This window comes from Protomyctophum parallelum, assembly GCF_964188405.1.
Source record: "Protomyctophum parallelum genome assembly, chromosome: 1".
Taxonomy (NCBI): domain Eukaryota; kingdom Metazoa; phylum Chordata; class Actinopteri; order Myctophiformes; family Myctophidae; genus Protomyctophum; species Protomyctophum parallelum.
In genome coordinates, this window is record NC_139697.1 from 65,227,072 (window position 1) to 65,299,160 (window position 72,089).

Genomic DNA, 72,089 nt, shown 5'->3' on the forward strand with positions numbered 1-72,089 from the left:
ATGGCCCAATGACACATTATAGCCATGTTATCCACTGCTTCTCACTCGCTCACTGGGCTTTTTGTGCTGTTAACGCCAGGCAGCCTACTGACCCCCGGTGGTTTGGAATTTATGGTGCAAGGCCCCTCAAGACCATAGCCCCATTCATACTTTGTTGCACAACTGTGTTGCCCATCGAAAATAGCCGACCTAAAAGCTCACAAACCATCGCGAATGGGACGCATTCTGAGATTGTAGGTCTGCTATTTTCATCCGTAACACCGGTGTGCAACAGAGTATTTAAATAAGCGTACGTTTAAAGCTGCTATAAGCAATAATATGGCAACATTTTAATGACCTTTTTTCAGACAGCCAGCAATGGGTAAAACACTCCCAAAATAATGTAGTCTCTGTGACACATCTAAGGGCCGCAATCTGCATTCAAAGATTTTCCTAGAAGCTTCGTCATTGGTCGATTTGCCTGTCTACTTCCTGATTAGTCATTGCGACGGGTTTTTTCCGACCAATGACAAAGCTTCTAGGAAAATCTTTGAATGCAGATTGCGGCCCCTAGATGTTATGGGAGCGTTCTACCCATTGCTGGCTGTAAATAATTCAACTTACAGCTTTCCAAGTTTTGTTAATTGATTAAAAATGAATTCCTGCCTATTCCTTTTTTGAGAGTTGATAACAGCATCCCGTTTGTGACTGCAGGGAATGAATGGGTTTATCTCTTTAAAGTGGAAAAATATATTTTAACACATACATATTTCATTAGACTGTACTTCATGAAGTGTATGGGTATGCAACGAGGTAGAGCTATAACCCCATACTTGCTTTTATGTTCAGTTAAAAAACTTTCAACTTGCATAACATGTACAAGCAGTGTGCTGGGCAACCCACAATAATATGAAATTGTCCACCTGAAAAGATAAAACTAACAATGTTTTTCGAAAGTAATCTTTATTTTTGCACCAGATCTCATAAAGCACTCTTGGTGCCAAAGACAAATTAGGCCTACAAGTTTAAAGTTTAGTGCATCTCAACAATGATATGCTCTAGATATTACCAATAAAAACAAACAAAAAATAAACACAAAATATTTCACCACCAACTCAAAATATTATAAACGCCAATAAAAGCAGTTTCTGATGTGAATTTATAATACTCCATAACTCCAACACAACCAGTTATTGTAAAAATGGGGATGCAACATCACACACAAAACGAATAAAACAAATCAATCCAATGACATATTCACATGGCAGCCATTTTGCTTTTAATTCAGTCAGGGAGACCTCACCAAAACCTCCAGTATGAGTATGAAGTCAGAGCAAATTAGCTAACGTGTAAATAAAGTAAATTACAGTAACTTGCAATAATGTTTCATCTGCAATTTATACTGCGTCATACAGGACCGAAAATAGCGGAACTACAAGCTCACAATGCGTTGTGAGTATGCAGATTTTCAGCATGTTAAACCGCTGTACAACGCTGTATAAATCAGGGATATGGTGCAAACATCAGTGGGTCATTAAGCTCCCAAAGCGTCATTCACTCATTCTTCTCTTTCACACCCAAGCAGACTAAATACAATGCACATATACATAAGCCAGTCCATCATAGATCCCGTTACCACAGCATTATAAAACACTATAAAAACAGATGAAACGTAATAAATACCGGAGGAAAGCACAGTCCAAATAAAGCTGAAATGTGTTTAATTGATCAACTGACACTGTGCAATATATCCATGTAAAAAAGAAAGGCTAAAATAATAAACATAAGATCGGTGTGCTTAATATTCAATGCTTCAAAACAATCATCAAAACACTAAAAATACCATTTATTTATCAATGATATATACACACACAAAGATACTTGAAGGGCAGGTAAGGATAGACTGCTGAAATACACCACGTGTCCCAATGCAAGGGACCGCTTTGTTCCAATGTAAACGGACATGAACCATGAGCATAGTCCAAAAATACTTTCTAAAATCTTTTCTAACTGTCTAGTACGGTAGCAGAAGTGTAAATCAGCAAAAGTGATTTGAGATTATGTCTTTCCCAAAATGTATGCTCTACGCCAATGGTTCACAAAGTGGAACCTTGAGGTGTTTCTAAAAGGCCTGCAACTCCAAGAGTGTAGAAACTAGAAATGAAACCAAATGGACCCAACACTCTCAGAGTTGGCCTCCATAGCAAACGTTTAGAACCACTGCTCTACCCAACAGCAGGATTGCAGGGACTTGCTGGGCTTTTCGCTGTCTCTACTAGGTACACACAGTCAATATGAACATTTTATAGTTTCCTCTATGGAAAACTAACTCCTCGCATAATATCAAAAGATAATTTCAATCTGATACTGTAAGCATTATTTTGTGCTAATCTGGCAGGACAAGAGAAAGCTAACAAAACATTTCCAACGTTACTTATTGACCTTACCATAAGGCAATCTAAGGATAGAGGCAAGACAAAAACGATTGAGGGAATTGCACTCACAACAGCCAGAAGTCATTTATCTTAATTATATAAATGCCTCGAGTACACTGGCATATACTATATATAAAAAAATTGTATGTTGGTTCATATTCAACAGATTAAAAGGAAAATATCCCAGAAAACGTTGTACTTTGCACAACAAAAAAAAACAAAACAAACAGGTGTGTAGGAGAGGGAATGAACACAGAACAAAGTCTCCCGGTACACTGTCAATAGGCAAATCCATGGCGCAGTGCCCTGTAGGCCAGGTGTCAGTGCTAATCAGTGCTGCGGTGTAAAGCTGCGTTTAATGGTACACCTCAGTAATGACTGGGCCCAGGGAACCCCTCCGTGGATTAGTCTATAGTCCCAATTAAAATATTTATTGGAGAGAACCAATGGTTCAGTCCTCAGACATTCATCAGGCAAATGGCTGATTTATACTTTTAAATCTGGCAAAAGAAGGTCTGAGGACCAAAATGTTGCTTCTCTCTAATTGCCAAGTATTGACAGTGTGCTGGAGTCTCTTTGTTGGTAGTGATCCGTCAGGACACCAACGGTAGATTATGGTGTTAAAATACGTCGGACTACAATCGTATTTTAGCAGTGCTTCTTGGTTGCACCTGCAACACTGGCTTGAAAACTAATGGAATCTTTTAAGTTGCCAGTGTATTACAGGAGCTACTGGTGAGCCAAAGATGGCAGCCCTTAACATGAAGAGTAACTGACCAGCTCTCTCTAGAATGTCATCACTTCATCCAGTGTAGCATCGCTGTCGCACAGAAAACTTGTTTCAGATTTATTTCATTAATTTTATACTTTTTTTGCCCCAAAATGAGGATAAAAGGTAGGAAGTGGTTAACTTTGTTTGTGGGTTTTATACATTTTAACCAATGAAATGTATTATATAATTTGATTATTTTTTCCATTTCCTGAAAAGTAACCATTTTTGGTATACAAAGTTTCCAGCTGACAGCAACAATAAATACGATTAAAGATCTCCAAACCAATTCCCTCCTAATTAATTCCTGTCATTCCTGAAATCTGAAATATGTTTAAAAGGAAAATGAAAAAAGAAAAACTGCAAAACTGTGCAAATGCATGGCATTTTAACCAATTCATACACTTAGCACATAAACCTCATAATCCCTTTTCTTTTATATATTGGTACTGTACCTCACCCATCACAAATCTTTGCAATTTTATACAGCATGTGCCAAGCAGAACACTTAACTTGCTGACTTATAATTTGTCAGCCCTCAATTTTATGGCCGAAAGTCAAACATCGATGTCTGCGATAATCACAGGGCCATGTCTGCAAAACTCTGGACGGCCGATATGCTCATTCACATCGACGCATTTTAAAAGGTCATCGGCTGTTCAGTTTTTCTATGGCTTGTGCTCACTCATGGCTCCTTTTTCCCTTTTATACAACTAATATGGTCAGGCACTGTTCATCTATTCAAAATAGGGAGAAAATACAAAATACAAATTGCAATTTTCTTTTTTAAAACCTTAGTGTGTAACGCCAACACCACCAAATCGGGGTGATCGAATACTTAAGTACTGTGTATCCCGCAACCACATAACTATTCATCTAACAAATCATCAAATCATCTAGACTTCTTTGTGATCTGTCGTACATTCGATGCGGATGAATACATGATTGGTCTTGGGGAGAATATAGAGTGATAAATACAGTCTATCAATTGCATTGATAAAACATTAATTTCAATTGAGCCCCATGCTAAAAACGTGAGGCATTAAATATGATCAGAACTAACCTAACCACTTAAACCCTATATGCTGTATCTCCCTCTACGCCAAATATCTTCGGCAAAAATTGCAGATCTACAAGTTCACGACAAACGAAACACGCTGTGACCTTGTCGATGTGCCATTTCTGACAAATGCTCGCCTCGCCCTCCAGATTAGGGACGCTAGGGGGTTCAAGTGGTTAACAGAACTTGGAGGAAATACACACTACTTTCTTCCTCCATTCCATCAACCAACTCCTGACCTTCCACCCTCCGCCCGGCCTCCTCCTCGGCTAGACCGGCCTCCTCCTTGGCTAGCTGGTCTTTCGGCTCACAGTTTGGTTTGGCTGTGCTTTTTTGGAGACAGCGGAGGCCGAGGCGGGCGAGGAAGAGGACGAGGAGGACGAGGAAGAGGAGGAACTCCATCGAGTCTCCACGCCTGTGCTCGTCATCTTCAGCTTCCGCCGCTTCGCGAGGGGAGCGTTGTCGACGCTCTTCAGAAAGAATCCCTCTCTTTTCCCGCGGTTAAAGGCCTGACGTGGAAAGGCAAAGACAGACGCGTTTTGGTTTTTTTACGCCATGCAAGTGCCTTTTTTTTTACCCACTCGCGCAAATAACAATGGACACTTAAAACACAGTTTATCCGTTTAGGAATGACATTTCACTGTCATATGACCTAAACGTTTACTTAATAAAAAAAGCATGGTAACGATCTGGGTGGGTGGTTCCCAGTGGTGTGTTGCTGCAGGATAACTGCAGGCCTTCATTTCACATAGAAAGATTGCAACATGACACTTGATTGACTGCTGGGATGGTGAGCTACTATGAAATGATTACATCAGAGGACATGAGGGATTTAGGCCTGCAAAGCACACACGACATGCGCAGCTGCAGCTGATTGACATACGTAGTGAAATGCAGTGGTCACAGGAAGTCCAAGTACGGTACTGTATATTTGTTATTTGAATTGATGCGTCTGAGATCGGGGCGGGATCATCATAACCTGGACGTCAAGCGTCCTGTGAATATTGGGGGAACAGAAATGTATCCAGGATCTGAACCAATATTCCTTCCTATTTGTACTGTATGAATAGGGCTCATGGAATAAAGGTAAATTAAATCTCATGACCATGTAATGATGTTGTTTAGGTATCATTATTCTAAACCTGTGTTGCTGCTACATGCTATCTATCTTTTATTATTAATCGATTAGTTAAATTAAGTGTAGCAGCCCGATAGCCTATATTTGTTAACCTTACTTGGATGTTTTTGGGGAAAACAGTCAGTATGTCATTGGGAGTGTGATTGCACAGCAGGAAGCGATACCTTCAGTAATGCTATACATGCTTATCTGCTCCATCGTCTGCATTTACTGCTTTCACGCTGTTCTCATGTCTGTACAGCATGTCTCAATTTATGTCTACTTAGTATTATGTCTCAGAGTCTGTAACAGATCAAATCATCCTGTATTCATAAAGTCCAGTTCTTAGTTTTAGCTTTTTATTCAGATAGGAGACAGTAGAGTAAGAGGAAAGTGAGCGAGGACAGAGAGGGGGAAAGATACACTCTCAAGATGGAATCAGTCAAGTTGGTCAACGTACTAGACTAGTTCTCTACACTTTATGCCACCCTATGTAACTTTTTGGAGAATACATTTTTTGTATGGTAGATAATACAATACACAACAGTATAACAAACTAACACAACTATGGTGGTTGTATTTAGTGTCCCTGCTCTTCTTTTGGGAAATGTAAGTCCTGTAGTGGGGTTGACAAGTACACTTACCTTGTAGGTTGCGTTGACGTAAGTGCGAACGGTCGGCCCACTGGACTCCAGCACGTCTGGAGTGCACAGTGGAGTGGTGGACAACACTCCGCCCTGCAGCCAGCTGTTCTCCTTCAGGTCGGAGAGCTTGAGACGCCTCTCTGGATCCACCGTCAGCAGGCCTGAAACCACCGTGAGTGACGGGAGGAATGGGTCACTTACAGAGATAGTGGCGAGATGGGTGATATTCGAACGTTAAATATTTAAGGGAAAAAGCCCGCAGAGGGCAGAGTAGGGCCCATTACAGATGCGCGAGAAATACATTTTTAAATCTCAGCGCACGGCAGTGCAGTACAGTGCAGTGCTTTTGACCTTTCCAGTATACACAGAGCCCATCTCTGCAGACCCCATCGATCCACTTACATCCTGCAGCTTCCCCTCTTAGCAGCTGTCCTACAGACTGTCATGAAACGTACTGCTGAATCTCTTCTGTCAGCCAGTGCTGGTTGAGCTACAGTACCAGGGCACACTGACCTCCCTACCGCTCCTTCTAATAAGGAACATCGATAGATTAGACATGTATTGATCAAGAGGGAAATTCAGGTGTCACGTGACGCCATTTGACCTGCTTACCTTTAGCCCCTTAACACCTTTAAGATGATCATCCTATGCTTGATTTTTAACATACATAGGCTACTGCAAGTCAAAACGGCAAACTTTTTCTCTTTATACGGTACTCTATATATTTATATAGTGTTCCGGTAGAGTTGCATGTATTTGCAGAGCCACACCGACAGGTTCAGACCAAAGTTCCATTTAGCATGCTTGTGCTGAAAAAACTGCAAGGTTGCAATGTGTAAACTGCAACTGCAAAATAAGCAGTTGATGAATGTGTAAAATACTGCTTTATAATGCTAATATTAGCACAGATCTCACAGGGACTATTTTCAGCAGCATGTTGTAATATATTTATTTTGGCTGAGTGTAAGCAAAATTAACCTTAAGGCAATTAACAGCGGCAATATACATTGTTTTTTTTAATTCCCTGCTTGTGTTTGGTTTTGCAGTGATGGATAGCACCTTCAAATCAGTCTCTGTACAGGTGCTGGGCTTCTCTCCCCTGTCCCCGCAGAGGGGGGAGAACCATGAAAAATCGGCCTCATCCGGGCCATCGGGTATCCAGAGAAGAGGGCTCTCTGGTCGGGCACGAGCGGCCGCACCTCGGCCTCTCGGAGGTCACCTCTTACCTCATAATTGGTTCTGAATGCCTATGATGATTAGAGCCAGACCAATATATCGGTCTGGCAGGTAAATCGCACATTATTTGACTTTTTTGAGTACATCTGTATCAGCAAACAAGACAAAGTGTGTCTCGATTTTTAACCACTTTTCAACCTGGCTGGATGGCACTTGTACACCGCCTTCAAATGACCTCTCTTGAAAGAGCCACCCATCGACTAATTGAATATATGGCAACCTTGCCTGTGTTTCTTCACTAGAAGAACAGAAGAACACAGTTTGCTGGCCACTGCTACAGAGCTGACAATGAGGTTATATCTTCCCTTCTTCTCTGGAATCCTGCCTCAAAGCAGACCATAGGTAGAAAACTGTCGTTCCATGATGTCATCGCTAGGGACACATGCATCAGTAAGCAGGGACTGGGGATGGCAATGAAGGAACGGAAAGTCTGGCGTGGCATTGTGAAGTCCATGATCTCGACCACGTTCGAAAAATGATGAGGATGTAGATTGACTATTTTTTTAACTAAAATTATATGAGCTTTAGTGCTTATGGAAATAGAGTTTAATTAACTATTAATTCAGTTTATTTTTTACTAAGTTACAAATAGAAACATCTACATGTATCTATGTTATCTAACTATAAATGCACCAAGTCTCTGTGTGTGTGTGTGTGTGTGTGTGAGGGGGTGTGTGCGTGTGTGTGTGTGTGTGTAGAGGCAGAGAGAAGGGCTAATTCAACTGGGCAAATTTAAGATCTCTATCTTGAGAGCTTTAACTGCACCAAGCTATCATTAGGTATTCACAGCACCAACACATTTTCAAATATATCAAAGTATTTTGTTTCCCCTCAGTGAAGCATTGAGTTGAGCCAAACTGCATAAGCAAAACAAACTAATTTCAGGGCAGCCTGATACTGAAAAGTTAATGCATGGTTGTATTGCTAGCAGGCCTGATTACTGTAATGCTCTCCTGTCGAGTCTACCAAAGAAGGCAGTTGGTTAGTTACAACCTCTGCAGCATGCTGCAAACTGACAAAGACCAGATGGAGAGCAAACATTACACCCGTTTTGAAATCCCTGCAATAGATTTTAACATCTTTTATTGTTTTTTAAATCACTAAAGGGCAATGCACCTGCCAATTTATGTACAAAGCTTTTTATTAGGTGTGTGCCTGGCAGTGCCCTTAGATCATCTGACAGTGGTCTCTTAACAGCACCAAAGGCTAGAACAAAAATCTATGTATGGACTAGCAGCTTTTAGCCATTATGGACGTAGCCAATAGCCTGCCAGCCAACAGCATGCCAGATAGGTTTCTGAAACCCTATATAATTGGTCGCCCGGTATCACATGGGAGCACTACATCAGCAACGTGGGCCTCCACAGGAGCATCCCGCAGGTCACGGACAAGGTCAGAGTGAGACGGATGAGGCCGGCTGGCCACTGTGTCAGGCACCTGGGACTGATAGAGAGCCCACTGATACTGTGGAATCCACCCAAAGCACAGCTAGGAGGTGAGCACCAACTATGTTGTGGACACACTGCAGCATTACAGCGGAGCCAGCAACACCGCATAGCTCCAGACCATGATGCTGGCGAGGAAGGAATGGGGTGCGGCAATACAGGAGTCCAAAGTTGGTGTCGGTCAGCTAGTCCACATACAGTAACACCCTCAAATCGGTGTCCCCCAGGGCTCTATACTAGATCTGCTACTTTGGCTTAACATTGGCCCTAAGAAGAATGATGATAGGGATCATGTGATTATTTTATGTGTAGCGCATTGAGTTGCACATGCTGTATGAAATGGACTATATAAATAAAAGTTGATTTTGATGTACCTTTCACCAGCTCTTTGGCCTCTTCCGACACACCCTTCCAGGGCTCCCCCGCCAGAGAGAAGTCCCCCTCTTTTATCTTCTGCATTATGTCAGCAGCATGAGATGAGGTCATCCCCCGCTGCTCACTCTGAAACGGCACCTGGCCTGACAGCATGGTGTACTGGAGGAGAGAACACACACACACACGTTTATGTCGAGGCTTTCTTATGGGCAAACCAAAACCTATTAAGAGAGCATAACTATTGGAACATTAACAATGTACTGTAAAGAAGATTTTTTTTATAAATGTGGCAGTGTGGCACAGTATAGTCTGTTACCAACTTACCGTTAATAATATCACACCAACTACAGTATAATGCTGCGTTCACACGGGCATATACAAAGATACAGTCTACCATTCATTTTCAATGGAAGCCAGTGACGTGAAGATACAAAGCAAATCTGACATGCTACAAAAGATACAAAGATACAAATAAGTTGAACTGGCTTCAAAGTGTCAAATGTGCTGTGAATCTTTGTATCTTTGCATCTGCCTGTGTGAAGGCATCATAAGTCTTACAGATAGTACACTATCTGCACTTACATGTATACTGTTACATACAGTATACAGTCTCTACAGTCCATTTGTAACATTTTGCATTAGTGGATAAAACCCATACACTTACTCATTTTGATAAATTTGCATACACAATTAAATAATACACATTCTGGAATGTCTAGGTAAACATTGCATACACTGTTGACCAGGTCACTAACTTTTTGGAATGTGCATTACATTCATAAAACAGATTGTCAAGTCCTGTGGAGCAGAGCATTTTGAACTGAGACTCTGACGTTTCCCATTCTATCGCAGCTCCGTGCACATCCTATTAGTGGCTGCTGAATCGACCCAATTTTCCCTTGGGGATCAATAAAGTTTTATCTCATCCTTAATTTAAATTACCAGGATGACCCCGAGGCTCCAGAGGTCACAGGCCTTATCGTATCCTGCGCTGTCGAAGAGCTCAGGTGCGGCGTACTGCAACGTGAAGCAAGGGGTCTGGAGGGGCGCGCTGCCCGCCGGGCACAGACGGGCAAACCCAAAATCGATGACTTTCAGCACCAGGTCTTCTCCCTCATCTGCAAACAGCACATTCTGCAAGGCAAATAGGAGATCATGTCATTATGCTGTCCTTAACTCCTCCAACGTTTTGCGCGCAGTCTGCACTTCTCCACACTGAGGGGCACATTATAATGGGAGGCTGCTTCTTCAGCAATGTGAGCTGTGATAGTGCCGCCTTAACCCATTTTGACCTGAAAAAGCTATGTTTCTATGTCAGTCGATTTTTCAAAAATAGCAGACCTACAAGCTCGTATGAGCTTGTAGATCTGCTATTTTTCAATAGCTAAAGCATAACATAATGCTAACACCAAAAGGGGTTCCCGCTCAAAATGGGTTAAGGGAGTAAGGTGTAAATGAGCTGTGATACTTATCATTTTGTCTCCAAAATGAAAGTCAAACGAATGTCACGTTAAACTAGTTAGTCTAATGACACGCATGTCTAGGTGGAGTTTGACATACTGGTTGATACCACTACTATACTATATGCACATATTGCTGGTGATATCAAATCAAACCAAACTTTATTTATATAGCACATTTAAAGCAACAGAAGCTGACCAAAGTGCTGTACAGGCTGAAACAACCAGTGATAGTTTGTGTACATATTGGTTAATACACATGGCTGGTGGTTATCTGTATATTTATAATTAACTATTATGCACATGTTGCTGATGATAGTTGAACATATCGGTTGATAATTATTATCTTTACCTTATGTGCCTATATGTATTACATACTACATACAGGGTTCCAAAACATCTCAAAATTCTATACTTTTCCAGACTCAAATGTACAGAATTCTCTGTAATTTGTCACACTATATTTGACATCCGAGTAATGTAGCTAGAAGCTAGATGTTAACTATAATTACGTTTTCAAAATCCACACATTAAAAAGGGGAATACCACTCATTTCCATCATTGAACTATGTCTTTATCATGTTGAAATATCATGAAATAAAAAGGTCCCACCCTTTCTGTTTAGCCCAGAGGTCTAGAACTGGGACTCCCTTTTTCACAGAGCCTGGGAGTCAATGGGTGCTGACGAGGGGGCTTGTTTTACAGCACCGGCTACTACTAGTAGGGTGGGTCGAAGCTCCGCCCTACTAGTAGTAGTACGAAGTAGTGGGGCGCCCGTGCGGGCGGGGCTTCCTCATATTCTAATATTTTCTTCAGAAAACTACATTCTGGCAGCCAGCTTGGTGGCGTGCCTCGGACTACGACGATAAAGTATGTTTTAAGGTTAGGTTTAGTATTAGTTTTTGTGAGGTTAGGGTTAGGTTTTTTTTAGGCATCGTTTTTCTGAGGTTATAGAACAATTTGTGCGCGTGTGTGCGCGCGCGCTTGCAAATAGAGGGTCAGGTCGAATGTTATTATACTGTCTTTTATATCTTTTCGTTGTCCTATTTTAACTAGTGTTAGCCTAGTAAGCCTACTTGTACCATCCTGACTGCACTGCTGCTATGAAAACTGATTTTCCATCTCGATCAATAAATATCTATATGCCTGTCTGATCCATCTAAACTATGATACAATAGTCTATTTATGGTTACCGTAATAGTGTGCTATTGTGGCATACACAGTTACACACTGGGATAGATGTGAACTAAGCTTTTTCTACACACAATCACACATACATTTTCTTCTGTGCTCAATTTGTTTATTTTATTTTATATTTTGGGGAGAAGGACTGTAGGCCAAAATGCTTGGATTAGAACACTTGGATGTGTTCCAGTCAGAGTGCGTGCAGGTTTTCATTTCGGTCCAACTCTCCACCAGGTGATTTCGCTAATTAGGCCATGTTCAAGCAGAGCGGCAGGAACTCATTAGTGTAGTGTAGTGTTGAGCTGGAAGGAAAACCTGCAGCCTCTTCTCATTTCTACACTGCACGTGATAATGCAGTGTCTTGCAATATGGATACTGCATTAGTCACTATAGATCTACCCTTTTCATAGAAACCATTTTGACAGATAGATGTAAACACAGCTGTGGGTAATATCATTGATTGTGGGTGTGATTCATCTAGGTGTAAAAGGGACTGACAGACAGGAAGTCAAAACTCGCCGATTGGTTTTAAACAGCTGTAGTCACATCAAAAGCTGGCGAAGCGCCTTCCAGAGCTTGGTTCTATTTTCGATGCGGGCCACAGACCACCAAAAACAGAATGTGCATATGGTGTAATATTGCAATTTTTATATATTTAATAGACAAAGGTCTGCACTTTGTGACACTACAGTAATCCTGTATTGTGCAGTTGGACCCAGACCTATATATAGTCAATATAGTCAAGTATATAAAGTCAATGCTAGGGCTTTCACAATAGTGACAATTTGTGACATTTTAGTTAATAATTATATGCAACGATGTAATTGTGTTTTTGGCATCGGACACTGGAACATACAAAGACTTTACTTAGGTTTGGCTTCAGGATTCGTAAAACTAAATGTGCAAAGGGCAGATATGACACGTCAGGTATAAGTTAATTCTACAGTTAAATGACTGCAGTGGCATATTTAATACTTTTATACTTTCAAAATGTATTGTCAGCTTGTAGATCTGCCTATTTATGGAAAATGTTTGAAAAATAATTCAACATGGATATAATTATGATGTATTATACAACAATAATTCAGCATCAAATTAATGTAATGTTTATAAACAAATATAAAAGATGGCATAAAAAATTTAGATATTTTATTTTCAATTAATTTCCAATTCCCTTTCTTGTTATTGCAGAACCCACCTCTGGTTTGAGGTCTCTGTGGACAACTCCAGCCCCGTGCATGAAGCTCACTGCTGACACCAAACTCCGCAGCAGCTGGCTTGCCTCTGCCTCTCCAAATAACTTCTTTCTTTTGATTCTTTCAAGCAGCTCCCCTCCGCGTAGGAGCTCCAGCACCAGGTATGTGTGATACTGAGGGAGAGGAGGAGGGAGGGAGGGATGCAAATCAGAAAGTTGATCATTGCAAGTTACTTTATTCCCAATGCACAGTGGTTTCACAAAGTATTCAGAACTCTTCAGGTACGAGACCAAGACCAACATTTCATTTGCAGAGTCTAACAATGGTATAGCTATAGGTGCTGTATAATAAATAAATCAAATGAATTCTAATCGAATTGTAACTTCTTAAAGGAATGGTGGATTTGGAGAATTGTGTACCATGTCTGTGTAGACTTCGTGCAGCTTGACGATGTTGGGATGAGACTCACACTGCCTCAATGCTGCGATCTCCCTCTGCGTATTCACTTCCATTCTAAGAAAACAAGAGACTATTAGTGAACTCACACCAAGACAAAACAGAAGTTATCAGAAACAAAAAAAGGATGGGAAACAATTGCTAATTGTGCAGGTGCATCAAAATAAATCAAAGCACCCAAGGGGCTGATATAAACACCTCACCTCATGGGAAAACCAGTCCAGTCAACAAAAACCCTCTCCAACCTAGTATAGCTCTGTCTGATTAAATATCCACGTTTATATGGCTGCACCCCTGGGTACTTTTTTCTAGTGTAGTTTTTATATGAAATGCAACTGAAAAGTTAAAAAAAAAAAAAAAAGGTATAAAACGTCAGATGTGCTTTGTTTTTTTAGGCATTTCTGCTTTTACTGAGACAGGAGATTAAAGACAGACCGGTGACAGACAGGACAGACAGACAGGAGAGAGGAGGGGAGGGGTGAGCTATTGAGTATAGCTCAATTTCGACTTCATTTCACGGCGGTGTCACTTCAATGATGGATAGATCTTCAATGCGTTGTTCTTTCTGGCAAGCGATACCACATAAATTAGGCATTCAAAGCTTAACAGCTGGAGCACCAGCAACAACTGTCAACCCACCTGCGACTGACAATTTTGACAGCATAGTCGAGGCCACTCTGCCGGTGCCGGCATTTCCTACAAACAGAGAAACTGCCCTCACCGAGGGGAGGTTCCTGCAGACACAGCTCGTAGTTCACAAAGAATTGTGATTCCTGAACAGGAAAGAAAATATGCTTTATTCAAATAGAACCAAAATAGGACAATAAAAATAATGGTTGTGCCACTAGAGAAGGAATCCCCACAGTCAACTGTAAAGAGTTCATTATTATTATTAAAATAAATTAAAGAGCTTTTCTCTACCTTTACAAAAATCACACCGTGTGAAGTGAGGGGCGCTCTTATCATCGTATATCGTAAAATAGACACTATTATGACTTAAAATGTTCCATTCATTGTCAATGGGAATTGTGTTTGAGTTTGTTTAGGCCTTCAAAAAACAGTCTTTGCAAAGGTACACTATTACAAACAGGAGGCTCTCAGGAGGGTTCTGAGATCCAATCGGTTCTTCAGACACTTTTTGAGGGGCGCTAGCACCTTCTTTGCCCAACATTGAAGACAAAAGTGAGGACGGAAATGTGAGAAAATTGTGATTGAGGTGTGATTGTGCCACAAGGGACTCCCGTTGGTAGAGAGGTCAGACATTGCACAATACTCAAGAGCATTGGCTGATTTTGGCATTTTGACTAAAAGGCTTTCAGCTTTCAGGAAGAAGCCGGGAATACACCAGGAAGACATATTTGCATATTATAATATATTATTATAGTATAATTATTTGCATATGGCAGACGGAATAAGATGATGTATGATGATAAGAGCGCTCCTCACTTTACATCTTTTGAGTGGCGCTTTGAGGGTTTGTGTGAACACAAACATTGTCCTAGCACAAACATTGAACGCCATTGACAATGAATGGCCAGCTTTGAGTGTAAACACAAACATTGAAAACGAAGGTGAGGAAGCAAATTGTGATTGGCCGGAATGACATGATGTATGATGAGTGATGACGTGTGATGATAAGAGTGCCCCTCACTTGACACAGGTGTGATTTTTTTATTGTAAAGGCTACTATATAATAAAATAGGCTATTCTAAAAAAAAAAAATGAAATTTCAGCGGTGAGGTTTTCACAGCTGAAAACTACTGAAAGTGGAATCCATGATCGCACACCTTTGATCTGCTCTTTCAACTCAGCTGGCAGCCTGGCTTCCAAGCCTAGCTCAACTTTCCTCACCCTTATTATGCACTGCAGTAATCTAATCCTAGGTCAGCCTAATTATCACACAGCACTTCATGCTTTTCTGTCCTGACCAGCATTATTACGCACTATTATTACGCAGTATTACACATAATGATAAACAGACCCGGGACCCGAGGACATCTGAACCAACCTAGACCTAATTGACCATAATAAAACAAAGACAAACTCAGTTAAGGTCTGAAGACCAATATTAATTAAGTAGACAGTCCATAGCTTGTCCTTTGTTGAAACAGTATGAGAGCTGAGGGGGATACAGTGTAGGGGAGATGGACACTGGGAGAGCAGATAGGTAGACAGTGTAGGATGAACACAGTAACACACAATGGAGAGCTGAGAGAGAGACAGTATAGGATCCTCATTTTCGAGGCTGCCATGATGATGAACTGAGAGGTAGACATTGTATGGGAGACAGTCACTAGGATAGCTCTAACCTCGCCTCACCAGGCTTTCCACCACCTCAGAGGAAAGCCTCCGTTTCAAAAGTCTGTATGATCCTGTCGGGAGCGGATGATCTCGTTACGTCAAGTACCGGTAACCGATTTTTCTCAATAAAAGCTCTCGTAGCCTGTAGCTTTTATTGAGAAAAATCGGTTTGAGGGAAAAGGAAGTTGCCGCCTGTTCCTGCCTGTCGACTACAAAACAATACTACAACATGACGTAACGAGATCATCTGCTCCCGACAGGATCATATACCCTAAATTAAATAGTGCCCAGGCTAGGATAGCGCAGAGAGAGAGACAGAGAAGGAAAGCTTGGACAAGACTTCCAACAGCGGGACCTGTTACAACCACTACACTGCTAACGGTACCGTGGGTTGCCAACTCTGTTTTAGTGTTCAACACAGCATCCAGTTATCGGTAATAACTAAGTTACAATTTGCAAGATGAAGTACGTACCTTTAACATAGCACTCCTCTGGACCATCGACGAACCAGGTCGATCTGCTCCTATTTGGGATTCGATGAAGTCCCCCATGACAGCGTTCTTGTTGAACAGGATGGACGGAGCAACAAACGAGTATCCCTGCCATGGGAAAAACATGGGAACAAATTCTAAATCTTCCACTCTGCTTCTTTCAAAACAGGCCTGAAAGTCCACTTATCAGGATACCACAAGGGATCGGGACTCGAACCTGCAACACGCTGTCAGGCTGGATTACCACTGCCTAGGTGCCCGAACCGCTAGGCTGACCCGGACCATTGTACATAGTGTTTTATATTGGGTGATGTGTATATTTGTGTTATTTTTATGCGATGTTGATGAATACATTACACAGTTGGACCACAATGGATGTTATCCTTTTATCCTAAATGACTGATGAATGTACCTCATGCCGTTTACATTTCTGACTAATAAAGTATTCAATCACTCACCTAAGAACCTAAAATGAAACAAAAGCATCTTTTGTTCTAAATCTCTGAATTGTGACCTTGTCCTCTGTCCCTTGCATTAATCTTTGAGTTAATAATCTCTTCAGGGCAGCCTATTGCTCATTCCCACCTAATTTAAAGTGTCACACACACACACTTTATAATACCCTGCCATGCAATGCTGTGAAGCAGTAAACCATAGCATAGCTCTTGCTCCAATGTGCATTGAGTAATGTAGAAGAAAAACCCAATTAAATGCTATAGTTCTGCATTCAAAGGATTTTTCTTTATCTGATAAATGTCCATTTTAAATTGAGTGGCCAACTGGACATACATTTTCATAGTAGCCTAATATGTATGTAAAATGGCTTGATTTAGATGACAAACTGGAGATTAAAAAGAAACACACATTGGGGTGGTTTCAGTTGTAGAGAATAGGTTGGCTCACAGGCAGCAAGCAGTGACTGTGTGATTAGTGCTGTGTGACTGTATTCATAATATGATAATACCAACAATGACAGTATGATTACTGAAATGTGTAATATAGCAATAATAGCAGTGATGGCATAATTACTGTAGTGTGCATTGGAGCAATAAGCTCACTGACAGTGTGATACTGATAACTATAATATGTATGAGAGCCATTAACAAACAAGCAGCCATTCTTTACTGTTGTAATATGAAGGTGGCACAAGGGATGCCACAGCACCAAGTAACCATAGTTACTCAGTTACTCAGCAAAAAAGCCATTGCCCGTCCGCAACTAGTTCAAAGTTATGCAGCAAGACTCCTGGCCAACACTAGGAGGTGTGAACACATTACTCCAGTACTGGCCTCCCTCCATTGGTTGCAAGTACATTTTAGATTTGATTTTACATTTTTGTCTCCACCAGGCCGAAGGCATGTGGGGAGAGTATGTTTTGCACTCCGTCCGTCCGTCCGTCCGTGTGTCCGTGAGCAGCTAATCTCGGCCACCGTTAACCCGGTCGATGCCAAATTTTGCACACACACTCCCTGGATGCCAACGATGAACCTCTGCCCCAAACTTTCCAGAACGGCCTGTTATAGCGCCACCAGGAGGCCGCTTTGTGCAAAACAAGTTTTTGCACAGTACACCTACACATTTTGTCCAAACATCACGCAAATTGGTACACAGTCTCTCTAGAGCCATTCAACGAAACCGGTCTTTCAGATTTCTCACACTCCATCCTGATTGGTTAAGATTGGCTTCCAAAGTTCACAGGAGTGCTCAGTTTCAAACAAAATGCTGCAAATCATGAACACATCACGTGATTTCCGTGAAATTGTGCACCCACATTCCCACTAGGCCGAGGACGAAATGCCACATGAACAATTTCAACTCAGACTCAAGGTGGCGCTATAACTGGCCGAAAAGTGTTTTTACCTCTAACTGCACGGATCTGTGGATAACTTTGTATGCCAACTCCCTAGAGGCCAAGGAAAAACCTTTGCCTGGAATTTTTCACATCTGCTCTTTATAGCGCCACCAGGAGGCCGACATATGTAAAACACATTTTCTATTATTACTCCTTCAGATTTTATCCAAATTTCACGCAAATCGGTATACACTATCTCCATAGTCATGTGATCAACACGGAGCGGCACCATTTCCCATCTTCCATCCTGATTGGCTAAGATTGGCTTCCAAAGCTCACACGATTCGTCCATTTCGAAAAAAGGCCACAAATCACAAACACAGTGTGCAATTTCCGTTAAATTATACACGCACATTTTCACTAGGCCGAGGACGACATGCCACAAATTTTTTTCCCCTCAAAATCAGCCTCACGGTGGCGCTATAACAGGCCAATTCCTGTTTTTAGCTATAACTGAATCGATCTGTATACAACTTATGTATGCACACATGGAAAAACATTGTACCTGCATCCCTCCAACACAAACCTCCGGCCCAAATCTTCCTCAACAGCCTGTTATAGCGCCACCATGAGGCCACAACCTGACCTGCCCTGGTGGAGACCTGTGCCGATTGGCACTTTGTCTAGTTATTGACTACGTTTAAAGCTATGCGAGGGCTGGCCCAGAGTTACATTTTAGCTATGTTAAAGCCCTACGACTTAAAGTTATCTCTCTCTCTTCAAAAGTAATACATAGGAAAAATGACAAAGAAGCAAGCTACAGTAGATATATTATCAAATATAATGTCGCTGTCAGGACTTGTTGTACAACAGTGTTGCGCAATAGTAGCGTAAACAGCTGATCTACAAGCTCACGAGTAGCAATGGAACATGTGAGCTTGTAGATGGTCCATATCCTCCATTTATTTTTTAAACATTTTGAAAATTGTATGTTAAAAGTGTGGTATGTATTGTGGTATGCATTTGAAATATTTAACCAATGAAGGGAAAAAAACTATTAACAAGAGCATGTGACTAATGGTTCTCTGTTAAGAGTTTTTCCACCCGACAGCAACAATAATGTATTTAACCATTTTTTGACACGCTAAGTGGCAGCAAAGTGTAGCTAACCTTTGCCAATTTGTGATTTTGCGAGACAAAATCACAAATTTGACAATGAACTTTGGATGGATGGCGATTACCATGGACAGCGCTTGTACAAATATGTTCATACCTAGCAGATTACGTCCTATAGAATTAACTGTGTGCTTTATGGGTATTGAGAGCAGGGTTGGGGGCCTGTCTTAACACTATCTGTGGTGAAAATTCTTCCAGATGTACAATTCTCACCCGAGTGGAGGGAATACCAAACAACTCGCCCCTTTACCCTTTACCTTTATTTTTAAAGCACTTTGTGACTTTGTCTAGAAATGTGCTATATAAATAAATTCATTATCATTTACCAACTCGCCCCGGGCGTACAGGAAGCCAATAGATTTCCAAGGAAGCCAATAGATTATACTTGAGTGCGATATGAAAATCATCTTGCAGTGACTTGACAATTACCTGAGAGAGACAATTTATTGACTTGAACAGACTGATAGACGCGAGCGTGCGTGCGTGCGTGCGTGCGTGTGTACGGAGCTAACCAGAGAGCTCCAAGTTTATTGTGCACACTACCAGTAGGTGAACCTCCACTAACATTTTATATATTTTTAAAATACTTATCCGTATTTTTATAATGGATGTAAAATAAATACATCATAGAAAACAAAGGACATAGACATTGGGATCCAGCATGATTTTTTTCCATATATTCTTCCACATTTTTGTATCGTCACTCAGCACAGTCGTTCACATTATACTGTGATTATACTGTGAACAAAAATCTAAAATGGATTGGTCGGTACAGTTCATTGCAGCAGCAAGCTTTGGCAACAAAAGCTTGTGACATTTTGGCCCAAGTTAAACTCAGAATGGGGATTGGTTCCAAAAATACAATATCGTTCATGCTCTAATAGGTTTGATCAGTTCCAAACGCTTGACACAACACTCCACTGGAAGGTATTGCTACGCTAACTGTGTTTTATGGAAAGTTGGATTGTGCCGTTGGCAAGTCAGATCGTCTGGCTAACTGATGTATGTGTATGTACTCTATGGACCCCCTGTGGCTGGAATAAAGTTAGAATTTAATATGTGCCGAGTACTAACCTTGAACAACTTGTCAGTGCTCGGAGGCGTGCTGGCTGGGGAGTAAACGGGATCCATGCCTGTAAACTCCTCAGCAAAGTTGCCCACGTCAAGCTCGCTCTTCAGTTCTGGTCGGAACGGGGCTGAGACTTTCTTTTGCGCTAAGTCATCCCAGTTCAGTCCCTGAGTATGTAAAAAGACATGAGAGTGATACACTGTACACTGAGGGCATTGTGAGTAGTACGTAAGTATTACAGCCTGCTGCATTTTACAAACTTCGTAAATATGTTCAAGGCAGCCACCCCAACAAGCTATTCCAGGGCTGTTGCAGAAAGCATTATATTGGTATGTACTAAAAATCGTTTAAAATAAGATTGCAGTAGCTGATTGACGTTTTTACTTCCTGTTCACGGTCTGTGAGTTTTTGGTCTTTAAATGAGTTAAGAAGCGCATAATATTTTTTTTACTGAAAAACATTATGTAATCCAAATCAGTGTCTGGGATACAAAAATGGAAATGAATCCCCAGTGAATATTTTGTATCAAATCTATTCATATGCTGATGCCTCATTTATACAGGCTCATTCGCTTTGCGGTGTGGAAGCTAAAAGAAAATCAACATGGTTCTGAATTAATTATTTCCATATAATATTCTTGTGTGAAAGAACTCATGACACAAATCTTTCGGTTGAATTGGAAAAAAAATTAATATTTTTTTTAATAAACACATATGATATTGGTTAAGGATCTCATGCGTGCGTGCGTGCGTGGGTGCCTGTGTGCGTGCGTGTGTGCGTGCGTGCAAGAGAAAGACAGCAGGGGTGTGGTAATGTGGGACCTTGAAGAAAGCATGTCCTTTAATGTCCTCCGCCCCTCGTGGCCCAGATCCAAGTCTCTTGTGTGGATCTTTAACCAGCAGCTTCTTGAGGAGGTCCTGAGCAACGGCTCCAATCATGGAGGGGAATGGGGGGGTATTGCGCAAAATACGTCTGAGAAGAAACAACATGGAGAAAAAGAGGAGAGGGCCGACTTTAACCACTTGAACCACAGCGTCCCTATTCAGGGTGGAACCTTCACTGAAAATAGCAGATGTACAGCTAGCCTGTAGATCGGCTATTTTCGACAAATAGATTTGAAGTAAAAAACTGCACCAAGTACAGAGCCAACTCGGTCCGACTCTGTTTGACTAAGAACAGACTTGAAGTGGTTAAATGAGCCCGGTAGTTTTAAACATTAGGCGTACCACAGTGTCCTGTGTCAAAAATAGCAGATCAACAAGCTTGCTATGCCCATGTGGTGAGCTTGTAGATCTGCTATTTTTGGAAAATGAATTTGTTTCACCTGTGAATGATTGCCCATTTTGCAAATAAACAACGTCAAGTGGAAAACATGAAACAAAAACAAAAATATATATTTTGAAAAACCAAATAAAAAGACGTTCAAAACAATATATGAATATATAATAATATAATTAGGTTCCAGCCTCTATTTGACATAAAAGCACTTGTCTTATCACAATAATTGCATTCCCGGCCGGCCTTGCAATACAGTGGCTGTTATCTTCATACATTGGAGAACAACTAATAAATGGCTGCACATCCGACACAAACCTGGGTTATCAGATTTTGTAATCGAGATACAGCTAATCCCAGCTATAAAAGTAAACAAGGTGCACTGAGGATCTGATCGTCTAAACAACCTCTAGGGGTAATTAGAGACCTAATTGGTATAATAAAGTATAATTGCAATGAGCCTCAAAAATCTATATTGGCCAACAATGAGCAATGCATAGATGTTAACATTCACAAGCTGATGAAAAGTGGAAGTGTATGCAAAGCAAGCAGGTGGCAGGCGGCTAACTAGACATATTGAAAACGGCAACTTATTAAACCTGAGACCCATTACAGCGGGTGTAGAAAGCAATTTACTGAGCTGCTGCCATCGTTTTAATGGATGTGAAGTGCTATGGGACTGAATAACAAGCACGGCAGCGACAATCAGCACTTCGTGTGGCAAAGACAAATCTGTTTGCAATGTGGATAAGTGAGGACACATTTTAAAGTGTAAGTAATCTAAATCTGCATATAACACTGGATTTTAACATGCGGTGCGGGAATCCCCAGTGGTCCTTGAGGGTGTTCCAGGGAAACACAAATTATATTAACACTGATGATTTTACACTAAGACTGGGTGTTCCAGAGATAAAGAAATCATATGAAATGGGCTGTCTGTGTACTAATGCACATCAAACTGTGGGGGGAGGTCCTTAAAATAAAAAGGTTGGGAATCATTGGGGTAGTCCATCAAGACTGCAGCACTCACTTGGAGACTTCATTCTGGGAGTTGCTCTCTCCCTCCAGAGTAAACGGTGATGCTCCCGTCAGAAGCTCAAACATCAGGATCCCCAGGCTCCACCAATCTACTGACTGAGAAGAGATTAATTGATCGATTGAAAAACTTCAAAGTCAGAGACGAGAAAAAAAAAGGATACAGCAAAGAGGACAAAGTGACTGCCAACAAAAATACATTTGCACTATGATACAGTATGTAACATTTGGTGCATCGTATGCAACTATAAATTCATGCGTTTGCTTATACAGAATATTAATCCATATTTGCTGCTGATACAGCAAAGATGAAAATATTGCAAATCCACTGTGTCCCGTTCTCTTCCATTTTAAAGAGTTTGAGATTTATCCATTCTGTTTTTGTCTGTTGATATTGAAATACGTCTATTCCACTGCTATGTGTTCATCATTCTATTGTAGCACTATTTACAACCCGTTTACTGGCTGTTATGATAACGCAAATTGCACACAGATACTAAAATACAGAGTAAGTAAGATGGAGGACAAGACACACTTAGATAAACATACATACATCAGTTGCCCGAGTGCCCATGGCAGGTAAATAAAACTTTAGGACAAGTGGAGTTTGATTTTGGGTTGCTCAACCGTCAAGTGCACATTTGACTGGAGACGCAACCATCTTTAGTTTGCTATAAACATAACACGAGATATCTATTCTGTCTATACATGAACACTTGAACGTTTGTTCCCTCTCTCTCTATCTCTCTCTCCCTCTGGAGAAAACAGCTTATCTACAAGCTCACATTGTTTCAATTTCAACTCATTCACGCCTTCTTTCCCAGTAGAAAAACCTTTGCGACTATTTAACTCTACGGGCTGGCGTATGATTGAGATAAGCATGGCTGCATCCTTCCCTAGATGTGTTAAAATACAGTAATGCACCGGACGGTTATCTCAACCGTCTGGGCACCTAGGCTGCTGAGCCAGCCTGACGGCGTGCCGCGGGTTCCACTACCGATCCCGACGGCCTTTGCCGTTAATCTACTTTCAACCTATCAATAAAGGCCCAAAAATATATATTTAAAATAAAATACAGTAATGCAGAAACGCATAAAACGTAAAACACATTTAGCTTGCGGTCTCCTGATAGATGTTTATTCAGGCCAGTTTTGAAAGAAACCAGTGTTTCACATACTTAATGGATGGGGTCAGTGAGGGAATTTCCAAAAGAAATTGGGAGGAACCAGATCATGGTTTCTCCCTCTAGTGGGTATCACAGACTTTGGAGAAGCTATACCCCTGAAAAAAACTATGCATAATCACATTAAAACATAAAATAGAGTCTGCATACTGGATCATGCTCCCAAAGTTGATATCAGGTCCGAGGAAGAGCTAGGTCACCTTGGTAATCCAATACAATAAATCAACTTTTCCAATGTGCAGGTTGCAGATTATTTTCTATTTTAAATTGAGTCCTCTTTTTAGCACATGGGATTGTATATTTTGGGTGTGCATACTTTTTTCATTTGCACATATTATATTGCCATGAATTAGTGAACTTAATCGTTTGCACATTTACGGTATGTGATACATACATACAGATGCAACAAGCCGACTGTATTACTATTAATGTGATGTAATTATTGTATGAATATGAATGTCACTACTTATTATGAGCTCACTTTACCTAAGGCATTTTTGCTAATGATGTTATATAATTATAACATAATTTTAAGAGGAAAATCCTAACCAGGGACAGGGGGTGCAAATTAGCCTGGGCTAAAGCTGGGGAGCCTTTTGATTCCAAGACGGCCGCATTACTTCCAGATCCATTATTTATTCATAATTGTTTTTACCTTGCCGTGGCCTGACTTCCCTCTGATGATCTCAGGAGCCATGTACTCGATGGTTCCACAGAATGAATAGGTTCTTCCCTTCTGCATGGAGAAAGAGGTCAACTGGATCAATGTACTGAAGGTTGCTGTACACATACCAAAAGGATCTGCACAACACATAGTTCCTATTTAGAGGATTTTATGAAATGCAGTCAGTGACGTTCCGAGCAATACAGGCTCTTCATGAAGATTTTTTGTTGGCTCGGGTGGCCAGGGGCAGGAAGTTTAGAGACCAGGATTATTGCATGTTTTTTGTGAGGGTACCTACCCTAGGGGACACGGGGAGAACATGCAAACTCCACACAGAAAGGCTCTTTCGCCAACCCCACCTAGGGTATGGGCACTGATGACGCGGAGGAGAGAACACGCCCCCAGCACCCACAGCGTCCCCAGCGGGAATCGAACCTTCTAGCTGTGAGGCGATAGCACTACTGACTGTGCCACCGTGCATTTTCATTATACACATGCCAACACACACTTGAGCACATGCATGCGCACGCACACACAACCTTATGTTTGTGTCTAGGACACTGGTTTGTCTAGGACACAGGTTACAGGTCCTATTGGTTCCACTATACTATCCACTGTAATTTTATTTCCACTTCAAGAGTTAACTTAACACTGAGAATTTAGATAAAAGATAAATGGTTGAGAATCACTGGTCTCGGTGCTTGCTTACATACCTCCTCTTCCAGAAATTCTTTGCTGAGCCCGAAATCAGTCAATACCACATGTCCTTCGCTGTCTAGCAGGATGTTTTCCAGTTTGATGTCTCTGTAAACAATTCCCAGCTGGGTCCAACAGTAAATAAAGTTACATACATTGTCGACATGGTCAAAAACGGAGACAGTTTAAAGTTACGACACTTTGGTAGAGTTTTGAGTTGTGCAGTTAGTCTACCATGATATAATAGTATTGTTACTTCACTAGTTACTCTGATGACTAAAACAATTCGAATATTCAAACGTCATTTTGAAGTTACATGGTTAAACAGGCAAAAAGAACTAAAAAAGAACTGGTTCAACGCTTTCAAAATAAATGTCAATGCTATGTTGAATAAATTGGGATTCGGAAGATCCAGATCTTTGATACTATTGCACCATGCAATTTAACTCAATGCGTAGAATAGATTGGATTATCAATTCTTAATCAACTGACAAAATATTGAAGATATCTCGCCAATATTTGGAGTTAAATCATGGCAAGGTATGGCAACCCAAACCTCTACCAAAGTGTTTTTTTTTTGCCTTAAAATCAAAATAACCAAAAATGGGAATGTCTCCACATGAACAAAATAAATTGTTATGTCTACTTGTTTGTCTTATATCTTATTTCATGAAAATAAATAATGATAATAATAATAAAAAGTGGGGGGAAAAGCACTTTAAATAACGTTTTCAGTAGCCACTTAGGCCCCTTTTCCACCAGTTGGGAACCGGTTCAAACTGGTTATTTTTGGTTGTTATGAGCCAGAGCTCCCAAATTGGAACGTTAATTATTAATTTATTTTTTATTATTTTTATTAAGCTTAGGCAGATACAGGCTTTGAGAAAAGCATTTGAGAAAAAAATATTCAAAGAGCCCATCAGTGATCTGCAGCTCTACTCAGCAGTTTTTCCCACTCAATTCATAATTAATGTGCCAATTTTGGAGGTCTGGCTCATGGACTAAGGGCCGATTCATACTCCTATTTTACCGCTGTTTCGGCGCTGTAGTGCCGAAATGATTTCGGCTCGTCAGTAGCACCGAAGAGCTGACTTTAAGAGGTACCCGCCCCCCCCCCCCCCCCCCCCCGAACCTTAAATGACGTCACATTGTAGGCTCTACAGAGCCGAACCGACTTTTATTCGGCTCTAAAATAGGAGTATGAATCAGCCCTAAGAACCAAAAAGAACTGAACCGGTTCCCAACCGGTGGAAAAGGGCCCATTGTGTTAGGTTATAGGACCAAGCCAGTGTTTTGTGTTTAGCCCCTTAAAATTTACATTACTGCCAACAATTCTTCAAAGCAGAATAGGGGAGCAACAGTTGATCAAACTAATCGATTTACCGTATATTTCTTAGTAATCAACCCTTATCATGGGCATCTCATTATAGCAAAAGTCAAATCCATTCGAACTAATTTTAAATGGCCGAACTTCAAGCTTGTGGAGCTTGTAGATAGGTGGCGATTTTCAATATTTCTAAGTAGACAATAAAGCTTTAAGTGGAGAAGACGAGAGAAGACCGATTATGCTCACCTTATGCAAGTGCTCCAACGCCAGGATGATTTCCCCGATATAAATCCGCACCTCATCCTCTGTGAAATGATCTCGTTGGTATAGATGGGTGAACATCTCACCACCACTCACATAGTCTAGATGCAAAACACAAACAATTTTGAGAGAGAAGCTGTTGAACAGCTAAAACACACATGCAACTACCAGGCTGGGTGCTGGATCAAAAAACAAGAGGCTGGTGGCTCCAAATGTTACCAAAGTAAACTTGCATTTGGGAGCAGCAATACTGCAGTGTGCAGATTTTTTATTCTTACAGAAACGGTGAGGTTGTGAATCAATGGACTGGGGTGTAAATTGCAATTTGGGTGTATTTGTTAACCACACGCACCCTATTGTACCTATTTAAGGCATGAATGAATGTTTTGATTTTGAAATCTAAAATTGTGACACTTTGTGAGCCTGTAGTTCTGCTATTTTTGGTGAAGAGATTTGGTTTAGCGTGGGGGGGGGGGGGGGGGATTTTTGCCCTGGGGGACACTAGTCAACTAAGTAGGGTGTAAGTGTTTAATGTTAGAAAGTGTCATGTCGGTTTCTCACCCAGGATAAGGTGTAGTTTACTCTGCGTTTGAAACGCATAGTGGAGGGTAACCAGGAAGGGAGACTGGCGGATGTGCTCCAGCACCTGTCTCTCAGTGCGAGTGTGTTCCGTTGTCTTCGCTTTCTGAACGATAGCTGCTTTCTTCAGCACCTGAGGGTGAAATTATACACTATAAATCTGCCATCCGTTTGCATTGCTCAACACAACATGGCAAACAGGACACTTTCACTTCCTGAAAAGAGAAAATGTTCTTGTGACACCCACCTTCATAGCATATAGCTGGCCTTCATCGTGACCAGTGTTCTTCTTCACCAGAAACACCTTTCCGTAAGCTAAAGAAATAAAGACTTTAATAAACACTTTTCACTTACTTAAAACTGTAAATAAATAACACAAGCACCCCCACTAAGTGACCAGTGATCTTGTGTGCAAGACAAGTACAGATTTTGGCTTAAACAAGAGTCATGGAAAGGCCATGGGGTCATCAAAATCAGTAGGGTTCAGCCTTGCGGAGCAGATATAATTTCATAAAAATCTGCCCATTCAATTTTGAGATATGGTGAGTGCAATTAAACATTTTGGCCTACGGTGAATAGGGGGCCATCCACTGGGCAACATGATGGTTCACAGCATATTGCAAACCAGCGGGTACTTTATGAGATGTTATTTCAGACAAAAGTTATGGACAGATGGAGCGAGGTTAGTGGGGTTAAAGATAATTATACAGAGCAATATTTCAGTTCAACACAGAAGTTGCGCACTTTGCACTGATTTGAGGAAAATAATTCTTGCCGTCTTGGTTTTGCGACCTACATGTGTTTCAGTGCTTCGTATATAGTTAGTTCACCTCACTGCTTAGGGTTACTTCAACTATTTTGTAAAATAAACACTACTTGAGCTTATATTCAATATCTTTTAGGGGGAATGAAAGGCAGTGTTTGAAGTAAGGCAACTTTTAGGTTTAGTAACATTAGTTAGTTCTTATTCGTGAAATTAATGAATTACCGTAGGCAATACCAGGTGGTGTTTAAAAAATTGCTGTCATAAATTTGGTATACACAAGTGACTAGAGGAAAAGTCTAGGTTTTAACAAATAGGCAGTGTGACTTACAAGATTTATGTTATGGTCATGAAATGAAGATATTTAGATATTTAGATATTTGTGAATAAAAATACATTAATTACACAAAGAAGAAATAAGCTCTCTTTTTCAAGTGTCCAATTTTGTCCCACGGCCATCTGTCCCCCTGTCCTCAGGTGGTTCCTGTAATTTGTGTGGTTATTGATTACATCCATAAACATAGATCTATCCAAAAAGGGTTCACGTGATGGGGACTCTTACCTCCAGTGCCCAACACTTTAAGAAGCTCAAAGTTCTCCACTCCAACCTTCTCTGTGTGACCTGTGAGGTTGGCTAATGACAGAAAAAAATGCACGGCACGTTAGAAATAACTACACAAATAAATATAATAATAATGAATTGCATTTTTATAGCGCTTTTCCAAGTGCTCAAAGCGCTTTACAATGGTTCATTCATTCATACATTGGCGAACAGTCGACGCCAGCGTCCTCACTTCCCACACCAATGGTGGCAAGCTCACACCAACCGACTCATTGGAGGCAATGTAGGATTTAGTGTCTTGCCCAAGGACACTTCGACATGTGGACAGGAGGAGCCGGGATTCGAACCGCCGATCCAGGGATCATTGGACGACCTGCTCTACCTCCTGAGCCACAGCCGCCCTATAAACATAGCCAAACAAAGCCTTTTAAAACACAGAAAACTGTGGTATACAGACTTTTTTTATGCAGCACTATGCATGCCACAAAATTTGAGAAATACAATTTAATTTAGGTGACTGGCTGGCTCCGGTCAAGCATCACAATGTCAATAGTGTCTGCTTGGGCATGACCCATGATTTCAACAGCTCTTCCATGTGCTACCAATGTCACAGCAATTCACATGTCCAAGGTGAGAGTGAAAGAAATCTTATTTATAAATAGAGTCATGCAGGAATACCAAAACGCTCGCCCCAGGCGCAAATCTGGCAAACTCAGAGCGGTCTCTATCTGGTATTCCTAAATGTAAACTCAGTAAAACAGTGCCAAAACCTAACTCTATTCCTAAACTTAACCTCAGTAAAACTATGCCTAACCCTAAACTTTCTAATCTTATCCTCAGTAAAAACAAATACAAGAACCGCCCCAGCTTGGCAGGAAAAAAATGGGGTTGTTACCTCATGTAGAACTCAGGACTCGAGTTTAATCCCAAATGTAAACTTGGTAATACAGGCCTACTTGATTGTGCATCATACCTTCTTGAACAGTCTGGCTCTCAAGTCTGTAACGCTGGTCTAATGCCATTTGGTTCCATATGTACACTGTCAGGGTGAGGGGTTAACTTAATAGCAACACATTATTTACACAGGAATGTTGTTATGTCCTAGTTATAATGGGTCACAGTCAGTAAGTGTGAAAAGTTAAGATCAAATGTAAGCCATGTGTGTGCAATGTGCATTGTGCAACAAGTACGTATATAGCTCTGCTATGAGATTGATTGAATACTTTCGAAAATTTTGAAATTTGAAAAAACCAAAGCGGTACAGTTAACACAAAAAGCCATGGGGCGGGGGGCTTGTTTCCATTGTCGTCTACTCTACTCAATCCAAGGCATACAATGATGAACTACTGTGAAAAATAGAGAAAAGGTTTTCACCTATTAATGACATGTGGTTATGAACCACTGCCAAACCCCATACTGAGAAACCATGAGTTATCTAGTCCACCACGATAAGCTTGTAAGCCCTTAAACTAAATATGAAATATTCATATCACAAGGGTGTTGCTTGCCAAACAGAACGGATGTACAAGAATGCGCTGTGATGCACATGTTTCTAGCTCGTAGATCAGTTATTTTTAACAAGCACACATATGATACTACACAGTCAGTGACAGTATCATGTTTGATTTATACAGATGCCATGTTATTAATGTTAAAGGGACACTTCACCCTTTTTGCAAAAAAAGATATGTTAATGACGTTTAGAAGCTTTAGAACACTTTCCGGGGGGTCTTTATGTGTGTAATATGTGGTTTTAGATATTTTAGATTGTAGCAGTGAGCACAGTGTCTCTGATGTCATGGACACTGGTCTCACTACCTTCCTGGACTACAATTCCCATAATTCTTTGGTGCACTGCTCCTCCATGTGGATAGGGGGAGAGCTGTCTTACTGAGACAAAATGTAGTCCAGGAAGGAAGTGAGCCCAGTGTCCATGACATCAGAGACACCGGGCTCACTGATACAATCTAAAATATCTAAAACCACATATTAGATACATAAAGACCCCCAGGAAAGTGTTCTAAAGCTTCTAAACGTCATTAACATATTGTTTTGCAAAAAGAGTGAAGTGTCCCTTTAATGTCTTTCCCTGATACAGGGCCATTTGGTCGTATGTTTGTTTATTGTCTCTCACAATGATCAGAGGACCCTTTTGTCATGTTGGTTCTCAAAGTGGAGTGAGGGGAACACAGGGGACCATTAACCTTACAGGTCTGTAACTCTGAGTGCAGAAATGCAACCAAATGGCTCCATTTGGAAGGGTTACACCCTTAGGATTTCAGTATCAGTCCTAGAGATTACCATAAAACAAAACAAAAAATGGCTTTATTGCATAATAAAGTACACTGTGGCCCTATAAATTGAATATAGGGACCCTCAGTGTGCCTGGGGGGGGGGGGGGGGGGGGGGGGGGGGGGGGGGGGGGGGGGGGGGGGGGGGGGGGGGGGGGGGGGGGTCGAAATATGCAACTCTGACTGTGGTTGGATTATGGGTCTTCCTTGTAAACGTTTGAGAATGAGAACCACTGCTGTTATGATCAATGTACATACAGTACATGCAATATATAAACCTTACCGTTGGTGATGTTGTGTTTGACAGTGCAGGCTGCAGCGGAGCTCCGCGGTGTAGAATCGGACTCATCGCTGCTGCTGCTACTACAATCCGAAGCGTCCCCAGACATATTGGAACTATTATGAAGAACTACAGCTACAGAGCCTGCGGGGTTTTCGCTGTGCTTTCACAAAGTGCTCCGATAAAAAGCTATGAGCCCTGAACGCTAGCGGAGTCTTGTCTGTTGGTGTTTTGGACACAGTGTAGTGGTTTTTAGTTCATGTGCCTGTGACATCCTGACGACTAGACAGTTAGTTGTATTATTAAGCTTTGTATCACCTCCAGCAGGGCTGGGTGGCTCTGACTGGCTCACACGCAATAATAATATTCTTAATAATAATGGCCGGAAATCTATCAGCCGTGTTAACGTTATTTGAGCAATAACGCCCAGGTAACGTTACTTTCACTTTGTCTTAGAAGAAAAACAAACAAGTTAATGCTTCTTTTTACAAACCAAGTTGCTAATGTTAGCATTAGCAGCTTACTGTGAAGCCAATATTTTCCTTCCCTGCTGCCAGCATGCCGCGGTATCCCCTCAAACTACTAGATATGAACGTCCGGCCAGGCGGTGCGTGACTTAATTGTTATTATGTTATCAAAAGTCCATGTTGTTATCAAACAATGTGCCAGATTAACGCTACGATTACACAAGACATGTTACATGATTACCTACCTACGAGCTGATGCTAGCTATAGCTACCGAGAGGATAGGTCAGTGACGTCACTCACGACAACAAGCGGAAGTGTCGTTTTGGGTGTTTTTAGTGCACTTTGCGTCCTTAATGACGCATTACCGCCATCTACTGGAGGCTGGGGATTGCTCAGAGTTACATTTGGAACCCCATCAAGGAACACTAGGGGTTCCCACTGGACCACACTGTTCTTGTTATACCACTTTGAACCTTGCATCCATATTTTTTACCTTTAAAGCTTCTTCCACATAAGTCATTTTCTCTGTTCTGTCTTAATTTTGTATCCATTTTATTCAAGGGACCTTGCATAGAGTCTGATTTGTGACCTCTCTTGCACTGAAAACACTTCCTCCTTTAGATTGCACCACACTAGGTTGCAGCCATGTTCCGCAAGCCTCACATCTGTTGCATTGCATCACACAAGAGTCTCTCCTACTGCAACACGCCCCAAAGCAAAACATCCCTTTCACTGAAGTGACCTCACCTTACCTATAGTTACTTCATACTTCAGTCACGTAGTAGTAGTAGATTCTACACCTGCAGGCTGTGTAGTGTTTACCATCAGAGAGATTAATCAGAATCGCACATGAGTAGGCCTATTGGGTTTCGTGTGTGTGTGTGTGTGTGTGTGTGTGTGTGTGTGTGTGTGTGTGCGTGCGTGCGTGCGTGCGTGCGTGCGTGCGTGTGTGTGTGTGTGTTCAGAAATGCAATCACTTACAGTGGACCACTACCAGTGGGTTGAATACAAATAGTGCTCTCTACAACTGCCACTGCCAATTACTCACTACACTACATGGATCTGTTCTGGTGGCACAAACACATTTTCGGAGTGGAATGGGACTAACAGACCACTTTCTATATTGCCTATCTGCCTTCTGCCCCCCCCCCCCCCTCCCCCGCCTCCCCCATCCACCAGGACAGGCATTGTGATTAGGGCTGGGCAATTTAAAAAGTATATATTGAAACCGATATTTCTAACCAATAACAGACTTAATCTTGCTCATGTAGGCCAATTGAATAATGGAGATGCAGGTTTGCCCTTACATATCAACGAATCAACTCAAAAACAATTGTGTGCGTTTCAGTTGGCCAAATCATAGACCGTGACATATGCGGAGTATGCAAAAGTGCAGTTTACGACTGTGCTACATAACATCACTGACTTTACCTCTGCGATTTCAACCCAGATGTGTGGGCCTGCGACTACTGGCCAATCACAGTGGGGCTTTCCTAGAACTGCACTCAGCACGGAACGCTCCCTCTCCCTGTAGTTTATCTACCTCTCTCGTCTCTATCCTCGCTATACTTCCTCTAGCTACTCTCTCTCTCTCTCTCTCTCTCTCTCTCTCTCTCTCTCTTTGTGACGGACCCATTACACAGTGCCCACAAAACCTGCCGAGCACAGACAAAACACGGTCAGTGGCCAAAGACACATCACACATCGCTGTCTGCCTTCGTTCAAAATGTACGGTTTATGTGTGTGTGTCTCACTCGGACACACGATATTCACAGAGAAACAACAACAACACAGACATGTGGCGTTTCTACTACTTATGATACATTCACTGAGCAACAATCTCAGCATGCCCCAGAATTCACCTTTAGCTAAGACCCCGGCCTCTCCTACTTAGACACTCCCACTTGGACACTTTCCAGCCAGGCTCATTCATTCCAATGTAAATATCATGGGTTTTACACATTAAATACTCATTCAATTTTGGAACCAGACCTTCAAAATATCTTCCAAATCCGTCAGCAAGGCCTGCCATATGCACTGGAAAAATATGTGCGTGGCATTTATCTTTTTAAAACAATGTTTTATCATATAGGAAAACTATTGGTGGAGAGGTTTGTCTGACCCATATTATGCTTAGCTGTGATTGGACCATTGCAGTTTGGGGAGGGGCTTAGCTATACTGGCGCGTGTCAACCACAATGCCACCCCCTAGCTGGATGACTCTGGGCCTCTCCATTCCTCCAGGTCACCCTCACCCCTCATCCACACCAATATGTCCACACCCACCTCTCCTCACTTGGAAATCACAAATAAGATGGAAAAACTGTTAAATTATGTCATCAAACTCATCCACACTATGTTAGCTAGCCTTGAGTCTTCAGCACACGTGCGCGCATACACACACAATCTGACGGCAGTGGTAATAAGTACAGTTTGTCCCTCCAGTACTGCTGATATCAATGTCAGAAAACATAACAACTGATGTCCTCAGGGTCCTTGCTGCTGCAGAGATGGTATTTGTGACTGCTCCGATATCAAGCTGTGACCCTTTAATATGTGTTTTTCTGGCCTCTCACTACCACCAACACAATGTAGTCTAGACTGTAGTCTAGACTGAAACATTAATATTGTGCAGAAACTATTGGCCAAATGGCCACTATTAATAGAGTGGAAATAGTAACTCCACCACCAGGCCCTGAAATGTCCACCAATAAATGCAATGGGACGTAGTTACTAGCTGCAAGAGAAATAATTATACACACAGACAGACACACACACACACACACACACACACACACACACACACACACACACACACAGACACAGACACAGACACACACACACACACACACACACACACACACACACACACACACACACACACACACAGTCACACACACACACACACACACACACACACACACACACACACACACACACACACACACACACACACACACACACACACACACACACACACACACACACACACACACACACACGTCACTCACACACACACACACACACACACACACACACACACACACACACACACACACACACACACACACACACACACACACTAATAGGAAACGATTGAATAGAGGTCAGGGGATTTAACTTTGAGGAATTCTACATGTAATGGTGTTTCACAGTGTAGTTGCCAAGGGAGTCGAAAGATAAGATTCAAACTAATTAATTATCGTGCCAAAACCCACTTTTCCAGTCGATTCAGCAATATTGTATGGTCAAAAAAATGCTGCACTATAGATCCAACTAGAAAATTCGCAATTAAAAAAAATTGCAGAGTGTGGTTGCCGCAGTGGCTTACATATGCCCCTCCCACTAGTATTGCCAGCCAATTACAATTTCAAGTCACGCCTTAGATCATGCGTAAGTAATTCGGAGGGGATTTAACCCCCGAAATTCATGTTTTTGCGACAAACGGTTACATTTCTCGCATTTGCGGCGCCCCCTATGGATGAAAATGGAATTGCTTTTAGAACTTGGTTGATTGAACCACCCCGGACATGTGATTCAAATTTGGGATGGATTGGACATTCCGTTCGTGATTTATGGCATTTTTTGTGATATAGGCCCCTCCTACTAACTTCGGAAGACGATTACGGCCGAACGATACGCACTTTCAAAATTCTGCAGTTCAGTTTTAATTGGATGGGTCCAGAGATCACGTGTGCCGAATTCTGTGAGATTTGGACAAAATCTGTAGGAGGAAAAGCAAAAAGTGTGTTTTGGACAAAATTCAAAATGGCGGAAAATCTATCATGGCGGAAATGGGCGTGGCCTATATGGGGAGATGCGTCATGACCCAAGGAATCCAGGGAAAAAAATTTCAAAATATTTTTTGTTTTACGACCTACGGTTCAAGAGTTATAAGCCAAAAGGTAAAGTGGGCTGTTATAGCGCCACCATGAGGCCGACCGATAAAATTTTAGGGTTAAATAATTTTAGGTATAATGTTGAATTATCCCTAAAAGTTTTGTAACTATAGTGATTACAGTCTCCGAGGAACAAATACTTGAATGTGAATTTTTGCCTTTTCCCATTCATGTCAATGGGGAAATTTAAAAATCACTTTCACCTAGAAACTACATTCACACTTTGTTATTCAGCTTACTGTGGAGACACATGCTGGAACTTTTTAGTATTGAGTTTGTGCTTGAAATGTACTGTAATTCGACAATCAATCAATCAATCACTGACCTTGAGCAGTATAAATGACCTTCATAAGATTAGTAAATGACCTTCACCAGTATATATGACCTTCACCAGTATATATGACCTTGACCAGTATAAATGACCTTGACCAGTATAAATGACCTTGACCAGTATAAATGACCTTGACCAGTATGCGGTCCGTGACCATGGACTATAGCCTTTCTCTTTTCCGCGATTTTCACTTTTTTTTTTCAAATCCTCCGAAATCGAAAAAAAACGACATACTATTGTATGACCTCCGAGACCATGGATTAATGACCTTGACATGTATAAATGACCTTCACCAGTATAAATGACCTTGATCAGTATAAATGACCTTCACCAGTATAAATGACCTTGATCAGTATAAATGACCTTGACCAGTATAAATGACCTTGATCAGTGTAAATTACCTTGACCAGTATAAATTACCTTGACCCGTATGCAGTCCGACACCATAGACTATAGACCTTCACTTTTCCGCGATTTTCACCTTTTTTAAAATCCTCAACAATGATGAAGAATCGCGCACTATAGCGCGCCGCTCTAATGACCTCTGAGACCATGGACCAATGAACCATGTAAATACAACACATTGAGCAGGGCACTGCAGGGAGTTGAACCCCGTTCAATGAACCATGTAAATACAACACATTGAGCAGGGCACTGCAGGGAGTTGAACCCCGTTCAATGAACCATGTAAATACAACACATTGAGCAGGGCACTGCAGGGAGTTGAAACCCGTTCAATGAACCATGTAAATACAACACATTGAGCAGGGCACTGCAGGGAGTTGAACCCCGTTCCGGTAAACCAGAAGTACGACACCAGTGCCTTAGGTTTTGTGTTGTCCTTTACAGGTCCTTTCGTTGAAATGTAAATTTTACATTTCAAACAGTAAAGTAATGTATAAAGAAGAGAAACACAAAAGCACAAAAATAACATTTTCGAATTACCTTTGCTTTGATTTTTTAAACTTTCTCTTTTGCCGACCTCTCACATTTCATTCGATGATTAACAAAAAACAGTGTTGGATCTGTAAGGATCCATTTGGTTACACGTGCGTGCGTGTGTACATGCTTCGATAACCAGTGTTGGACCTGTAAGGGTCAATTTGGTTACATGTGTTACACTCTCAGAGTTAAAGACCTGTAAGGGTCTATTTGGTTACATGTGTTACACTCTCAGAATGACAGACCTGTAAGGGTCCATTTGGTTACATGTGTTACACTCTCAGACTTACAGACATGGACCAAATGGTCCATTTGGTTACACTAGACCTGTACGTGCCCGTCGGCCACCATATATACTCTCAGAGTTAGAGCTGTAAGGGTCCATTTGGTTACATGTGTTACACTCTCAGAGTTACATTTGGTTAGCGTGTGCATGCACATGTGCGCCCGTGCGTGTGTAGGTGCATGTGTGTGTGCGTGCGTGTGTGCACGCTTCAATGACCACTGTTGGACCCCATGGGGATCAAGGACCTCAGGGAGCCACCCATAATTCACAACGATCACAGCGAACTCTGTTGCGTCACAACTGGTGGCCAACAGTCATAACCAACACCGCCGCCGACCCACAGGAGAATACCATCGCACAGTGGTATCAGACCAACCACAATCAGCCAGCCCTCAAACCAAACCCTTCGACCTAGAAGAACTCGAAACTGCAATGGGAAAGTTGAGCACCTGGGACCTAACGCAAAGACCTGGCTCGTGGGGATACTGAATAAATGCATGGCACAGAAAACCATCCCTTCTGTCTGGAGAAAGGCCAAAGTGGTTGCAATCCCCAAACCTGGCAAAGACCCATCATCCCCAAAGAGCTACCGACCCATTTCCCTCCTCTGCATCACCTACAAGAGAGGCTGCTACTCCAACGCCTCATGCCACTCATAGACACCAAGCTGACTAAAGACCAAGCTGGTTTCCGTCCCGGCCGCTCCTGTGCTGGACAGAGCTCAACCTCACCCAACCTCTGGCTTGCTCAGCTCGCATTCTGAGCTGGCTGGCTTGCCAGAAAGGCTGGTTCTGTTGCTGCAAGGCAGGGCAGGGCAGACCGGGCCAGGCAGACAGAGAGCCAGGCCTCGAGAGAGGCCTGGCTGAGCTGACTGAGCAAGGCTGGTATGGCTGCAGTGGCTGACTGCAACGGCTGATATGCTCTGGCTTGGCAGCCTGACTTTCTACACTGGCTGACTGGCGGAGCCGACTGGCTGCGTTCGCTGACTGGGCAGGCTTGCTGGCTAGCTGGCTTGCTGAACTCCCTGAGGGAAGCTTTGGGATGGATCTCTAGGGGCATCGGCTTGTGTTGAGCCTTCCAACGGCGTCTACCTTGATCTCCGTCCTAAGAAAGAAAGACAGAAAAAGAAAGACACACACAAACCCAACTATGCAGCTTGCACCTGAGGAACCGAGACGCGAAAAACCGCCACCGACCCACAGGAGAATACCATCGCACAGTGGTATCAGACCAACCTCAATCAGCCAGCCCTCAAACCAAACCCTTCGACCTAGAAGAACTCGAAACTGCAATGGGAAAGTTGAAACCCGGAAAAGCAGCAGGGATTGATGACATACTGGCAGAAATGATACAGCACCTGGGACCTAACGCAAAGACCTGGCTCGTGGGGATACTGAATACATGCATGGCACAGAAAACCATCCCTTCTGTCTGGAGAAAGGCCAAAGTGGTTGCAATCCCCAAACCTGGCAAAGACCCATCATCCCCAAAGAGCTACCGACCCATTTCCCTCCTCTGCATCACCTACAAGAGAGGCTGCTACTCCTGTTTACATTCGAGGGTTGCCGGTCCTCTCGAACGGAACAGTTTAACGTCATGCCCAGGACGAAAAGATATAGAGAACACCAACATGACAAATAACAGCAGGAAGGCATGAGCCACAATCCACCGTCTTGGCAAAGACCACACCACCCATAATTCACAACGGTCACAGCAAACTCTGTTGCATCACAACTGGTGTAGGTATTGGATGGAGCCCGCACATCACAGGTGTAAAAAAAAACGTTCTGTATTGAAATACTGACAACGTTTCGATCTATTTGATCTTCATCAGGTCATGTGTACACAAAACATACACTTTTATACTAAGGGAGTGCCCCCATCAACCAATCAAAACACCACATTTTGGTGCCCCTCCCATCACTGCAGGTGTGACACGTCAACCCTGAGTGAGTATGTGGGGACCCAGACATATTGATGTAAATATAGTCTGTTCAGAAATGTTAGTGCCTCTCATAGAGCTTGTAGGTGATGCAGAGGAAGGAAATGGGTCGGTAGCTCTTCGGGGATAATGGGTCTTTGCCAGGTTTAGGGATTGCAACCACTTTGGCCTTTCTCCAGACAGAAGGGATGGTTTTCTGTGCCATGCACGTGTTCAGCATCCCCACAAGCCAGGTCTTTGCGCTAGGTCCCAGGTGCTGTATCATTTCTTCCAGCATGTCATCAATCCCTGCTGCTTTTCCGGGTTTCAACTTTCCCATTGCAGTTTCAAGTTCTTCTAGGTCGAAGGGTTTGGTTTGAGGACTGGCTGATTGTGGTTGGTCTGATACCACTGTGCGATGGTATTCTATGTGGGTCGGTGGCGGTGTTGGTTACGACTGTTGGCCACCAGTTGTGACCAACACCGCCACCGACCCACAGGAGAATACCATCACACAGTGGTATCAGACCAACCTCAATCAGCCAGCCCTCAAACCAAACCCTTCGACCTAGAAGAACTCGAAACTGCAATGGGAAAGTTGAAACCCGGAAAAGCAGCAGGGATTGATGACATACTGGCAGAAATGATACAGCACCTGGGACCTAACGCAAAGACCTGGCTCGTGGGGATACTGAATAACTGCATGGCACAGAAAACCATCCCTTCTGTCTGGAGAAAGGCCAAAGTGGTTGCAATCCCCAAACCTGGCAAAGACCCATCACCCCCAAAGAGCTACCGACCCATTTCCCTCCTCTGCATCACCTACAAGAGAGGCTGCTACTCCAACGCCTCATACCACTCATAGACACCAAGCTGACTAAAGACCAAGCTGGTTTCCGTCCCGTCCTGTGCTGGACAGAGCTCAACCTCACCCAACACATTGAGGATGGGTTTGAGGGAAAACAAATAACTGGAGCAGCATTCAGACATCTCTCTGCTGCCTACGACACTGTCCAACACCGCACAATGGTCAGGAAAAGCCTCCTCAACAACAGGCGCTTCTATGTCCAGTTAAATGACCAGAGGAGTAAATGGAAAGCCCAAAAGAACGGCCTACCACAAGGTAGCCTGCTCGCCCCCTCCTTTTCAATATCTACACAAACGTCCAGCCACTACCCAAAGTAGTAGTACTGGAATTAAATGATAGAACACCTCACACACACATAGTTTCCTTTCGTGGCTGTTTACATTCGAGGGTCGCCGGTCCTCTCGAACGGAACAGTTTAACGTCATGCCCAGGACGAAAAGATATAGAGAACACCAACATGACAAATAACAGCAGGAAGGCATGGGCCACAATCCACCGTCTTGGCAAAGACCACACCACCCATAATTCACAACGGTCACAGCAAACTCTATTGCATCACAACTGGTGTAGTTATTGGATGGAGCCCGCACACCACCAAAAATAGAAAAACAACATACTATAGTATGCCCTCCGTGACAATGGACTTTAGCCTTTCGCTTTTCTGCGATTTAACCTTTTTTCAAATCCTCAACAATGATGAAGAATCGTGCACTATAGCGTGCCACTTAATGACCTTGACCAATATCAATGACCTTGAGCAGTATAAATTACCTTCAATAAGACTAGTAAATGACCTTGACCAGTATAAATGACCTTGACAAGTACAAATGACCTTGACCAGTATAAATGACCTTCACCAGTAGAAATGACCGTGACCAGTATATGACTGTGACCAGTATACATGACCTTCATGAGACTAGTAAATGACCTTGACCAGTATAAATGACCTTTATAAGACTAGTAAATGATCTTCACCAGTATAAATGACCTTGACCAGTATGCGGTCCGTGACCATGGACTATAGCCTTTTGCTTTTCCTTGATTTTCACCTTTAAAAAATCCTCAACAATGATGAAGAATCGCGCACTATAGCGCGCCGCTCAATGACCTGAGACCATGGACCAATGAATGAAATACAACACATTGAGCAGGGCACTGCAGGGAGTTGAACCCCGTTCCGGTAAACCAGAAGTCCGACACCAGTGCCTTAGTTTTTGTGTTGTTGTTCATTTAAAGGTCCAGGTGTGCATACGCATGTGCGCCTGTGCGTGTGTAGGTGCATGTGTGCATGTGTGTGTGCACGCTTCAATGACCACTGTTGGACCCAATGGCGATCAAGGACCTCAGGGAGCCACCCATAATTCACAACGGTCACAGCAAACTCTGTTGCATCACAACTGGTGGCCAACAGTCGTAACCAACACCGCCGCCGACCGACAGGAGAATACCATCGCACAGTGGTATCAGACCAACCACAATCAGCCAGCCCTCAAACCAAACCATTCGACCTAGAAGAACTCGAAACCCGGAAAAGCAGCAGGGATTGATGACATACTGGCAGAAATTATACAGCACCTGGAACCTAACGCAAAGACCTGGCTCGTGGGGATGCTGAACACATGCATGGCACAGAAAACCATCCCTTCTGTCTGGAGAAAGGCCAAAGTGGTTGCAATCCCCAAACCTGGCAAAGACCCATCATCCTCAAAGAGCTACCGACCCATTTCCCTCCTCTGCATCACCTACAAGAGAGGCTGCTACTCCAACGCCTCATACCACTCAGACACCAAGCTGACTAAAGACCAAGCTGGTTTCCGTCCCGTCCTGTGCTGGACAGAGCTCAACCTCACCCAACACATTGAGGATGGGTTTGAGGGAAAACAAATAACTGGAGCAGCAACTGGAGGGCGAAGCAAGCACGCAGGCAGCTTGTGCCTGCCTGCGTGCCTGCCTGCCTTCCTGCCTGCCTGCCTTCCTCATGTGGAAACTGCATAGTTGACTTTGTGTGTGTCTTTCTTTTTCTGTCTGTCTTTCTTAGGATGAAGATCAAGGTAGACGCCGTTGGAAGGCTCAACACAAGCCGATGCCCCTAGAGATCCATCCCAAAGCTTCCCTCAGGGAGCCCAGCAAGCCAGCTAGCCAGCAAGCACGCCCAGTCAGCCAACGCAGCCAGCCAGCTCCGCCAGTCAGCCAGTGTAGAAAGTCAGGCTGACAAGCCAGAGCATATCAGCCCTTGCAGTCCGCCATTGCAGCCATACCAGCCTTGCTCAGTCAGCTCAGCCAGGCCTCTCTCGAGGCCTGGCTCTCTGTCTGCCTGGCCCGGTCTGCCCTGCCCTGCCTTGCAGCAACAGAACCAGCCTTGCTAGCAAGCCAGCCAGCTCAGAATACGAGCTCAGCAAGCCAACGCAGCTGGCAAGCACGCAGTTAGTCTAAACCAGTTTCAGACAGGCAGGCCAAGGCAGACAGACAGGAAGACCGAGGCGCCTAGGCAGGCAGACAGGCCAGGAAGGCAACAAAGTGCAGGCAGGGGGACTATCCGGCCTAAGGCTGCGCTGCAAGGGTTGGAGCCTGGCCAGCTCCTGCTGGTCTTGGCTGAGTGGCTGTGGCTGCACAGTAAGGCTGCGGTAACCTAGTCTGGGCATGCTGCTGCACTGGCTTGCTCAGCTCGCATTCTGAGCTGGCTGGCTTGCCAGAAAGGCTGGTTCTGTTGCTGCAAGGCAGGGCAGGGCAGACCGGGCCAGGCAGACAGAGAGCCAGGCCTCGAGAGAGGCCTGGCTGAGCTGACTGAGCAAGGCTGGTATGGCTGCAGTGGCTGACTGCAACGGCTGATATGCTCTGGCTTGGCAGCCTGACTTTCTACACTGGCTGACTGGCGGAGCCGACTGGCTGCGTTCGCTGACTGGGCAGGCTTGCTGGCTAGCTGGCTTGCTGAACTCCCTGAGGGAAGCTTTGGGATGGATCTCTAGGGGCATCGGCTTGTGTTGAGCCTTCCAACGGCGTCTACCTTGATCTCCGTCCTAAGAAAGAAAGACAGAAAAAGAAAGACACACACAAACCCAACTATGCAGCTTGCACCTGAGGAACCGAGACGCGAAAAACCGCCACCGACCCACAGGAGAATACCATCGCACAGTGGTATCAGACCAACCTCAATCAGCCAGCCCTCAAACCAAACCCTTCGACCTAGAAGAACTCGAAACTGCAATGGGAAAGTTGAAACCCGGAAAAGCAGCAGGGATTGATGACATACTGGCAGAAATGATACAGCACCTGGGATCTAACGCAAAGACCTGGCTCGTGGGGATACTGAATACATGCATGGCACAGAAAACCATCCCTTCTGTCTGGAGAAAGGCCAAAGTGGTTGCAATCCCCAAACCTGGCAAAGACCCATCATCCCCAAAGAGCTACCGACCCATTTCCCTCCTCTGCATCACCTACAAGAGAGGCTGCTACTCCTGTTTACATTCGAGGGTTGCCGGTCCTCTCGAACGGAACAGTTTAACGTCATGCCCAGGACGAAAAGATATAGAGAACACCAACATGACAAATAACAGCAGGAAGGCATGAGCCACAATCCACCGTCTTGGCAAAGACCACACCACCCATAATTCACAACGGTCACAGCAAACTCTGTTGCATCACAACTGGTGTAGGTATTGGATGGAGCCCGCACATCACAGGTGTAAAAAAAACGTTCTGTATTGAAATACTGACAACGTTTCGATCTATTTGATCTTCATCAGGTCATGTGTACACAAAACATACACTTTTATACTAAGGGAGTGCCCCCATCAACCAATCAAAACACCACATTTTGGTGCCCCTCCCATCACTGCAGGTGTGACACGTCAACCCTGAGTGAGTATGTGGGGACCCAGACATATTGATGTAAATATAGTCTGTTCAGAAATGTTAGTGCCTCTCATAGAGCTTGTAGGTGATGCAGAGGAAGGAAATGGGTCGGTAGCTCTTCGGGGATAATGGGTCTTTGCCAGGTTTAGGGATTGCAACCACTTTGGCCTTTCTCCAGACAGAAGGGATGGTTTTCTGTGCCATGCACGTGTTCAGCATCCCCACAAGCCAGGTCTTTGCGCTAGGTCCCAGGTGCTGTATCATTTCTTCCAGCATGTCATCAATCCCTGCTGCTTTTCCGGGTTTCAACTTTCCCATTGCAGTTTCAAGTTCTTCTAGGTCGAAGGGTTTGGTTTGAGGACTGGCTGATTGTGGTTGGTCTGATACCACTGTGCGATGGTATTCTATGTGGGTCGGTGGCGGTGTTGGTTACGACTGTTGGCCACCAGTTGTGACCAACACCGCCACCGACCCACAGGAGAATACCATCACACAGTGGTATCAGACCAACCTCAATCAGCCAGCCCTCAAACCAAACCCTTCGACCTAGAAGAACTCGAAACTGCAATGGGAAAGTTGAAACCCGGAAAAGCAGCAGGGATTGATGACATACTGGCAGAAATGATACAGCACCTGGGACCTAACGCAAAGACCTGGCTCGTGGGGATACTGAATAACTGGCACAGAAAACCATCCCTTCTGTCTGGAGAAAGGCCAAAGTGGTTGCAATCCCCAAACCTGGCAAAGACCCATCATCCCCAAAGAGCTACCGACCCATTTCCCTCCTCTGCATCACCTACAAGAGAGGCTGCTACTCCAACGCCTCATGCCACTCATAGACACCAAGCTGACTAAAGACCAAGCTGGTTTCCGTCCCGGCCGCTCCTGTGCTGGACAGAGCTCAACCTCACCCAACCTCTGGCTTGCTCAGCTCGCATTCTGAGCTGGCTGGCTTGCCAGAAAGGCTGGTTCTGTTGCTGCAAGGCAGGGCGGAGCAGACTGGGCCAGGCAGACAGAGAGCCAGGCCTCGAGAGAGGCCTGGCTGAGCTGACTGAGCAAGGCTAGTATGGCTGCAGTGGCTGACTGCAAGGGCTGATATGCTCTGGCTTGGCAGCCTGACTTTCTACACTGGCTGACTGGCGGAGCTGACTGGCTGCGTTCGCTGACTGGGCAGGCTTGCTGGCTAGCTGGCTTGCTGAGCTCCCTGAGGGAAGCTTTGGGATGGATCTCTAGGGGCATCGGCTTGTGTTGAGCCTTCCAACGGCGTCTACCTTGATCTCCGTCCTAAGAAAGAAAGACAGAAAAAGAAAGACACGGTTTTCACAAAGACACAAACCCAACTATGCAGCTTCCACCTGAGGAACCGAGACGCAAAAAAAGAACTGAGCGTCACTTGGGATGGTCACAAACTCTCCAACCATACCCACCCCATGTATCTTGGAGTTACACTGGACAGGACCCTCTTCTTCAAAAAACACCTGGAGAACACAAAAGCCACGGTCAACACCCACAATAACATCCTGTGAAAACTAGTGAACTCCAAGAGGGGCGCAGACCCACAAACAATCCGTGCAACTGCCATGGCCCTGTCTTTCTCTACAGCAGAGTATGCCTGCTCAAGCTGGAGCCGATCACGTCACACCAAATTGGTCGACACAGCCCTAAATGACACCTGTCGCATCAACACGGGATGCGTCAAGACAACACCTGTCCCGTGCCTTTATGCACTAGCCGGCACCTCCCCCCGCACATCAGACAACTGTGTATCGCTCAAGATGAATGGAGAACACAGGAGATAGACAGTGAAGTTGGGAATGAACGAAGGAAAGTCTGGAATTAAATGATAGAGAACACCTCACACACACATAGTTTCCTTTCGTGGCTGTTTACATTCGAGGGTTGCCGGTCCTCTCGAATGGAACAGTTTAACGTCATGCCCAGGACGAAAAGATATAGAGAACACCAACATGACAAATAACAGCAGGAAGGCATGGGCCACAATCCACCGTCTTGGCAAAGACCACACCACCCATAATTCACAACGGTCACAGCAAACTCTGTTGCATCACAACTGGTGTAGGTATTGGATGGAGCCCGCACATCACAGGTGTAAAAAAAACGTTCTGTATTGAAATACTGACAACGTTTCGATCTATTTGATCTTCATCAGGTCATGTGTACACAAAACATACACTTTTATACTAAGGGAGTGCCCCCATCAACCAATCAAAACACTACATTTTGGTGCCCCTCCCATCACTGCAGGTGTGACACGTCAACCCTGAGTGAGTATGTGGGGACCCAGACATATTGATGTAAATATAGTCTGTTCAGAAATGTTAGTGCCTCTCATAGAGCTTGTAGGTGATGCAGAGGAAGGAAATGGGTCGGTAGCTCTTCGGGGATAATGGGTCTTTGCCAGGTTTAGGGATTGCAACCACTTTGGCCTTTCTCCAGACAGAAGGGATGGTTTTCTGTGCCATGCACGTGTTCAGCATCCCCACAAGCCAGGTCTTTGCGCTAGGTCCCAGGTGCTGTATCATTTCTTCCAGCATGTCATCAATCCCTGCTGCTTTTCCGGGTTTCAACTTTCCCATTGCAGTTTCAAGTTCTTCTAGGTCGAAGGGTTTGGTTTGAGGACTGGCTGATTGTGGTTGGTCTGATACCACTGTGCGATGGTATTCTATGTGGGTCGGTGGCGGTGTTGGTTACGACTGTTGGCCACCAGTTGTGACCAACACCGCCACCGACCCACAGGAGAATACCATCACACAGTGGTATCAGACCAACCTCAATCAGCCAGCCCTCAAACCAAACCCTTCGACCTAGAAGAACTCGAAACTGCAATGGGAAAGTTGAAACCCGGAAAAGCAGCAGGGATTGATGACATACTGGCAGAAATGATACAGCACCTGGGACCTAACGCAAAGACCTGGCTCGTGGGGATACTGAATAACTGCATGGCACAGAAAACCATCCCTTCTGTCTGGAGAAAGGCCAAAGTGGTTGCAATCCCCAAACCTGGCAAAGACCCATCACCCCCAAAGAGCTACCGACCCATTTCCCTCCTCTGCATCACCTACAAGAGAGGCTGCTACTCCAACGCCTCATACCACTCATAGACACCAAGCTGACTAAAGACCAAGCTGGTTTCCGTCCCGTCCTGTGCTGGACAGAGCTCAACCTCACCCAACACATTGAGGATGGGTTTGAGGGAAAACAAATAACTGGAGCAGCATTCAGAGATCTCTCTGCTGCCTACGACACTGTCCAACACCGCACAATGGTCAGGAAAAGCCTCCTCAACAACAGGCGCTTCTATGTCCAGTTAAATGACCAGAGGAGTAAATGGAAAGCCCAAAAGAACGGCCTACCACAAGGTAGCCTGCTCGCCCCCTCCTTTTCAATATCTACACAAACGTCCAGCCACTACCCAAAGTAGTAGTACTGGAATGAAATGATAGAACACCTCACACACACATAGTTTCCTTTCGTGGCTGTTTACATTCGAGGGTCGCCGGTCCTCTCGAACGGAACAGTTTAACGTCATGCCCAGGACGAAAAGATATAGAGAACACCAACATGACAAATAACAGCAGGAAGGCATGGGCCACAATCCACCGTCTTGGCAAAGACCACACCACCCATAATTCACAACGGTCACAGCAAACTCTATTGCATCACAACTGGTGTAGTTATTGGATGGAGCCCGCACACCACCAAAAATAGAAAAACAACATACTATAGTATGCCCTCCGTGACAATGGACTTTAGCCTTTCGCTTTTCTGCGATTTAACCTTTTTTCAAATCCTCAACAATGATGAAGAATCGTGCACTATAGCGTGCCACTTAATGACCTTGACCAATATCAATGACCTTGAGCAGTATAAATTACCTTCAATAAGACTAGTAAATGACCTTGACCAGTATAAATGACCTTGACAAGTACAAATGACCTTGACCAGTATAAATTACCTTCACCAGTAGAAATGACCGTGACCAGTATATGACTGTGACCAGTATACATGACCTTCATGAGACTAGTAAATGACCTTGACCAGTATAAATGACCTTTATAAGACTAGTAAATGATCTTCACCAGTATAAATGACCTTGACCAGTATGCGGTCCGTGACCATGGACTATAGCCTTTTGCTTTTCCTTGATTTTCACCTTTAAAAAATCCTCAACAATGATGAAGAATCGCGCACTATAGCGCGCCGCTCAATGACCTGAGACCATGGACCAATGAATGAAATACAACACATTGAGCAGGGCACTGCAGGGAGTTGAACCCCGTTCCGGTAAACCAGAAGTCCGACACCAGTGCCTTAGTTTTTGTGTTGTTGTTCATTTAAAGGTCCAGGTGTGCATACGCATGTGCGCCTGTGCGTGTGTAGGTGCATGTGTGCATGTGTGTGTGCACGCTTCAATGACCACTGTTGGACCCAATGGCGATCAAGGACCTCAGGGAGCCACCCATAATTCACAACGGTCACAGCAAACTCTGTTGCATCACAACTGGTGGCCAACAGTCGTAACCAACACCGCCGCCGACCGACAGGAGAATACCATCGCACAGTGGTATCAGACCAACCACAATCAGCCAGCCCTCAAACCAAACCATTCGACCTAGAAGAACTCGAAACCCGGAAAAGCAGCAGGGATTGATGACATACTGGCAGAAATTATACAGCACCTGGAACCTAACGCAAAGACCTGGCTCGTGGGGATGCTGAACACATGCATGGCACAGAAAACCATCCCTTCTGTCTGGAGAAAGGCCAAAGTGGTTGCAATCCCCAAACCTGGCAAAGACCCATCATCCTCAAAGAGCTACCGACCCATTTCCCTCCTCTGCATCACCTACAAGAGAGGCTGCTACTCCAACGCCTCATACCACTCAGACACCAAGCTGACTAAAGACCAAGCTGGTTTCCGTCCCGTCCTGTGCTGGACAGAGCTCAACCTCACCCAACACATTGAGGATGGGTTTGAGGGAAAACAAATAACTGGAGCAGCAACTGGAGGGCGAAGCAAGCACGCAGGCAGCTTGTGCCTGCCTGCGTGCCTGCCTGCCTTCCTGCCTGCCTGCCTTCCTCATGTGGAAACTGCATAGTTGACTTTGTGTGTGTCTTTCTTTTTCTGTCTGTCTTTCTTAGGATGAAGATCAAGGTAGACGCCGTTGGAAGGCTCAACACAAGCCGATGCCCCTAGAGATCCATCCCAAAGCTTCCCTCAGGGAGCCCAGCAAGCCAGCTAGCCAGCAAGCACGCCCAGTCAGCCAACGCAGCCAGCCAGCTCCGCCAGTCAGCCAGTGTAGAAAGTCAGGCTGACAAGCCAGAGCATATCAGCCCTTGCAGTCCGCCATTGCAGCCATACCAGCCTTGCTCAGTCAGCTCAGCCAGGCCTCTCTCGAGGCCTGGCTCTCTGTCTGCCTGGCCCGGTCTGCCCTGCCCTGCCTTGCAGCAACAGAACCAGCCTTGCTAGCAAGCCAGCCAGCTCAGAATACGAGCTCAGCAAGCCAACGCAGCTGGCAAGCACGCAGTTAGTCTAAACCAGTTTCAGACAGGCAGGCCAAGGCAGACAGACAGGAAGACCGAGGCGCCTAGGCAGGCAGACAGGCCAGGAAGGCAACAAAGTGCAGGCAGGGGGACTATCCGGCCTAAGGCTGCGCTGCAAGGGTTGGAGCCTGGCCAGCTCCTGCTGGTCTTGGCTGAGTGGCTGTGGCTGCACAGTAAGGCTGCGGTAACCTAGTCTGGGCATGCTGCTGCACTGGCTTGCTCAGCTCGCATTCTGAGCTGGCTGGCTTGGCAGAAAGGCTGGTTCTGTTGCTGCAAGGCAGGGCAGGGCAGACCGGGCCAGGCAGACAGAGAGCCAGGCCTCGAGAGAGGCCTGGCTGAGCTGACTGAGCAAGGCTGGTATGGCTGCAGTGGCTGACTGCAACGGCTGATATGCTCTGGCTTGGCAGCCTGACTTTCTACACTGGCTGACTGGCGGAGCCGACTGGCTGCGTTCGCTGACTGGGCAGGCTTGCTGGCTAGCTGGCTTGCTGAACTCCCTGAGGGAAGCTTTGGGATGGATCTCTAGGGGCATCGGCTTGTGTTGAGCCTTCCAACGGCGTCTACCTTGATCTCCGTCCTAAGAAAGAAAGACAGAAAAAGAAAGACACACACAAACCCAACTATGCAGCTTGCACCTGAGGAACCGAGACGCGAAAAACCGCCACCGACCCACAGGAGAATACCATCGCACAGTGGTATCAGACCAACCTCAATCAGCCAGCCCTCAAACCAAACCCTTCGACCTAGAAGAACTCGAAACTGCAATGGGAAAGTTGAAACCCGGAAAAGCAGCAGGGATTGATGACATACTGGCAGAAATGATACAGCACCTGGGATCTAACGCAAAGACCTGGCTCGTGGGGATACTGAATACATGCATGGCACAGAAAACCATCCCTTCTGTCTGGAGAAAGGCCAAAGTGGTTGCAATCCCCAAACCTGGCAAAGACCCATCATCCCCAAAGAGCTACCGACCCATTTCCCTCCTCTGCATCACCTACAAGAGAGGCTGCTACTCCTGTTTACATTCGAGGGTTGCCGGTCCTCTCGAACGGAACAGTTTAACGTCATGCCCAGGACGAAAAGATATAGAGAACACCAACATGACAAATAACAGCAGGAAGGCATGAGCCACAATCCACCGTCTTGGCAAAGACCACACCACCCATAATTCACAACGGTCACAGCAAACTCTGTTGCATCACAACTGGTGTAGGTATTGGATGGAGCCCGCACATCACAGGTGTAAAAAAAACGTTCTGTATTGAAATACTGACAACGTTTCGATCTATTTGATCTTCATCAGGTCATGTGTACACAAAACATACACTTTTATACTAAGGGAGTGCCCCCATCAACCAATCAAAACACCACATTTTGGTGCCCCTCCCATCACTGCAGGTGTGACACGTCAACCCTGAGTGAGTATGTGGGGACCCAGACATATTGATGTAAATATAGTCTGTTCAGAAATGTTAGTGCCTCTCATAGAGCTTGTAGGTGATGCAGAGGAAGGAAATGGGTCGGTAGCTCTTCGGGGATAATGGGTCTTTGCCAGGTTTAGGGATTGCAACCACTTTGGCCTTTCTCCAGACAGAAGGGATGGTTTTCTGTGCCATGCACGTGTTCAGCATCCCCACAAGCCAGGTCTTTGCGCTAGGTCCCAGGTGCTGTATCATTTCTTCCAGCATGTCATCAATCCCTGCTGCTTTTCCGGGTTTCAACTTTCCCATTGCAGTTTCAAGTTCTTCTAGGTCGAAGGGTTTGGTTTGAGGACTGGCTGATTGTGGTTGGTCTGATACCACTGTGCGATGGTATTCTATGTGGGTCGGTGGCGGTGTTGGTTACGACTGTTGGCCACCAGTTGTGACCAACACCGCCACCGACCCACAGGAGAATACCATCACACAGTGGTATCAGACCAACCTCAATCAGCCAGCCCTCAAACCAAACCCTTCGACCTAGAAGAACTCGAAACTGCAATGGGAAAGTTGAAACCCGGAAAAGCAGCAGGGATTGATGACATACTGGCAGAAATGATACAGCACCTGGGACCTAACGCAAAGACCTGGCTCGTGGGGATACTGAATAACTGCATGGCACAGAAAACCATCCCTTCTGTCTGGAGAAAGGCCAAAGTGGTTGCAATCCCCAAACCTGGCAAAGACCCATCACCCCCAAAGAGCTACCGACCCATTTCCCTCCTCTGCATCACCTACAAGAGAGGCTGCTACTCCAACGCCTCATACCACTCATAGACACCAAGCTGACTAAAGACCAAGCTGGTTTCCGTCCCGTCCTGTGCTGGACAGAGCTCAACCTCACCCAACACATTGAGGATGGGTTTGAGGGAAAACAAATAACTGGAGCAGCATTCAGAGATCTCTCTACTGCCTACGACACTGTCCAACACCGCACAATGGTCAGGAAAAGCCTCCTCAACAACAGGCGCTTCTATGTCCAGTTAAATGACCAGAGGAGTAAATGGAAAGCCCAAAAGAACGGCCTACCACAAGGTAGCCTGCTCGCCCCCTCCTTTTCAATATCTACACAAACGTCCAGCCACTACCCAAAGTAGTAGTACTGGAATGAAATGATAGAACACCTCACACACACATAGTTTCCTTTCGTGGCTGTTTACATTCGAGGGTCGCCGGTCCTCTCGAACGGAACAGTTTAACGTCATGCCCAGGACGAAAAGATATAGAGAACACCAACATGACAAATAACAGCAGGAAGGCATGGGCCACAATCCACCGTCTTGGCAAAGACCACACCACCCATAATTCACAACGGTCACAGCAAACTCTATTGCATCACAACTGGTGTAGTTATTGGATGGAGCCCGCACACCACCAAAAATAGAAAAACAACATACTATAGTATGCCCTCCGTGACAATGGACTTTAGCCTTTCGCTTTTCTGCGATTTAACCTTTTTTCAAATCCTCAACAATGATGAAGAATCGTGCACTATAGCGTGCCACTTAATGACCTTGACCAATATCAATGACCTTGAGCAGTATAAATTACCTTCAATAAGACTAGTAAATGACCTTGACCAGTATAAATGACCTTGACAAGTACAAATGACCTTGACCAGTATAAATTACCTTCACCAGTAGAAATGACCGTGACCAGTATATGACTGTGACCAGTATACATGACCTTCATGAGACTAGTAAATGACCTTGACCAGTATAAATGACCTTTATAAGACTAGTAAATGATCTTCACCAGTATAAATGACCTTGACCAGTATGCGGTCCGTGACCATGGACTATAGCCTTTTGCTTTTCCTTGATTTTCACCTTTAAAAAATCCTCAACAATGATGAAGAATCGCACACTATAGCGCGCCGCTCAATGACCTGAGACCATGGACCAATGAATGAAATACAACACATTGAGCAGGGCACTGCAGGGAGTTGAACCCCGTTCCGGTAAACCAGAAGTCCGACACCAGTGCCTTAGTTTTTGTGTTGTTGTTCATTTAAAGGTCCAGGTGTGCATACGCATGTGCGCCTGTGCGTGTGTAGGTGCATGTGTGCATGTGTGTGTGCACGCTTCAATGACCACTGTTGGACCCAATGGCGATCAAGGACCTCAGGGAGCCACCCATAATTCACAACGGTCACAGCAAACTCTGTTGCATCACAACTGGTGGCCAACAGTCGTAACCAACACCGCCGCCGACCCACAGGAGAATACCATCGCACAGTGGTATCAGACCAACCACAATCAGCCAGCCCTCAAACCAAACCATTCGACCTAGAAGAACTCGAAACCCGGAAAAGCAGCAGGGATTGATGACATACTGGCAGAAATTATACAGCACCTGGAACCTAACGCAAAGACCTGGCTCGTGGGGATGCTGAACACATGCATGGCACAGAAAACCATCCCTTCTGTCTGGAGAAAGGCCAAAGTGGTTGCAATCCCCAAACCTGGCAAAGACCCATCATCCTCAAAGAGCTACCGACCCATTTCCCTCCTCTGCATCACCTACAAGAGAGGCTGCTACTCCAACGCCTCATACCACTCAGACACCAAGCTGACTAAAGACCAAGCTGGTTTCCGTCCCGTCCTGTGCTGGACAGAGCTCAACCTCACCCAACACATTGAGGATGGGTTTGAGGGAAAACAAATAACTGGAGCAGCAACTGGAGGGCGAAGCAAGCACGCAGGCAGCTTGTGCCTGCCTGCGTGCCTGCCTGCCTTCCTGCCTGCCTTCCTCATGTGGAAACTGCATAGTTGACTTTGTGTGTGTCTTTCGTTTTCTGTCTGTCTTTCTTAGGATGAAGATCAAGGTAGACGCCGTTGGAAGGCTCAACACAAGCCGATGCCCCTAGAGATCCATCCCAAAGCTTCCCTCAGGGAGCCCAGCAAGCCAGCTAGCCAGCAAGCCCGCCCAGTCAGCCAACGCAGCCAGCCAGCTCCGCCAGTCAGCCAGTGTAGAAAGTCAGGCTGACAAGCCAGAGCATATCAGCCCTTGCAGTCCGCCATTGCAGCCATACCAGCCTTGCTCAGTCAGCTCAGCCAGGCCTCTCTCGAGGCCTGGCTCTCTGTCTGCCTGGCCCGGTCTGCCCTGCCCTGCCTTGCAGCAACAGAACCAGCCTTGCTAGCAAGCCAGCCAGCTCAGAATACGAGCTCAGCAAGCCAACGCAGCTGGCAAGCACGCAGTTAGTCTAAACCAGTTTCAGACAGGCAGGCCAAGGCAGACAGACAGGAAGACCGAGGCGCCTAGGCAGGCAGACAGGCCAGGAAGGCAACAAAGTGCAGGCAGGGGGACTATCCGGCCTAAGGCTGCGCTGCAAGGGTTGGAGCCTGGCCAGCTCCTGCTGGTCTTGGCTGAGTGGCTGTGGCTGCACAGTAAGGCTGCGGTAACCTAGTCTGGGCTTGCTGCTGCACTGGCTTGCTCAGCTCGCATTCTGAGCTGGCTGGCTTGCCAGAAAGGCTGGTTCTGTTGCTGCAAGGCAGGGCAGGGCAGACCGGGCCAGGCAGACAGAGAGCCAGGCCTCGAGAGAGGCCTGGCTGAGCTGACTGAGCAAGGCTGGTATGGCTGCAGTGGCTGACTGCAACGGCTGATATGCTCTGGCTTGGCAGCCTGACTTTCTACACTGGCTGACTGGCGGAGCCGACTGGCTGCGTTCGCTGACTGGGCAGGCTTGCTGGCTAGCTGGCTTGCTGAACTCCCTGAGGGAAGCTTTGGGATGGATCTCTAGGGGCATCGGCTTGTGTTGAGCCTTCCAACGGCGTCTACCTTGATCTCCGTCCTAAGAAAGAAAGACAGAAAAAGAAAGACACACACAAACCCAACTATGCAGCTTGCACCTGAGGAACCGAGACGCGAAAAACCGCCACCGACCCACAGGAGAATACCATCGCACAGTGGTATCAGACCAACCTCAATCAGCCAGCCCTCAAACCAAACCCTTCGACCTAGAAGAACTCGAAACTGCAATGGGAAAGTTGAAACCCGGAAAAGCAGCAGGGATTGATGACATGCTGGCAGAAATGATACAGCACCTGGGACCTAACGCAAAGACCTGGCTCGTGGGGATACTGAATACATGCATGGCACAGAAAACCATCCCTTCTGTCTGGAGAAAGGCCAAAGTGGTTGCAATCCCCAAACCTGGCAAAGACCCATCATCCCCAAAGAGCTACCGACCCATTTCCCTCCTCTGCATCACCTACAAGAGAGGCTGCTACTCCTGTTTACATTCGAGGGTTGCCGGTCCTCTCGAACGGAACAGTTTAACGTCATGCCCAGGACGAAAAGATATAGAGAACACCAACATGACAAATAACAGCAGGAAGGCATGAGCCACAATCCACCGTCTTGGCAAAGACCACACCACCCATAATTCACAACGGTCACAGCAAACTCTGTTGCATCACAACTGGTGTAGGTATTGGATGGAGCCCGCACATCACAGGTGTAAAAAAAACGTTCTGTATTGAAATACTGACAACGTTTCGATCTATTTGATCTTCATCAGGTCATGTGTACACAAAACATACACTTTTATACTAAGGGAGTGCCCCCATCAACCAATCAAAACACCACATTTTGGTGCCCCTCCCATCACTGCAGGTGTGACACGTCAACCCTGAGTGAGTATGTGGGGACCCAGACATATTGATGTAAATATAGTCTGTTCAGAAATGTTAGTGCCTCTCATAGAGCTTGTAGGTGATGCAGAGGAAGGAAATGGGTCGGTAGCTCTTCGGGGATAATGGGTCTTTGCCAGGTTTAGGGATTGCAACCACTTTGGCCTTTCTCCAGACAGAAGGGATGGTTTTCTGTGCCATGCACGTGTTCAGCATCCCCACAAGCCAGGTCTTTGCGCTAGGTCCCAGGTGCTGTATCATTTCTTCCAGCATGTCATCAATCCCTGCTGCTTTTCCGGGTTTCAACTTTCCCATTGCAGTTTCAAGTTCTTCTAGGTCGAAGGGTTTGGTTTGAGGACTGGCTGATTGTGGTTGGTCTGATACCACTGTGCAATGGTATTCTATGTGGGTCGGTTGCAGTGTTGGTTACGACTGTTGGCCACCAGTTGTGACCAACACCGCCACCGACCCACAGGAGAATACCATCACACAGTGGTATCAGACCAACCTCAATCAGCCAGCCCTCAAACCAAACCCTTCGACCTAGAAGAACTCGAAACTGCAATGGGAAAGTTGAAACCCGGAAAAGCAGCAGGGATTGATGACATACTGGCAGAAATGATACAGCACCTGGGACCTAACGCAAAGACCTGGCTCGTGGGGATACTGAATAAATGCATGGCACAGAAAACCATCCCTTCTGTCTGGAGAAAGGCCAAAGTGGTTGCAATCCCCAAACCTGGCAAAGACCCATCACCCCCAAAGAGCTACCGACCCATTTCCCTCCTCTGCATCACCTACAAGAGAGGCTGCTACTCCAACGCCTCATACCACTCACAGACACCAAGCTGACTAAAGACCAAGCTGGTTTCCGTCCTGGCCGCTCCTGTGCTGGACAGAGCTCAACCTCACCCAACACATGGAGGATGGGTTTGAGGGAAAACAAATAACTGGAGCAGCATTCAGAGATCTCTCTGCTGCCTATGACACTGTCCAACACCGCACAATGGTCGGGAAAAGCCTCCTCAACAACAGGCGCTTCTATGTCCAGTTAAATGACCAGAGGAGTAAATGGAAAGCCCAAAAGAACGGCCTACCACAAGGTAGCCTGCTCGTCCCCTCCTTTTCAATATCTACACAAACGTCCAGCCACTACCCAAAGTAGTAGTACTGGAATGAAATGATAGAACACCTCACAAACACATAGTTTCCTTTCGTGGCTGTTTACATTCGAGGGTCGCCGGTCCTCTCGAACGGAACAGTTTAACGTCATGCCCAGGACGAAAAGATATAGAGAACACCAACATGACAAATAACAGCAGGAAGGCATGGGCCACAATCCACCGTCTTGGGGGGAAAAAAATAGCTGATCAATAAGCCCCAAACGCGTTGCACTGTGACCCGTTTTGAGCTTGTACATCGGCTATTTTTGCTACAACAGCAATATGCAACGTGGCCCTCTGGAGTGAGAGTGGAAATATAGTGGAAATATAGTCTCCATCGTCAAAGTTGCCCACCCCCATTCTAAACACTACAACATGCAGAGGAGAAGTCATAACAGAACCATCTAAACACTACAACATGCAGAGGAGAAGTCATAACAGAACCATCTAAACACTACAACATGCAGAGGAGAAGTCATAACAGAACCATCTAAACACTACAGCATGCAGAAGAGAAGTCATAACAGAACCATCTAAACACTACAACATGCAGAGGAGAAGTCATAACAGAATCATCTAAACACTACAGCATGCAGAGGAGAAGTCATAACAGAACCATCTAAACACTACAACATACAGAGGAGAAGTCATAACAGAACCATCTAAACACTACAACATGTAGAGGAGAAGTCATAACAGAACCATCTAAACACTACAGCATGCAGAGGAGAAGTCATAACAGAACCATCTAAACACTACAGCATGCAGAGGAGAAGTCATAACAGAACCATCTAAACACTACAACATGCAGAGGAGAAGTCATAACAGAACCATCTAAATACTACAACATGCAGAGGAGAAGTCATAACAGAACCATCAAAATACTACAGCATGCAGAGGAGAAGTCATAACAGAACCATCTAAACACTACAGCATGCAGAGGGGAAGTCATAACAGAACCATCTAAATACTACAGCATGCAGAGGAGAAGTCATAACAGAACCATCTAAACACTACAACATGCATAGGGGAAGTCATAACAGAACCATCTAAATACTACGACATGCAGTCATAACAGAACCATCTAAACACTACAGCATGCAGAGGAGAAGTCATAACAGAACCATCTAAACAATACAACATGCAGAGGGGAAGTCATAACAGAACCATCTAAATACTACAACATGCAGTCATAACAGAACCATCTAAACACTACAGCATGCAGAGGAGAAGTCATAACAGAACCATCTAAACACTACAGCATGCAGAGGAGAAGTCATAACAGAACCATCTAAACACTACAGCATGCAGAGGAGAAGTCATAACAGAACCATCTAAACACTACAACATGCAGAGGAGAAGTCATAACAGAACCATCTAAACACTACAGCATGCAGAAGAGAAGTCATAACAGAACCATCTAAACACTACAGCATGCAGAGGAGAAGTCATAACAGAACCATCTAAACACTACAGCATGCAGAGGAGAAGTCATAACAGAACCATCTAAACACTACAGCATGCAGAGGAGAAGTCATAACAGAACCATCTAATCACTACAGCATGAAGAGGGGAAGTCATAACAGAACTATCTAAACACTACAGCATGCAGAGGAGAAGTCATAACAGAACCATCTAAACACTACAGCATGCAGAGGAGAAGTCATAACAGAGTCATCTAAACACTACAGCATGCAGAGGGGAAGTCATAACAGAACCATCTAAACACTACAACATGCAGAGGAGAAGTCATAACAGAACCATCTAAATACTACAACATGCAGTCATAACAGAACCATCTAAACACTACAGCATGCAGTCATAACAGAACCATCTAAACACTACTCTGTTCACCTCTAGTCGATTATTTATTCAGCCACGGACCACCATTTGAGGCCATTTAGCCTCTCAGACCCATTTGAGCCACTGACCACCATTGTGAGCATAGAGTATATTATGAATAGAGAAAAGGCACCCAGAGGAAACCCTGAGGCCAAATGGACATAGTGGCCGAATGAAGGTATTGCAGCCTGGCCCCAAACACATGAACGCGCTGGTCCGTTGACTATCATTGTGCACGTTCACGACGGCAGCACGCTAGCTAGCTAACGAACACGCTAGTTCGTTAGCTAGCTAGCGTGCTGCCGTCGTGAACCAGAATGCTCTGTTCCTACTGTGTTGTGTTCATGTTACTAACTACATTATAAAACCATGATCCAGTAGCCCAATGGATACCGTCGATGGTAATAATGTGAACAACCGGGCCCGGGTTCACTTCCCAGTCGATGACCGAGTTTATTTTCTTCTTAACAAACACAACTGTTTGTTTGCATCAAGTCGAGGTCCTTTATTCATTCGGTATCTGAGCCACGGGACCACCATTTTTAGGCTCAAATACTGAATGAATAATGGACCTCGACGAGAAAAGCTAAAACAATTGTGTTAGTTTGGTAAGAAATGAAGCTAAACTCTCAGTCCTCGATGGGGACTCGAACCCGGGCCCTGGCCGTAGTCTACTAGGCGCCGACGGTAACCATTAGGCTACTCAACACGGTTTTACAGAGTGGCACGAACATAATATATAAACATCACAACAAAGTTATCAAAGTGATCACAGATGTTTTAACAACAACAACGTTAAGTATTAAATAACATTTAACGTACCTGCTTGCTGCGGACACGACGACGCCACGGCGGACATGGTGACGTGGCAAAATCAAAACAACACTGAGCAAAACCCCCCTCCACGCGTCTCTTCCGTATTTGAGGGGTTGGCGTCACTTCCTTCCGGGTGTGACGTGAGGCCACGCCCGCGAGTCTTTTGCCGCGTTTTGTGAATCTTTTTATTTTTTACAATAACGTTATTTTTCAGAAAGGAAGCCATTGAGGGTTAAAATGTGTCTTAATGCTTCCAACTCGAGTATAATTATTATTAATGTAAACTGTAAAGTGTCCACGACAAAGAAAATGTATGACGTGGAGCTTTCTTGAGTAAGACCCGGAAGCGGGTTACGTCACGGCTTAAATAGTCAATACAGACATGAGTCCCTTTCCTGGCAGCGTCCTCAGTGGTCTAGCGGTCTAGACGCCCGACCTCTTAAAACAACTTTATAGAACTTCACGGGTTCAAACCCCTTTGATGTTTTTCTCAATCATTGATTCACAATATACCAGAATGCACGTTTAATCATAATACATAAAGCAGACAGCCCTGTGATTAAACCTTCAGCATTACATTACACTGCAACCCCACTGTGGCTAATACCTTTTTATTCACAATGCCAAGTTATTGTAGGCTACTCCTAATAATATATCATGGTGTAGTCTAGCTCTGGTTTGATTGATTGATTTAAATATTTTATTAATAGTTTGTAGAATTACAGTACATTTCAAGCACAAACTCAATACAAAGACTGCAACTGTGAGTGGACGACCCAATTAAGCATTACACTTGTTTAAGAGGGTCCACATTGTTCAATTCATCAAAAGTCCACATTGTTCAATTCATCAAAAAACTACATTATTACAAACCTACATTATGTGGGATCCTTTAGCTTACAAACGGAGTGACATTTCTGGCCACAACGTGGGTGTCGCTGGGCTGTGGCGCTGCCAACTGACTTTTGTGTTTCCCTCTGCTTCATCACCTTTTAGTTCCTTTATTACAGCGAATCAAAGGTGTGTGAAATACTTCTGTAATTAATGACTTGCTGACTATCTCGCGATTTTAGCCTGGATTTAGTGTTCACGCCACATAGGCTATACATTGAAGACCACATAGGCTATAGCCTACATGAAGACCCGACTCCAGCAGCAGAACTGACAGGTAGACTACAGACTACAGTAGCCTACCAAAAAAAAGCCCTATCTTGACCACAGAAACGCCCCTAAAAGACACGGTATCCTACCGTCGGTATACGTGTAACATAGTGTGTATAAATTGGCAGATTTTATTTTTTATTTTGCACGTCACTTTCTGACTTTCCAAAGGAAACGTTTCAATGCCTTATTGCTGTGTTGTTGGTGATTTGTGGATTCGTTTTTAGATCAATCAGGGATCTGTTAATAACTTAATACTGTACTGCAGTCTGCAGTTGTTCCCAAATCCACATTTGTTGAGCCCCCATTAGACCCCCATTAGACACTACTTGATATGTATCAAACAAATTTGGCTAATAATAAATTAATTAACATAATTTCAAACATTAAACCATTTAAACTTCTTCACCTGAACTGAACCAGCTCGGTGAAATAACTCAGTACTCAAAACATGTTAATTTATATCAATTTTATTTATAACTGCCAATGTCATGTAAATGTACAACGCACAAAATGTATGTCACCATAACCAAACATGTATTTCTACTTGATAAACCTTATTTATTGGAAGACGGAGCACTTGCAGCATGTATAGATTTTGAGTCAAATTTTGTTCTAAATACCTGCAAATTGACAAATTGTACATAACTCCTGTACTGGACGCTTTATCGTATAAAGTAAAGAAAATAAAGAACCAGACCACGTGATTAGACAAAAAGTCTCTGCAAGCTGATAAAAAAAAACAAAAAAAAAACAGTTTCTTACCCAAACTTACAAGTGAAACTTCAGTAGTATTTAACCCATTCTGACCTGAGATCAGATTCATACGAGGTTTCCACATGGACACACACTGGTCTGATTAACCCATTCTGACCTGAGATCAGATTCATACGAGGTTTCCACATGGACACACACTGGTCTGATTAACACGGTTCTGAATGTGAAAATCTGACATAACATTTCTATGTTCCGCATCTAGAGCCATACTGTAAAATAGATTCCAGCCTCACAAGAACTATGCATAGCCTACATTTCACCTGGGCTGGTGGTGATTCACATTAAATGCCGGCAAAGCCATCCATCCTTTAATCACTTGAAACATGTGAAATTATCCTTTACAAATGTTCAAAAACAGCCTCACAATGCTGTGTTGTGAGTTTGTAGATCAGCCATTTTTACAATTGAACATTGTTGTGCGACTAAGTGTATATATTATGTAGGACTTAAGAGGTTAATTACAAAATGATGTAACAATAACTGAACGACTTCTACAAACATCTGTCAATGGCATCACAAACTAGAAAATTCGCAATTTAAAAAAATTGCAGAGTGTGGTTGCCGCAGTGGCTTACATATGCCCCTCCCACTAGTATTGCCAGCCAATTACAATTTCAAGTCACGCCTTAGATCATGCGTAAGTAATTCGGAGGGGATTTAACCCCCGAAATTCATGTTTTTGCGACAAACGGTTACATTTCTCGCATTTGCGGCGCCCCCTATGGATGAAAATGGAATTGCTTTTAGAACTTGGTTGATTGAACCACCCCGGACATGTGATTGAAATGTGGGATGGATTGGACATTCCGTTCGTGATTTATGGCATTTTTTGTGATATAGGCCCCTCCTACTAACTTCGGAAGACGATTACGGCCGAACGATACGCACTTTAAAAATTCTGCAGTTCAGTTTTAATTGGATGGGTCCAGAGATCACGTGTGCCGATTTCTGTGAGATTTGGACAAAATCTGTAGGAGGAAAAGCAAAAAGTGTGTTTTGGACAAAATTCAAAATGGCGGAAAATCTATCATGGCGGAAATGGGCGTGGCCTATATGGGGAGATGCGTCATGACCCAAGGAATCCAGGGAAAAAATAATTTTACGACCTGCGGTTCAAGAGTTATAAGCCAAAAGGTAAAGTGGGCTGTTATAGCGCCACCATGAGGCCGACCGATAACATTTTAGGGTTAAATAATTTTAGGGATAATGTTGAATTATCCCTAAAAGTTTTGTAACTATAGTGATTACAGTCTCCGAGGAACGAATACTTGAATGTGAATTTTTGCCTTTTCCCATTCATGTCAATGGGGAAATTTAATTCACTAATAAATTCATATCAATTAAACTATACACACGATTCCCGATTTTTTTCGGTCAATTTGACATATGGCTCAAGTGCGTACAGCGTACAGTGTGGGAGGTATAAAGCGTCAAAATAAAGACTACTCCAGTGAAATAATAAAGTGTCACAGTTACAAGAGTCTGGTTGCTCATTCGGGCAACCACACTAATAACACTAGGACAAAATTTTGCCAAACCGTTGTAAGAGCAGTCTCATTGCTGATAGGGGTGAAGTCCAGCTTGGAATGTATCAAAATCACGTGAGCATGTTAAGAATTTAAGAAAGTTGTTGGAAGTCAACGTTGTCAATCATTTTACTAAGGGAGATTATATTATTGCCCACTTTGATAGGCTGGAATGGTTTAGGGTTGAAGACAGAGTATACAGCATCTTGCAATGGGTCTGGTCCACAAGACCAGAGGGATCGAGTGCAGTGCAACAAACCATGTGCAACCCAGATTCGGCACAAACAACTAAATTATTTTCGCTCCTATGCCACCAGAATGTGGAACGCCCTACCAACAGTCATTAAGACATGCGAATCCCTTGACTCCTTCAAATCCGCTCTCAAAGAGCACCTACGGACGGCTGCAATTCGAAACTGGCCCCCGTAAAATCTGAATCTGAAAACGAAGTAGGGGTGCTGTGTGAAGTGAGTTCAAGCGAACGTGGCAATGTCCACTTTAGCCTATACTTAGTGCCATTCAAGCCTACTCAGAGTCAGGCCATTCAAGCCTACTCAGAGTCAGGCCATTCAAACCTACTCAGAGTCAGGCCATTCAAGCCTACTCAGAGTCAGGCCATTCAAACCTACTCAGAGTTAGGCCATTCAAGCCTACTCAGGCCGTGGGCAAGTAGGTTCTGGTGGCCAGAAATACCTTGTGGGTCGCTGGATTTGCGGCCTTGTGGCGGGGATGACCGGGGTCAACAGGGGTGACTGGACGGTGGACCTTGCAGGTGGCCAGGGGGTCGACCAGATTTGACCCGGTATGACCAATTTGGGGATACCAAAGTGATAAATAATATTTACTGCATTATTTATTACCATGAATTACACCAATTTTGACCTTCAATTTGTCAAACAGCAGGCATGTTCGCCGCTCTGTTAGCTCAGTGGTAAAATGTGACAGCACTTGCACAGAAGACTGGCATTCAAATTGGAGGTAGAACCGTAGAACCAATGTAAATAGAGTAGACTACGAACTAAGATCAATCAATCTAAAAAGAGAACAGGACAGTTACATTATTCAGCTTTAAATATCTATGTAATGTGTACAGTATGCCTTGATAAACCCGCCTTTCCTTATCTTGCCTTGTGGAGGCAGCAATACGCCAAACGGGCGTTTAGCCAATATGGAATTTAAGGAAGAAGAAGAACATTTGTCACGTGAGCAAACAAGGCGAAAGCAACATGGAGGATAGCAAGAAGATATGCTAAATAAATATAATTCAAAGGTCTGTGTTTAACCTCAGAGTCCTTTAGTCTGCACCGCTGCCATTGGTTCCTCAACAGAAGTAAACAGTTGATAAGAAAGAAAACCACGATGGGATTTTCAAAAGCAAACGTCGACTGTGTGAGGAAGTCTGTGTTGCTTTGTTTGTTTACATCCTTGCTGGTCGGTTGGAGCAGCGGCGACAGTGACAGTCCTGTCATGGACAACTCTGCTACAGAAAGGATGGCCGAGGAAAGCCACCGACAAGACAGTGCCAACCTCCTCATATTCATTATGCTCTTGACGCTCACCATTCTTACCATATGGCTGTTCAAACACCGCAGATTCAGGTTTCTGCACGAAACAGGACTAGCTATGTTCTATGGTAATGATTATGTAATGAATGAGTATGACTGTATGGATCTCAAGCAGCTAATAACTCTCTGAGAATGAACAAATGTACATAATGTTACTTAAGCAAAACTAACATTAGCGACAAAAGTCACTTAGGTATGATAAATAATAGCTGTTACTGGATTAGTAATTAACTATGTGTTATAGTACTGCATGGCCCCTTGCCTTAATAGTGAACAGGACCAGGGACTGGGGTTGCAAATTAGCCTTGGCTACAAACTCATATACATTGCAACGGTTTCATGTTTTTACAACTTGGTACATTGTTTTTGGTATTGTCCCTGTTAAATAAACGTATAAATAAAATAAAACTAGATAATTGAAATGAATTGGCCAACAAATGTATAGTAATCTCTGTCAAGCCCCCACACTTTTAAGTACACTAAGCACAATAACGATACAAGTTAGATGACTAGTCTTATCTGTTATCTGTGATGTTAGATCAAGAGGTTTTGTTTCCACATTGTATGCTTTTTTATTAGAATCTAATTGTGGGACCTTGCCTGTTCCATTCTGGATCTAGATTGACGCTCACCAATTTTGTGTAGTGTTTTGGTTTCTTTATTTATTCATGGTGTTAACATGTTTGTTTGTGCTATTTTTTCTTAATAATTTCTTTTGATAACAAATAAAACTACAAGTTAGAGTTACTCTATTAGAGTATGCATAAAACAGTGTAATTAAAGTGCTTTGTGTGGACAGCCCATTAAGAGGAAAAACATTTAGATAATAATATGATTATAGCCTATATTGTTTCACAACTTGGTGCAAGAATAAGTGGTTTGCCTTCCTTCCTGTAAGGTCTACTGGTGGGTGTGATTCTGCGGTTCGGGGTCCACATGCCCCAGAACATGAGTAATGTGATCCCGAGCTGTGCCGTCAATGCCAGCCCGGCCACACTGCTGGTCAACGTCAGTGGGAGGTTCTATGAGTACACTCTAAAGGGGGAAGTCAGCAGGGCCAAAGGCCACCAAGTACAGAATGATGAGATGCTGAGAAAGGCAAGAAGAGTGGATGAATGCGTGAATGGACAGGCAGAGTGTTTACAACTTAACTACATGGACCCTATTTTTGGCATCTCATAATAGGTGAAATAGACAGATATTTGGTGAATTTAGACAAACATTTGACAACAAACAAACATTGATTTATTACATAATAGTTAAAAGATGACTATTGCGGAAAAATCTTACAACTACCAACTAGTAAAATCAGTAGTCACTTACACAAACAAACACACACACTTTAAGGGAGATTAGCAAAGGGTGGCAAATGTTATCAGTTACAAAGTCATACGGTATGCTGTACTGTTTTTAAGAGGAAGAAAATGGAAATACAAATATGTACAACTTCTGTTCTTTCTGTAGGTGACCTTTGACCCAGAAGTCTTTTTCAACATTTTGCTGCCCCCCATCATTTTCCATGCTGGCTACGGTTTGAAACGGGTACGTTGGTGAACTGTCTCTTTGAGGCTAACACAATGAAAAAGATGGGACTAAAAACATCTACAAACTAGGAACTGAATTGAATGAATTTAAATCAGCATAAAAAGTTCTATTCTATCTATTTACAAAAATTATGATTATGATGAGAATTACAAAGGACATACGTATATGTAGCAGACTAGTAATGATAGTAGTTTTCTTATAATAACCCCTTTATATCTTTCTTTATATCTTTGTCTCTGTTAGAGGCACTTCTTCAGGAACATTGGTTCCATCCTGGCCTATGCTTTCATGGGAACAGTCATATCCTGCTTTGTTATTGGGTAATACATTTAAGATTGCTCTGATGAATTTTGTAGACCTTAATCACTGTTACAGTCTCAGAAAGGGCTTACAAAGGCAACACAACCTCCAAGGGAAAAAAGAAAACATTGCTAGACAAAGTAAAGGAAGAAAGTGTGGAAAGCAACCAGGGTGGGCAGGAATGGAATAGGTGCCAAGTGGGCAATATCCAAAAAACAAAACAAAGCTAATAAATGTCCATGCTTGTAAAATAACAGCACTATTAACACTTTATACACAATATATTCATGTTAAATAAAACAAAATTAGTGATATTAAGGGACAGTTAACCCTGAATGGAAGCAGTTCCAGTAATGTTTACAGGTACATCTTTTGTTTTTATCTATTTTGAGGGGCTATATGAACAGCTATGTGTCTGAGCAAATCTGCAAATGTATGTCGGTGGCCACCCTTGGCCAATAAGGGACCACCATTCTTGATGATGATGTACGATGATTAGAGCGCCCCTCACTTCACACGGTTGTGATTTTTTTTAAACCTGAGATAAAATTGTATCAAATGGGTGTCTGAATCAAATGGAGACGCCTTGAAATTTAAAAGGTTGAGAATCACTGCTTTACACTCATACATGTCTTCTCTTCCTTCCAGGCTGACCATGTATGGCTTTGTGTCGTTCATGAAAGCAGTGGGCCAGCTGGGGGGAGACTTTTTCTTCACAGACTGCCTCTTTTTTGGGGCCATTGTGTCTGCGACAGATCCAGGTGCAGTATTTGGATAAGAACCCAGAAGATGCTACATGGTTTTATTATGCATTCATTGAGTGAGTTTAGTTCTCACCAGGCACTATTATGACAATTGAGCCATGTAGCAGCAGATGATCACCCTAGAATTGACCCTAGAATGATGTGTACAGCAAGCTAAGTCAAGCTTGGTGATTATGGCTTATTATGTCATATGCTACTGACTGATCCTTCTCTCCTTCTCAGTGACGGTACTGGCTATCTTCAATGAGCTCAAGGTAGACGTGGACCTGTATGCTCTGCTGTTTGGAGAAAGTGTCCTTAATGATGCTGTGGCCATTGTCCTCTCCTCGTAAGTATTCAGCACACGCATGCATGCACGCACGTACGCACACACAGACACACATTTGCCACCTGAATCACATAGTACACAGTACAGCAACAGTAACTAATCTTACTAACCTCCATCCCTCTTATCTCATTGCCTGCCTTCGCTGAATGTCTCTTCATCTATCCATCCATATCATTCATCATCAGTGTTCTCCTACGCCTAGAGAAGCAGGGCAGCGGGAGTACCGGAGCCGTGTCCCCTCCGGGGCACAATGGCTCGGCTTCGTCCCAGGGCGAGGATGAATGGCTGGGGGGGAATGAGACACTAACCCCCCGGTGGGTGGTTGGTGTGTATTAGTGATGCACCGGAATTCTTGGTAGTCGAGAACCTAGACTAGGACTCTAGGTATCGGGCTTCACCATGAATCTAAAATGACGTTGATTTAACATATATCGTGATTCGTTACTAGCTTTACAGACAGACACGTGTCCAATAATTTACCAGTAGCTCTTAATTAGTACTAGATGCCCATTGATTGTTCGGTGCATCCCTAATGTGTGCGGTTGTAGTGGCACAGTTTGAGGTAGTACTTGACTGTACATGCCGTTTTATCCTCTGTCCCTCCTACCACTCAAACAACATCATGGTGTCCTGTAGGTAGAGCTGGGCAATATATAGAAATATCCGTCAGAGATATTTAGTAAACAATCTGAACAACTCAAAATTCAGCATTGAGATATTACCACTATCATTGCATATTTCAGCAATGTACTGTAAGACAAAATAATTCATTAGAGCCCAGGCGGTGGCGTAACCGTCTGGGCACCCGACTGGTAATCCAGTCGCAGTGTGCCGCGGGTTCGACTCCCGAGCCTGACACGGCCTTTACTGCATGTCTTCCCCCATCTCTCTCCCGTTTCCTGTCAGCCTACTGTCTGTCCCTTCAAAAAAAAAAACAACAATAAAAGGCGTAAGCCGCAAAAAATATCTTAAAAAAATAAAAAATAATAATTCATTAGAATCCTGTCTTTATCTCTCTGTCGTCCCTCCTATAATGTCAGTGATTTCAGTACACGAAGAAACACTAAATAAATACGTTGACGTATGTAATTTAGTTAAAAGTTAAAAGAAAATGTGAACACTGCGATGTGACGAGTATTAGCACTATATTGTGGTATAATAATATGGCCCAGCTCTAACCTATTATTTTGCATGGCATGCTATACACTTTCTCAGGTGACTCATTGCACAGTATGATGACAAGCTGGATATTGTCCAGTTTGTTCCTTATGGATACGTCAGCTGTTTGTCATCTTCTGTAAATGAGCACTAAGTAGTTTTGTTTTACCCCAAGAAAATGTATATATTTACAGTTTGAAAATTCATATTAATTTCCTCAAATATCTTTTAAATAATATAGTATATTATTTAAAAGATATTTTAGGAAATGATATGTATATTATACACTCACATCGAATGAGCTATTTTCCTTCATAGCGTGGGTCACCTTGCCATGGAGGCTGCAATATTCAGACCTGGTCAACAGCTTAGTGCTCCTTTAAAGATGAGCAGAATCAACCGTGTGTGGTCAGGTGTTGTTGATATGAAACACAAAATCCAGTTGGAATGCAAAACCCTACCTTCTTTCCTTTTTATGACTGGGGCAGTGTAAAACCCAACTCAGGCCAATGAGGCCATACACCAACACCAGATGTAGAGACAGGCTACTAATATGACAGTGGAGTAGTTGAGTTGGGTTCTTACACACTGGATTTGATGCCTGACTGCATTATTCTTCTCTAAAGAAAGTCAGCTCATTCCCACATGTGTGCCTTCATCTATTGTTTGGACACTTCCGTCCTAGACTCTTTCTAATTGCATGTTTGCATTTTGTTTGTGTGTATCTGACTCTTTGTTCTGTCTGTCTGTCTGTCTGTGTCCACCTCTCTGTCTTTGTCGCACAACGCTTGTCCCTTCCAGCTCCATTGTGGCATACCAGCCAACGGGGGAGCACAGCTTTGAGGCCTCAGCCCTGCTGAAGTGCTTTGGTGTATTCCTGGGCGTCTTCAGTGGGTCCTTTGCTCTAGGAGTGGCCACGGGAGTCATGACGTCTTTCATATCCTTTACAGCTTACTGTGTAACATTATTGTCCTCCAGTGCCACTGTCCACAGACATGTAGTGCTTTTAGACATATGGTTCCACTGACATAATCCAGAATTGTCGCCATTATACTGCATTGAAAGAAGACATACTGTATTTCTGTGGTGTCAGACCAGTATCACAACAGCTGGACTGTGCTGATCCTTGACTACCTGTCTTGTCACGTGACCAAGTTCACCAAACTCCGGGACTTCCCCTTGCTGGAGACCGCTCTGTTCTTCCTTATGTCCTGGAGCACGTTTCTACTAGCTGAGGCTTGTGGATTCACCGGTAAACATACACACTCGCACACACGCACTCACATACTCCGTAATAGACTCATTCAATCACTCACTCACTCACTCACTCACACACACACACACACACACACACACACACACACACACACACTGTAGGACTACTTCAAATCAATATCATGATTATTTCATTACCTTGATTATGATTAATGTAGGATTCTTTAAAAAAATTATGTATATATCAGATCTACAAGCTCATCGCAATGTGACATGTGTGAGCTTCACTGTTTTTGTACACCACCATTGTACAACAAGGTGTAATACAGGGGTAAGTGGTTAGTTAATCAGACTAATCGATTAGATTTTCTTTTCATGGTCATTCGTTGTTTATTATTCTTCCATACAAAACATGTAAAAAAGTATAGACTGAAGCCTACGCTTATTAACTTCAATAAAATACACCTTGTCCAAGTATTAAAACACATCAGTTCATGTAACTATTTTCTACTCGACAATTAAATACAATGTTCACATTTTTAAAACGTACAAATCTTTGCTTATCGATTAAGTTTGGTTGGTTCTAAATATCAGTTTCTATATATTTTCAGTTAATTGCCCAGCCTTAACACACACACACACACACACACACACACCTGTCAATCGATGTCTTATCTTGTGTTCCTCTGCCAGGTGTGGTGGCTGTGCTGTTCTGTGGCATCACTCAAGCTCACTACACCTACAATAATCTCTCACCTGAGTCCCAGGACAGGACTAAACAGGTGAGACACACCGTTCTACTAGTCATGGGGACTTTGCATCGAGTTTCCATTTACTACATATTTTGTAATACAAATATTATGTTCCCCAAGCCCTGTTCTTAACTCTCACCGACACAAACATAACCTTAACCGAAAAATGAAGCATAAACGCACACGTGCTTTACCTCAAACACAGAGATGACATCATCTTGTCATTTTAGAACGTAGGTTTATGTCTTTGTTTTCTCTCCACTCCTCCAGCTGTTTGAGGTGCTGAACTTCCTGGCAGAGAACTTTATCTTCTCCTACATGGGCTTGACTCTGTTCTCGTTCCAGTCGCACGTCTTCAATCCCCTGTTCATCCTAGGAGCCTTTGTATCCTTTGGTGTTGGCCCTCCACTTCACGACAAAACAAACAGGGCCGTTGTGTGTTTTCAGAGAGCTACTTTAAACAAGGCATCACGGGTACACCACCCTGATAGTAGATGTTACAAATATGTGTCCCTTTGGCCTTATTCATGGTGCTTGGCAAAATGACAAATATGATTCAAGATCAAAAGAAGAGCTCAGGCACGAACGTTGGTGAATTGAGTCCATCACAGCAAATGAGTAAACACTGTCAAATGCATTGCATGGGAAAAGTGACTTCTATTGATGTGTCTCTCGTGCTATCCTCTCCAAGCTGGTGATGCTGGGCATTGGCACCCAGAAATACCCATCATTTCATTAAAATGATAAATTAATGAAATGTTTTGTTTACCTCTGTAAGCCGTCATTGGCTATGTGTTTTGGTTGGGTAAGGTACATTTAACAGTACAAATATATTATGTTCTTGTAAGGCAGCCGTAGTGTTACAATGTTGCAGACTACATGGTTGGTGCCTTTTCTGCTTTATAGAGGTGATGGGGTAAGTAGGCCTAGCTAACTGAACAGAGGTGTTGTAAAAGTGCAACATCTAGTGGCGCAATGTTGTCTGTTACTACTTTAAATAGCAAACTGTGCATCATCACTCAGTGAACTGTACTGTGTTGCTTCCTTGACCTGGTGTGTGACCTGCTGTAGCTGGCAGTGTTCCTGGGCAGGGCAGCCAACATCTATCCTCTGTCCTTCCTGCTTAACCTGGGCCGCAAGCACAAGATAGGATCTAACGTGCAGCACGTAATGATGTTCGCAGGTACCAGCACTCGATCATCAGAGGTCTCCATTGTCAGCACTCGCTGACAATGGAGAATGCCAAGGTTGCCTTAAGCAAGCTTATGGCTGTAGATAAAGCTCTGAAGTAGTTTAAGCTGCAACCCATAATGTTTTTAGTGAATAAAACATAATTTTAACAAATGGTATAGTCTGTTAATCCTATGTAACTAGCCATTTCTTTCTCCTACCCCTCCAGGCCTGCGCGGTGCTATGACATTTGCCCTGTCTATCCGCGACACGGCCACATATGCCCGTCAGATGATGTTCTCCACCACTCTCCTCATCGTCTTCTTCACGGTCTGGGTCTGTGGGGGCGGGACCACCCCCATGCTGTCCTTCATGAGCATACCGTAAGGCTGTACACACACTATGTACTGTATATACTGTATGTATTGATTGTACTTTGTTTGTGTAATGCTGTTTTCATACTAAGCAGCGACAAAGTGACAGGCTACGAATCCTTTTCCCAGGCCCGGGTCATTAAAGCTACAAATTAACAAAATTATGTCGCTGCGTGGCATGCTACAAAACAAAAGTTGCGCTGGCTTCAACTTTTCGGCCCTCAAATGATGCAGTGTATCATCAATCATGTGTTTTTATTTTTATTTGTCTGTCTGCCTCT

The 72,089-nt window shown here is 43.9% G+C and overlaps 2 protein-coding genes across 3 annotated transcripts in view; one reads left to right on the top strand and one right to left on the bottom strand.

Annotated features, from left to right (window-relative positions):
- Positions 1-4,526: 4,526 nt before the first annotated feature.
- rps6ka4 (ribosomal protein S6 kinase, polypeptide 4) lies at positions 4,527-31,841 on the bottom strand. The gene is made up of 18 exons (XM_083782027.1): positions 31,106-31,841; positions 28,532-28,603; positions 27,454-27,521; positions 27,189-27,339; positions 26,613-26,728; positions 25,057-25,164; positions 24,335-24,415; positions 22,492-22,595; positions 21,008-21,158; positions 20,192-20,353; positions 16,132-16,257; positions 13,997-14,130; positions 13,321-13,414; positions 12,904-13,074; positions 10,003-10,194; positions 9,060-9,219; positions 6,005-6,165; positions 4,527-4,752 (listed from the first exon to the last, which is right to left on the bottom strand). The coding sequence occupies exons 1-18, from the start codon at positions 31,209-31,211 to the stop codon at positions 4,534-4,536; spliced, it is 2,376 nt and encodes a 791-aa protein (XP_083638153.1). The 5' UTR covers positions 31,212-31,841; the 3' UTR covers positions 4,527-4,533.
- A 32,013-nt stretch (positions 31,842-63,854) lies between these two features.
- LOC310873002 (sodium/hydrogen exchanger 6-like) overlaps positions 63,855-72,089 on the top strand; it is a 13,282-nt gene continuing 5,047 nt past the window's right edge. The window contains exons 1-12 of one of the 2 annotated variants that reach the window (XM_083785239.1): positions 63,855-64,270; positions 65,101-65,300; positions 65,667-65,744; positions 65,991-66,067; positions 66,696-66,808; positions 67,034-67,139; positions 69,099-69,255; positions 69,453-69,549; positions 70,206-70,294; positions 70,535-70,648; positions 71,336-71,447; positions 71,664-71,817. In XM_083785239.1, the coding sequence (XP_083641365.1) occupies positions 63,997-64,270; positions 65,101-65,300; positions 65,667-65,744; positions 65,991-66,067; positions 66,696-66,808; positions 67,034-67,139; positions 69,099-69,255; positions 69,453-69,549; positions 70,206-70,294; positions 70,535-70,648; positions 71,336-71,447; positions 71,664-71,817 (1,571 nt within the window). In that variant the 5' untranslated portion in view covers positions 63,855-63,996. Of the gene's footprint in view, positions 64,271-65,100; positions 65,301-65,666; positions 65,745-65,990; positions 66,068-66,695; positions 66,809-67,033; positions 67,140-69,098; positions 69,256-69,428; positions 69,550-70,205; positions 70,295-70,534; positions 70,649-71,335; positions 71,448-71,663; positions 71,818-72,089 lie in introns of both variants that reach the window. The other variant, XM_083785240.1, reaches the window with a different exon arrangement.

What these genes read in the sequence shown, in the direction of transcription:
- rps6ka4 (XM_083782027.1), bottom strand. Translation starts at nt 31,211, where the DNA reads ATGTCTGGGGACGCTTCGGATTGTAGTAGCAGCAGCAGCGATGAGTCC. An exon ending in TAAACTACACCTTATCCTGG is followed by an intron (nt 26,729 to 27,188) that starts GTGAGAAACCGA and finishes TTTTGCATCTAG; the next exon opens with ACTATGTGAGTGGTGGTGAG. An exon ending in GGAAGTCAGGCCACGGCAAG is followed by an intron (nt 22,596 to 24,334) that starts GTAAAAACAATT and finishes ATCTCTTCTCAG; the next exon opens with TCAGTAGATTGGTGGAGCCT.